The 72,089-nt window shown below is 35.8% G+C and overlaps 2 protein-coding genes across 6 annotated transcripts; one reads left to right on the top strand and one right to left on the bottom strand.

Moving 5' to 3' along the window:
- The first annotated feature begins 18,480 nt into the window (after positions 1-18,480).
- On the top strand, positions 18,481-32,045 carry LOC129894398 (translation factor GUF1 homolog, mitochondrial). Of its 5 annotated transcripts, none has more exons than XM_055970076.1 (12): positions 18,481-18,896; positions 26,908-27,637; positions 28,105-28,261; positions 28,346-28,400; positions 28,689-28,756; positions 28,852-28,956; positions 29,088-29,159; positions 29,491-29,604; positions 29,852-29,992; positions 30,073-30,132; positions 30,717-30,922; positions 31,722-32,045. In XM_055970076.1, the coding sequence occupies exons 1-11, from the start codon at positions 18,582-18,584 to the stop codon at positions 30,880-30,882; spliced, it is 1,983 nt and encodes a 660-aa protein (XP_055826051.1). In that variant the 5' UTR covers positions 18,481-18,581; the 3' UTR covers positions 30,883-30,922; positions 31,722-32,045. The 5 variants fall into 5 exon arrangements, with proteins under 5 accessions (XP_055826051.1, XP_055826049.1, XP_055826050.1 ...); XM_055970074.1 differs by lacking the exon at positions 31,722-32,045 and adding an exon at positions 31,209-31,691; XM_055970075.1 differs by lacking the exon at positions 31,722-32,045 and adding an exon at positions 31,193-31,691.
- A 12,416-nt stretch (positions 32,046-44,461) lies between these two features.
- LOC129895314 (probable pectate lyase P56) lies at positions 44,462-46,065 on the bottom strand. Its single transcript, XM_055971011.1, has 3 exons — positions 45,317-46,065; positions 44,916-45,216; positions 44,462-44,810 (listed from the first exon to the last, which is right to left on the bottom strand). Exons 1-3 carry the CDS (start codon positions 45,891-45,893, stop codon positions 44,495-44,497), a joined length of 1,194 nt encoding a protein of 397 aa, XP_055826986.1. The 5' UTR covers positions 45,894-46,065; the 3' UTR covers positions 44,462-44,494.
- Between the last annotated feature and the right edge of the window lie 26,024 nt (positions 46,066-72,089).

Here is a 72,089-nt window from a genome sequence, read left to right as displayed (position 1 = left end):
AAAATTAAGGCGAATAGCCTATAATTTTATTCATAAAAAATTAATTAGTACAATTTATATTACAATTGAGTACCTAATCTATGCAACCACCTTCTAGGAAGGGTTCTGTTTTATTTAGGCCTCGAATTATCTAATATTTGTACTCTCTAAAATAGTCTCGTCTTAATTTTTCTAACATTTCTCTAGTTACTTGTTCCGAAAGTGGTTGTATAGCTTATTCCTGTAATGCATCCATTCCATCTTCACTTAAATCTACCAAAATATTGTTAACATCATATTCAAATTGGCAGGTAAGCTTGGACGCCTAAAATTCTCACGCTCGGCATTGATCCAATTCCTAAATAATACTGATATCTCTAAGCTGTCAGATGCTAACGAATACCTATGATCTCCTATTTGAAATTTGATTGCACAAAAAGCTCCCTCCGAAGTTACTGAAGATGCTTGAATAGCAAATAAATCTCGAACAACCCGTTGAAGTTTTGGAAATGCATTGTCGTGATTCCTCCACCAATTCAAAAGGTCGGGTTTGCCTTCTCAATCCTTAATGCTTTTCGTTCCCTGATTAAGATATTCATCAAAATTATTTTTTTTGTTAGAAGTAAGTCCTAGATAACTTTCTAACATATCATCAATATTATCTTCATAATATTTATACTTAGATGTTTGGGTTCTTCTTGACGTACTACATCATTTAATATAGCAAAATTATACAAGTCATATAATTTTCTAGTTTTATTTTTAATACTATATTTAACCATTGCTAAATTAGGTTCTTGTCATTTTTAATACCTAAATTTAAATATATTTTTTTAACCATTAGTGATGCACCAAATTCTTTGTATGTTGGATTTAATAAACAAGCAGTTAAATAAATTTGAGGAATACGAAAAAAATATTCTTTAAATTTATCAATCATTACATCAATAGAATTTTTAAATCTTTGTTTATTTCTATAGTCATAAAATTTAGTGAAAATTGCACAAATATTTGGTAAAACAGAACAAATAGTAGGGTAATAAAGTCCAAAAAATTATTTTGTAGCTAAGTAAAAAACTTTTAAAAATTCTATAAGTTCTTTTACGTCATCCCAATCTTTATCTTGAAGTTTATAATCCATATCTACATTATGAGTATTCCAAATCATTTGCAAGTATTTTTTATATTCATCAGCTACCCTAGCATTTCGTATAAAGAATTCTACCTAGTAGCAGTTGTTTTTGGAATTTTTCTATATGGAAGATTAAATTCATGGCACCTATTTTCAAAATTTTTACGTCTAGATTTTACTAGACATTTAAATATAAAATAACATGCATCTTCACATTTAATGCAATCATTATTATACATTGCTATATCATCTCTAACAATTAAATTATATATATGTGCTGTACATCTAATATGAAAGTCATTATCATAAATAGGGCTAAGTACGTCTTTTAAAAGATCAAAAGCTAATGTATTATTAGAAGCATTGTCTAAAGTGACACTCATTATTTTATTATTTATTCCAAAAAATTCTGTAACTCCTAAAGTTTGAGAAATATGGACACCAGTTTTTGTAACTTCACAATTTTTATAACCCAAAATACGTTTTTGTAAACTAAAATTTTCATCAATCCAATGACCTGTAATTGTAAAATAATCATTATCATTTACACTACGGCCCATATTAGAAGTTATAACTATTTTACAAGTATTATAATTAAATAAACAAAGAAGATAATAATAATGTTGGCCTTGATAATCAAAAATGGTCTTTTTAATAGTGTTTCTTGAAAACCCATTAAACGATGGATTATACACTAATTTAATATAATGAACAAAATCAGAATTTTCACCAAAACTAAAAGGCAATTCAGTAACAACAATAATTTTAGTCAATTCTTCTAGATCTCTTTCTCTACTATAAGATCGATGTGTACTAGGGCCAAAAATATTAGAAGGATTTAATTGTGATTGTACCAAGTTAGAGCCCCCTACTCCTATAGATGCATCAGAAAAGGACGTACCATGTTTTATTGCCTCCGCTATTGCGTTAGTTTCTTCAAATTCTCTTTTACAACAACTCACTAAATGACCCATACCACCCCTCTTTTCCGCAGTTTTATGGTTTATAACATGTTTACATTTATTATAAATTAATTTAGTTTTATCTTCACTCTGAGTCAAAAATTGTCAAACAACAGATTTTTTTTACGTTCCGGCTTAGGCTTAGCCCTACTAGGATGTACAGGGGGAGCGGAAGTTGGAGCGGAAAAGGGGACTAGTAGCCGTAAGTGGCTTAGTTTTATCATCTTCAAAAGTATCATTAGCTACATCATCTAGTGATTCATCAAAATTACCAAATCATCTTTCTAAATATTCATAGTCTAATTAAGTATTACTATCAATATCAAAACAAGTTTCATTTACATGCGTATAATCATCCATATTAATATGTAATTATGCTTGTATAATTTTAGATTTAGAAGAACTACCACCAAATTTAGTTTTTCTGGTTAAAACATTAGCAACACTACCCAAAATTGATTTTTTACCTTTTCTTGAAATATTTTTGTCACCAAAATCCATTAAAATTTTAGAAATAGGCAAATTAAATATAATACGAAAATTAAACAAAAATAAATAAATAAATAAGTAAACTAGTAGAGACTAAATAGATAAAAAATATAAGTTGGAACAAATGTACCGAACATCTGCGTAAAAACAGACGAGAAAACCGAAAATTGATAGATGAAACTTGAAGCTTTAAGATGCTCCAAACTAATCCACCAAAAATTTCCAACTAATATAACTTTAGAACACTTAAGAGAGTATTTTAGAACACTTGAAAGAATTGAGAGTTGAGAGTTGAGAGTTGAGAGTTGCAATAGTAGAAATGAGTGTGAAAAAATTGTGAATGGGTGGGAGATTTTTATAGTTAAAAAATAGGATATAAATGCTATTTTTATAAACTTTAGGTATAAAAAAATAAAGAGGGGGTAGGGGGTGAATTGAAGGGCTGGAGGGTGATCTAGTCGTTGGGGTGGGCCCACCTAACGGCTAATTTAACGTCTCCAAATTAATTTTTTTTTAAAAAAAATTTGGCGGACCATACGAACACAAATCGGACCGAGACGGGCCGGTAACCCCTACCCCCCCTGTCCCATTCCCTATCCCGAACCCCGTACCCCTTACCCCTACCGACACTTATCGGACCGAGATGGAATCGGATCCGGATTGGAATGGACCTGTAGGTATCGGTCCCACTGCCTACCTTAGATTGTTGTTGTTGTTGTTTTTATTCTTGATGTGTTGCATTCAAATTGTTGTTTTTTTGTAATGATTTCTTGTAAACATCATTAGTTTTACAAGTTACTTACTTGTGTGTTATTAATCATCTGAATGAAAACAGCTTCATACTAATTGATGTTATTTTTAAGTTTTATTATTTTGATTCTGCAGGAGTGGAATTTTTCCGTAACGAAGGAAAAAAAAAATTCACAAATGCTCTCTTTAGCTGTCATGTGAATACATGTATTGTAGAGTTGTTAGAATCAACTCTTTCTGAAGTGCAACTAAATATGTTTAGAAAATCAATTTTTGGACACATTCTTGATATGCCTCCATTCGTTGTTCAGAATCAACTTATTTGTTACTTGATGAAAAGAGAGCTAGTTCAGAATTGTAGTGACAAATTTTATGTTAATATTCATGGCAATATATTGTGCTTTGGAATAGATGAGTTTGCCGTAGTAACTGAATTACAATGTGTAGGAAAAGATGGAGAGAGATTTTTATGAGGAGTCAAATAGATTGAAATTGACATATTTTTTCAAATATTCAGAAAGTAGATAAGAATCAACTTGAGGAATGTTTCTTGGGTAAAAAATGAAAATCTGGTGAAGATGCAGTCAAGATTGCTGTTCTTTACTCCATATATACATTTTTATTGTCTGTTGTTGCTAAGAGAGTCTTCATAAGTGATCATTATTTTTATTTAATTGAAAGTGGAGAATTCATGTCATTTCCATGGGGGAAAATTGTGTTTAAAGCTTTGATGGCCTCAATCAGAGATAAAATGTCTTTTGTTAAAAAATTTCATAGATTTAATGGGTGTCCCTTAGCTTTCCAGATCTGGTTGTATGAGTGTTGCTCGAAAGTTGATTCAGAAATAGCATTACGTGTTTCTAATAAAAATACACGCTTGTTGAATTAGAAAGTGGTTTGTAAGAGGCCTTCCATTGCATTTCTAAGTGAGACGTTGTTCAAAAAAAATTCTGTAATATTTTAGTAGATAATCACAAAAATATTACTCTATTTAGGTTTGTAAAGTTGAATTATTGATACTAAAAGAGACAAGTAATAGTTCACTCCTCTGTACAGAATAAAAATGTGATGAAACTCTGTTTCATTTCATAATAGAAATATAAATCATAATTATCTTTAAGATACTTTTCTAATCAATTTGGAATTAATATATTTGGACAAACAGCCAATAAATGTAACATCCCTAAAAAAAATGCCCACAAAATACCTTAAGAATGCCTTGGAAATAGGCCGCTCATGTAACACATTATCCTTAATCTTTTTGGAAAATTCGAGTTCGAAATATCGATCAGGGGGTCAAAATCTGCGGGAAAATGGTCTCGGTGGATTTTTAGGCCCCGTAGATCGAAAGAAAGATTTTCGAAGAATCCACAAAACAGTGTGGTCCGCGACAGGACCGCATCGCGGACCTGGGAAGCAGTTCTAGCCGAATTAAGTTTTCTTAGGGCGTTTTAGACTTTTCTCAAATTATTAGTTAATGAACCTAGATGTTTTTAAGACCTAATTCAACTCTAAAAATTAACCTAAACCTCTAATTCTATTCATTCTTCTACAATTCATCTATCAAATATTTCTCTCTCTACAAAAAAGGCTCTCAAGGGTTTTCATTGAAGACTTCAAGCAAATTCACTCAATTTCTCCATCCATACTCTCAAGTTCTTCCAAATTAATTGGTGTTCTCACTTAAGGTATGTGGGTATTGATTCATGGATACTTTCACCCATGAAGCCCAATATACTTCTCAAGGTTTTCTATCAAATTGAAGTATGGTATTTTATGGGTTTTGTGATCTCTATTTCAATTGCATGAATTTTAATTTAAAGTATGATCATAAGTCTATTTTGATATAAATTGATGGTTATTGAATTAAATTGAAGAGTTTTTCCATAAATTCTCCTATTTTGATTCCTAGGGTTCATGATGTAAATTATGAGTATTTTGATTTATCCTTCTAATTATGTATGGGCTGATATAAAGTTTATGATCATGCATATCTTCAAGTTAATTTCATGATTTTCAAGTCAATTAATTATGCATTCATGTCATACCCTAATTTCAAGTTCAAGCTATGGTCATGAATTTTCAAAGTATGAATTATGACTATGTATTTCCATTATGATCATGAATTATAAGTATGTCTCAAATTATGAAATTTCATGCAAGATATGAAGTAAGGTGACTTAGGGCCCTATGTGGTGATCTAAGGCCTAACGATATGAATTATGCAAATACGATTGTAATGATGAAAGGACAATTCTCACATTACAAGTATGTTATGAAAAAGAGCTACTCTATGATTTCAAGCCTATGATTACTACTATGATATATGATATTATGATTTTATGTTATGTATGTATTCCGTGGGATTTGACTTAGCACCGAATGTGGACTTGAGGTGGGGGCTCGAAGCAAGGGGTCCGTATATAAAGTCTTTTGTCTCATAACTACGTGCCACTGTAGGATTGTCTTTTGGCCTAGCTAGTGGATCCACAAATAACACATGTTCATGATTAGGAGTCTACCTTGGCAAAATAGCCTCCTCCTTCTCAATGTGGGATCATTGGATTCCATGTTATAGCTCGTATGGTCTTATTGTCGGTTATGGTTCCTATCCCACATATGTATGATCTCTTAAGTATGTTATAATTTTGAATTTTATGTTTTTAAATGCTTTGGTCAATATGATTTTCTCATGACTTTACATATTCCATCTTATCATGTGATTTACTTGACCTTTGCATTCCATGATTTACGTTGCATGTCACGCCCTCATACTAATGCATACTTTTTGCCTACATTGTCTCATAATGTAGGGGTTGAGGTTGAAGATCCTTATCATCCACGTAACTAGTAGGTGTTCCTATCCGAAGGTATTGTGGTGAGTCCTCATTGATCGGGGACTAGTTTCAAGTTGGTTACTGTTTTTTTTTTCAAAAGACTTTTATTTACGTTGTATATTGAGGGTGACAAAGGGACATGTCTTAGCCCCCGCCCATACTCATGTTTAAAGGCATCTAGTTGGACGTATGTTTGAGTCTATGTTGTCATAAGACATTTTCCGATTTCTATTCATGGTTTTAGACTCTCTTATGATGTTTCCACTTTTATATTTTACTTTATGTATGCTTATGATATGTACAAGAGGCTTGGTTGGAGCCCTTCGGGGTTTCGATCACCGCGTTACGACTAGGTCCTAGGTCGGGTCGTGACAATAAAATATCTATAAAATATGTAGTATTCATCTATAACATGACACTTATCATGTGTTAGGGTAAAACTTTTAGTTTGTGAGATAAATATATGTTATAGTATAGTCTAGAATTTGTTATATACATAATGAATGTGAAATATTTTGTGTTCAACTTTGTTTTATAAGATGAGTTTTTAGAGTTTTTATTTTGTTTTGCTTATAAAAAAATGTATGTTTAATAGTTGTTCTTCTTTTTTGTACTTATTTTCAGCATATTGTCGTCATATTCTATTACATGAGGAAGATGCATAAATATGAAGCCAATATAGATATGAAATTTACAATAACTAATTTTCATTTTAATGGTAAGATCAATTCGTTGTACAAGCTATTTCTTGAGAATAACATGGATTTTGGAGTATTACTGAGGCAGATGAAGTTGTTAGGTATATCCTTGGCTTTTCCATGCCTTGTGTTTGTCCTTGACATACTGTTAATCATGTATTGATTCTTACGGCATTGGGTATTAGGAATTTATACAATCAAAGATAGGGACATTCATGTTTATGATTCCATGCGAGGCGATGTACATGATCATAAGGTTCTAGATGCTATTGAACCATATGCAGTATTGATTCCTCATCTCTTGTCAGTTACGGAGTTTTATACAAATAAGAAAGGTGTAGATTTTCAGCAACCTCCATTTTCCAACGAAGCGATTATTAAACCACTGAATGTAAAATTTGTTGATGGTTTGCCAACTCAAAGTGATCTGTAAGTTCTATTAATAAAGTGTATTATTAGAATTTATTTATTATATAGAATGTTTCTCATTTGTTTGTGTACTATAATTTGTTAATTCTTTTAAATAGGAATTGTGGCATATATATATATCCGTATTTATAAATTATTTCATTCGTAAAAGATCGATTCCAGCCAAATTTGATAAAAATCAATATCGAAGCAGATTGGCATGTCTTTTGTGGAATTATGGTATGATCAAGCAAAATCAGCAGGCAGAAAGTGATTCAGAGTTTCCGAAGAAAATACTGGAGAAGAAGGTTATCAAAAAGAGACAGAAAATGTAGAAATTGTGTAATGACAGTATTTTTATTATGAATTATTATCTTGCTTGGATGATTTAAAGTTGATGTTTGGATATTTTTGCTATTTGAAGTAGTTATATTTATTTGTTGAATTCTATGCTCGTTGTTTTTGTACTTATGTAATTTGATATTTTTATGATAGTGTACGGTGGTGTGGAAATGATCTGACGTCTTTTCATTAGTCTCAAATGTATCCATTTAGCTGCGTCCCAATTTACTTCCATTGATTGTATTTGAAATGACTTTTTTTTGAAAATAATTCACGTCTTCACATAAATAAAGAGTAAAGTTATATCTTTGCAGTCAAAACTGAAATCCCAAGGCTTTGTCATTGTTGCATTTTTTAACGCTAAAAATTAAAGTTCATCAATTGAGTTAAACTAATTCAAATTTATTAGTTGAAGGGGCAAACAATGTTAAATCTATATGTTATTAACGCTCTTATTTTGAATTACTTTATTTTATAGGCACATAGGTATATGTGAATTTTATAACTAACTATATTTTCTAAGAAAGTAGAATGGCAAACTTATTACACTATGTAATATAACACATACATGAATTAGAAGTAATAATATCATTATATTAAAAATCTGTTCAAGACATTAATGAAATCCGAAAAATGTTTGTTAAAGCTAGTACACATTATAGAAGATAGTATATCTAAGCTATTTTCTTTTAGGCATGTTTCTACACGTATGTCGGTTGTGCCCTTCTTGTCCACATTGTCCACGTGATGTCTTACATGATTGTGTTTATGGTATTCATGCCTTTTTTTTCTGGGTCGACTAGGCACTTTATTTTCTGTTGGTGACAATAAAATTTCTGCAGTGACCTCATCTGGTACTTCCCAAGTACTTGGATTGGGCATTGGATTAACTGAAATTTCATATGTCTTCATCATGTATTCCTTAGTATAATACAAAGGACTGTAGTTCTCTCCATCCAATCCCTGGGAAGCTAATACTGCTAAGGCATGGGAACATGGTATTTCATCTAGTTGAAAATGTTTAATGTACATTTTTGCTCCCTTATACAAATAATAGATGTCTTTTCCAGATGTGTGACGGTGTGCAGATAATCACTTGAGGGCCTCACCCATTCAAGAAACACTATGCAATTCAAAAGAAGTAAAAGTAATGAATATATAATAAGTATACATATATAATATTTTACCATCATATGTAGTGTGTAATGACCTTGAAGGTCATTTTCAGAAATTTTTGAGAAATTATCATTTTACCCCTCTCGTTAGTGCTCCGAGTGTTATTTGATCAGTTTGTGCAGTTGAATGTGTCAACATCTTAATGGTTTGTGAATTGGGCAAGTTTTTGAGTTTTAAAAATTTAAATTGCTAAAAAGTGGTTATCGGTACCAACCAGAGCTACGGGTCTCGAAATGGGATTCCGTCAGTTCCATCAGCTCCAAAATATGGAAATTGGTCTAGGAATGTCTTCATTTTTGAATTTGGAGTTGTACCGTGAAATTGAGGTCTCAAGTTGGAAAGTTTGATTTTAAATGAACTAAATTTGACTTTGCTCAACAAATCGAGTTCGGAGACTCGAATTAGATTTCTAATGATTTCAATGGTTTTTGGGGTGATTCTAACACCAGAAATGGCTTCATTGTAATTTTTAGAGGTTCCGAGAGTAGTTTGGGTATTTCAAGTGCTGAAACTTGTTTAGTTACGACTTATCAGATTTCGAATCAAAGAGACCTCAAATTCAAATTCCGATGATTCTGGAACGTCGAATTTAGTAGGAGTGCATATAAGGTTTGTATATATGTGATTCCGAATGAATCCCGAGGGTCCGATTGGAGAATTTGAGTTTGGATTTTGCTAGTTTCTGGTGCAGGTCATTTAACTCATCGCGATCGCGACCCTAGGTCACGAGATCGCGATGTATTGGGTCACTGTTGTTCGCAATTGCGAGGGTGGGCTTCGCAATCGCGATGGGTCTTCTTGTCCAGTACTCTTCGTGACTGCAAGAGTTAGTGACTCACGATCGCGAAGAGTTATTTGATCCAGAACTGTGTTAATTTGGGGAAATCCCCATTTCCTCCATTGTTGTATCTTTATAGCTTGAAGAACCAATTTGAAAAGAGGTTTTTGAGGAAAATTGTTGGGTAAGTGAATATTGACCTAAAACCTTCCTTTTTCATTAATTATAGGGTGATTTCAACTCCTAATTTTTAGTTTCAAATCCCAAATTTCTTTTTTTTCTTCCTTAACCCAAATTTAAGAAAAAAGGTGATTTCTAACTTATTTTTACTCTATTTTTATGATTTTTTCAACCATTAGTTCCTTATTACTAGTAAAACGTGATTTTGCAATAAATTTCAGATTTTACTCTTTTTGAAATTAATTAATTTTTGGACCATTTTACCTCCATTTTCGAAACCTATCAATACATAGGTCATTGGACTCCTTTTTACGTGTATGCTTCATTCTTGATAGTGAATTGTCAATTCGAACGTTCAATTCGAGGGTTAATCATCCGGTAGAAGTGTTCGAGTGTGATTTCGATAATTTAGGTAGGTTTGGCTATTTTTCTTAGGGCTGAGTTGGGGTAATTAGTCAATTCTATGTTGTAGACTTTGAGATAGGGTCGTAGTGGAGTTTGAGAATGTTAATTTACTTTGGGATGCCCCTGTGGGGGCTTATTTATATTGTGATGCCCATATGAGGGCTTATTTGTGCTGTGTAGCCCGTGTGGGGGCCTTATTTGCTATCTTATTTACTTTGAAAATATGTGATTCATGATTTTCCTATGAGAGAGGCGTGAGGAGACTATTTGACTTGTAATACCCGTTCGAGGGGTTGAGTTGGGGGTTTTTGAGCATACCTGAGCAATAAAATATTTTTTAAAAGTGTGAACACTTAATTTGAGGTATTTCCTTCCCATTACTGTCTATTGAGTGTGAATATCATGTTTAGGTTAAGTTTTGAGAATTTTGAACCTTGTATTACATGTTGAGTTGTATATTACCTTCATTTCTTGTGTGTTGTGAATGCACATCCTCATTTATATTATCATTGATCATTAGGAAGTTGAGAACTTTGGAAAATCCTTTTGAGAAAGAAAATGCGACTCCTTTTCTATATTCTTGACCACGAGTTAGGTGGTAAGCAGAAGAAATATTAGTATCACGAGTCCTTGGACACAAGCTGAGTGGTGAGGTAGTTGATACATTGAGATTGTGATAAAGTATATGGTCTGCGAGACCCCCATGAGTCCTGTTTGGTAGCACAGATCGGCAGGTTGTGTGACAGTCTTGATTCCACCGTACCACCACATCATTGTAGCTCATTGCATTGCACCTTGGATTCTTTGCCTTATCTGATTAACCGTGATATTGAAATGTACCTATGTGTTTACTTTAATTGCGTTGTTCTATACAAATTGACGGCATCGTAGTCGGAGTGAGACTTTTCTGTGTGCAGGTAAAAGCATTCCTTAGTGTATTTCGTAGGTTTGATTAATTTCTTATACTTAGTCGGTTAAACCTACTGAGTACATGTGAATTTTACTCACCCCTACTTCTGTGTCCCTTTTGATACAGATTCTAGCTAATGTATCCAACGTGGTAGGTGAGTTCTACTGGATATACCAACATCCGACTAGTGGTGAGATCTTGGTATCCGGATCGCCGCTAGTCGATATTTCATTTACAATACTACATTCAGAAATATATATTGTGTATTCAGCCTCAAATTTGTATTAGATGCTCTTAAACTTATGACACCGGATTTTGGGATAATTCCTTTGTTGCCCTTTATATTTCATTTATTTGTGGTCTGTCTTCTCTTAGGAGTCTTGTATGGTTTTATCTTTTTGGCTTACACATCGGGATAGAGTTCGGAATGTGTGCCATCATAACCTTGACTTTGGGTCATAAAAAATTAGTATCAAAGCGCTAGATTCACCGGCCTCATAAGTTAAAGAGTAGAATGTCTAGTAGAGTCTTGTAGATTGGTACGTAGACGTTTGTACTTATCTTTGAGAGGCTACAAGATACCTAATAGGAGAAATTCCTTCCATTGATTCCTTTCATGCGAGTTATTCATATCAAGTGTTGTAAACCTCTATTCTATTCTTTCCGCATTAAAGGTATTGACAGGGCTTGAGAGGGAAACTCCTGCTCGAAGATAATCTAGTAAGGCCCCACCCGAGCCTGTTTATGAGTATGAGAACGTGGAGCATCGAGCTAAAGAAGTGGAGAAGTGATGGGTTAGACCTTGAGTATTTGGATTACAGATTTTGGGTATCCACTCAGCCCCGCTTTTCATTCCTCCAAGATCTTTGGCTTCACCTATTTTTCTGCTAGTGTTGCTATGTCTGCATCGGAGCAGAAGAGTTTTGAGAGATTCATTAGATCTTTGCCTTCCAAGTTTGATGGTATAACTGGTAAGGAGGCTTTTGACTTTTTGATCGAGTGCCAGGGCAAGTTGTTCAATTTGGGTATTTTGGAGGCACATGGAGTGTGTTGCACCTCTTACTGAAGTGTCCTCGAGAGGTTTGTGCCATATAGTCTTCATGATCAATGTAGAGATGATTTCACCAGATTAGAACAAGGCTCTCTATTAGTATTAGAGTACGAGGCTCGCTTACATGAGTTGCCTCATTATGATATATTGAGTATACCTACTGAGTTCGAGCGGATCCACAAGTCGGTGAAGGGATTCACCGATTATCTTCAGGAGGCTACAACCTCTCTTGTGTTATCAGGCGGTTCCTTTTAGAGTATTATTGATCATGCCAGGATGATCGAGAGTATCATACATGCTAAACAGGTGGTGCCAAGATGTTTCGTCGCCAAGGTCAGTTCAATGGTCATTCATACAGAGGTAGAGATTATTTGGGTCCGATTACCCAAGAATATCAGGGTAGGCCAGTGCATGCAGTAATTTGGGGTAACAATAGTGTTGGTGGATCTTCTGGTTATCCATAGTGAGGTTCCAATCCTCAAGGATGTTTTGTCGTGATGATGATGGGTTTGAGCATGAGGCAAAGAATTTCCCCAAGTGTGATTCCTCTTCTATTCAAGCAGAGTCACAATCTATCCATGATACACCAGTTTCAACTGTTAATATGATTCATAGGGTACCAAAGGTGGAGCTTATGGAACTCGAGATAGGGTCATGGTGGTTCTCAGAGTAGTAGTGGTGATTGGAGATTATGCTATGCTATGCCAGGTGGATCTGGGCAGAGGCCTCTAATGCGGTGATCACATGTATCGTCCTAGTTTTTCATCCCTCTGTTTCAATGTTATTGGATTCCCAGGTCTACCTATTCTTATGTGTCAATTTATTTTGCTGCGGATATCGATTATATATGTGATCCCCTTGCAGTACCTATTGTGTCTCTACCCCTGTAGGTGCATTTTTAGTGGTGGATCTAGTGTACCGGGGATGAGTAGTGACATTTACGGGAAGAGATACTCGAGCATACTTGATTTTATTAGATATGCTTGATTGTGATATGATATTGGGTATGAATTTGTTGTCTCCCTATCATGCAATTCTAGATTGCTATGCCAAGACTATGACCTTAACTCATCTTGGTTTGCCTAGGTTAGTATAGATGGGTAATCCGAGTTCTTATCCAACAGGAGTGATATATTATATTCGTTCTCGTTGTATGTTGGAGAAAGGTTGCCTTTCTTATTTGGCCCATGTTCGTGACATTACTAAGGACTCATCTCCTTTGGAGATGACGAGAGTGGTGAGAAAGTTCATGAGTGTAATTCCTATAGACTTGCTGGGTGTTCCTCCAGACCGTGATATTGACTTTGTTATTTTCTTGGAGACGGGCACTAAGCCCATTTCTATTCCTCCTTGTCGGATGGCTCCAACCTAGTTGAAGGAATTGAAGCAACAATTGAAAGATTTATTGAGGAAAAGGTTTAATTGGCCTAGTGTTTTATCGTGGAGTGCACCAGTATGGTTGTGAAAAAGAAGGGGGTACTATGAAAATGTGTATTGACTATCGACAATTGAACAAAGTTACAATCAAGAGCAAGTATCTTCTTTCTTGCATGGATAATCTATTTGACCAACTCCAAGATGCATCGGTGTTTTCTAAGATTGACTAAGGGCCGTATTTCAGAGATTGATAAAGTAGAAGTTATGTCACGACCCAACTCCGTGGGCCGTGACTAGTGTCTGAGTTGGGCACCCATACGTACTCTTAGCCTCACTTAGCATGTTAGCAGAATAAACAAAAGTAGAAATCAAAAAGGGGTCGCTAGAGAGCGCATGAGAATAGATATAACACAAGAGGGCCGTTAAGGCCATCACAGAACACAAAGCCCAAAACATGTATACATAACCCACATCACAAGTCTACAAACGATAGTCTAGTCATATGACGGTATAGGGCCCCGTCGTACCCTTAACCAATATGTACAAATGTACAACAGAAAAATTAGTACCAAAATAGGGCTCCGGACAAAGGAGCACTGCCAACCAACATGGTGGATGTCCTAAGCGAGCGGATTAGCAAACCGAGCGTCTGTACCTGCGGGCATGTAACGCAGCCTCTAAAGAAAGAGTGTCAGTACGGATAATGTATCGAGTATGTAAAGCATGGACTATAATAAGTAAAGCCATTACCAGAATAGAAGGTGCAAAAATGAGCAAAATATCCAGAATATCAAAATGCTTTTCATAACCACAGATAATGTATGCAGAAAAACATATGCCATATCCGGCCCCATTATGGGACTCGGTGAACAAATCGTGGTTGCCGCCCCGTCACTGGCGCCACAGCACATCATAACTCTAGAGTAGGGAATATCTCCATAACAGATCATATTATATCAGAAGGTCATATCATATCATATCATATCATATCATATGTGTACATGGCACATCATAACTCCACAAAACCCATGTACAGGTCGTACCTGCCTCCTCATGTCGGGGCATGACGAACAATGCAGAGAAGTGCGCACGATAACAAAACCTGACTCGGGCTCGGTGAAGGAAGTATTAAGGCATCCACGAGTGGAGTAGTGAGAAACTAAATGCACTATAAATCATGTTTGAGACTCGATAGAGTTAACAAAATGAGCTATTATTCAAAAATCAAGACAAGAGTCGTATCAAGTACCTTTTGAATATCACTATGAGTTATATCAAAATAGAACTTTTGGAATCATTTACACGTATCTAGGCACGATAAAATATCCTTTGGAACATTAAGAAGTTGGCCATCCTAGCGGCTCTACGAATAGGAACTTCCTTGGAATCATATAAAAGTCATATACTTGTTTCACAAAAACCATGCCAGAAAGGAAGATTAGCTTTATATACTTATGTCAAAACATGCCAAGAGAAAAAAATAAGCTTTACATACTTATGCCAAAGATATGCCAAAAAAAAAACGGTTAGCTTTATATACTTATGCCAAAGACATGCCAAAAGAAGGAACGATTAGCTTTACATACCTCTTACGAATTACTCCTAATACTTTCGCCTCATCGTCTCTTGAACCTATTTAACATGAAAGTAATACTATGGTTAATGGCCTTTCACTTTCCAATTCCAACTCTACAACTAAGTCTCCATAGAGGTCATTTCCTTAAAGCTTGAGTTGAACACAACTTTTTATCGTCAGATCGATGGTCAGCCAGAGCGGACTATTCAGGTGCTTGAGGACATGCTCCGATCTTGTGTCATAAACCTTGGTGGTCATTGAGATCAATCTCTTCCTCTTGTGGAGTTTACATTTAACAACAGTTACCATTTCAGCATTCAGATAGCGCCATTTGAGGCCTGGTGTGGGAGGAAGTGTGGATTTTATGTGGGCTGGGTTGATTCTTTTAGGACTTGGCCTTGTGGTACCGATTTGTTGAGAGATGCCATGGATAGGGAGAAGTTGATTCAGCAATGCCTTGTGACTGCCAGAGTAGGCAAGAGAGTCATGCAGAGAGGTGTGTTCGTGATGCGTCATTTGCTATTTGTGAGCGAGTGTTGCCCAAAGTGTCACCCACTAAGGGTATGATGAGGTTTAGGAAGAAAGAGAAGTTCAGTCCAAGGTTTATTGACACTTTTAAACTTTTGGAGAAGTATGGGGAGGTAGCATATAGATTGGCTTTGCCTCTGAATCCTTTAGCTGTTCATCCTGTGTTTTATATATCGATGCTTAAGCGGTATCGGCATGATGATTCTCATGTGATTCAATGAGACTCTGTTATTTTGGCTCATGACTTTTCATTTGAGGAGGAGCCTGTTGCTATCTTGGATAGACAGTTGAGATCAAAGCATATGGATTCAGTGAAGGTGCATTGGAGTCATCGGCTTGTCGAGGAGGCTACATGAGAGGTGGAGTCCGACATGTATCGTAGATACCCTCAGTTTTTTGCCCCTACAAGTACTTTACTTTACTTTATGTTTGAGGACGAATGTGTGTTTTGGTGGTGGATGATGTAATGACCTTGAGGGTCATTTTTGAAAATTTTTGAGAAATTATCATTTTACCCCTCTCGTTAGTACCCTCAAATGTTATTTGATCAGTTTGTGCAATTGAATGTGTCAAAATCTTAATGGTTTGTGAATTGGGCAAGTTTCTGGATTTTAAGGAGTTAAATTGCTAAAAAATGATTTTTGGTATCAACCGGAGCTCTAAGTCTCGAAATGGGATTTCGTCAGTTTCATCAGCTCCAAAATGTGAAAATTGGTCTAAGAGTGTCTTCGTTTTCAAATTTGGAGTTGTATTGTGAAATTGAGGTCTCAAATTGGAAAATTTAATTTTAAATGAGCTAAGTTTGACTTTGGTCAATAAATTGAGTTCGGAGACTCATATTAGATTTATGATTATTCCAATGGCTTCGGGGGTGATTTTAACGCTAGAAATGACTTCATTGTAATTTTTAGAGGTTCCGGGGATAGTTTGGGTATTTCAAGTGCCAAAACTTGTTTAGTTCCGATTTATTGGATTTCGGGTCAAGGAGACCTCGAATTGGAATTTTGATGAATCCATTGAGTCCGGAACGTCGAATTTAGTAGGATTGCAAATAAGATTTGTGTATACGGGATTCCGAACGAATCTCGAGGGTCCGATCAGAGAATATGAGTTTCAGAATTGGTTTTTGGTGCAGGTGATTTAACTCATCACGATCGCGAGAGTGGGCTCCACGATCATGATGGGTCTTCTTGTCTAGTACTCTTCGCAACCGCGAGAGTTAGTGACTCATGATCGCGAAGGATTATTTGATGCCAAAACTGTGTTAATTTGTGAAAAACCCCATTTCCTCCATTGTTGAGTCTTTGGAGCTTGGAGAGGCGATTTGAGAAGAGGTTTTCGAGAAAAATTGTTGTCTAAGGGAATTTTGACCTAAAACCTTCATTTTTCATTAATTATATGGTGATTTCAACTCCTAATTTTTAGTTTCAAACCCCAAATTTCTTATTTTCTTCCCTAACTCGAATTTAAGGAAAATGATGATTTCTAACTCATTTTGTACTATATTTTTATGAGTTTTTCAATCATGAGTTCCTTATTACTAGTAGAACGTGATTTTTTAATAAAATTTCAGATTTTACCCTTTTCGAAATTAATTAATTTTTGGACCATTTTACCCCTAGTTTCAAAACCTATCAATATCAGGGTCATTGGACTCCTTGTGATGTGTATGTTTCATTCTTGATAGTAGGTTGTCAATTCAGGCATTGAATTCGAGGGTTGATCATCCAGTAGAAGTGTTCGAGTGTAGGTTCGACAATTGAGGTAAGTTTGACTATCTTTTCTTAGGGCTGAGTTGGGTAATTAGTCAATTCTATCTTGTGGATTTTGGGATGGGGTCGTAGTGGAGTTTGAGACGGTTAATTTACTTTGAGATGCCCGTGTGAGGGCTTATTTGTGTTGTGTAGTCCGTGTGGGAGCCTTATTGCTATCTTATCTACTTTGAGAATATGTGATTCTTGATAGTGGGTTGTAAATTCTATATTTATAACTATCCCTTCCATGGAATAGTCAACAAAATTGTTGTTACTGTCCCATTCGCCGTTATAACGAATCATAACAAGTAATGTTTTAATCGTTCTCTTGACTTTTGAAAATCGATCTTGCGATGATATACTGAATTTTTGGTTAGAAACTTTTGGGAAACTGAAAAGCTATTTTGATTAATAAATATTGGAAGATTTTGAGGTTTTTCAACCCACGTCTCTTAATGACGGTTGAATACACGTTTGATAAAAATTAACCTATATATTTTCGGTTCTTTTACTGTTTGGCTATTAGTTGCCAATTACTTATCTGTTCATATGGGACTTCTATTAGTCTGTTTGGATTGACTTATTTTTAAGTAGCTTATAAGTTAAAAAAAGTAAGTGCATGCCAACTTTTTTTTTTGACTTATAAGCTGTTTTCAACTTATAAACTGCTTAAAATAAGTTCATCCAAATAAACCTAACTATTTATTGAGGCTTATTTTAAGCACAAAATGACTTTAAATTAGCCAGGCAAACACTGAAAAAAAGTTTAAAAGAGCTTATAAGCCAATCCAAACATCCTCTATTTCATTTTCTCAACGACCCCTTATTTATTAAGAACCCATTTGGATGGGCTTAAAAAAAGTAACTTTTATGTATAAAGTGCTTTTAGAACTTTAAAGTGCTGAAAGTTATTTTTATAAATAAGCAGTTGAGTGTTTGGATAAAAGTGCTTAAATGAGGAAACTTATGTGAATTTTAGGATTAAAAGAATAAAATGGGTAGTTTGGAAATTTAGTTAAAATATAAGGGATATAAAAGTAATTCATTAAGAACTTTCTGACTTAAAGTTAACATTAGACAAACACGTCCAAAAGCTGAAAAGGGCTCCAATCCAAACGGGCTCTAACTTGATCCACTTTCGGATCAACCCGCCCTCCACGCCCACACCGCATTTTGGCAATTTTGAAACGCAAAAGCCCTAATGTAAAAACATCGCCTTTCTGGTTCTCCAAACATTAATCCTGGGAAAATGAGTAGTTTCAAGAGAGCTTCAAGAGCTCTCACATCCAAATTATATGCAATTTATACTTGCAATTCTCATCGTCGACCCTCTTTATCTCATTTTCTTTATAGTCAAAATGCTTCATTTTGCTCTCGTCCTCGCCAAAACAATAAAGAAGGATCAAATATAGATTTGAATCAGTACCCTTCTGATAACATTCGAAACTTTTCAATTATTGCCCATGTTGATCATGGAAAATCAACATTAGCTGACAGACTTCTGGAACTTACTGGAACCATTAGAAAAGGACATGGTCAGCCTCAGTACTTAGATAAATTGCAGGTAAATTCCCACTTTAGTGCTTCATTCATGTTATAAAGTAATGTTTAAAATGGTCCATAAGTTTGAGTTTACTCTATTTTATTTTATTTTTGAAATGGAGCCACCCCTGTTTCTTCAAAATATTTACTCCAATATATGTAAAGTTTGAATAGCACTCAAGTGGTTGAGAGCCATGTAGTCTGAGGTTCAAATTCTAGCAGAGCCAAAAGAACACATTTCTCATCTGTTCTAAGCTTGGTGGACATAGTTACCTTGTATCTATAGTTGGTGGGAGGTGACACATATTCCATGAGTTTAATCAAGGTGCGCAAAGCTGGCCCAGATACCACAAGTCATAGAAAAAAAAATATGTAAAGTTTGAATAGGCATGGAGGTTAAGAAAGTAGTGAAGACACATCATAATATGCTATAACATTTGTATAACTATAATATAAGATTTTGCTAACATGCCGTCTGAAATATTTTCATAACATATGTGTGATTATAAAAGATAAAAAGAGATGTTTAAGCTAAATTGTAACTAAATTTAGAAAAAAGTCATTCTTTTTGGAATGAGACTAAAAAGGAAATATTGGCACATAAACTGGAATACTCTTCCTTGTGAAAAATTTATGTTTCTAGCTCGAAGTCAAGGCATTTGGAGGTTACTTATTCAAGTTAACTTAATTATGTCTTCAACACACCCTTACATGGGCTAGCGTAATACTTTTTCATGGTCACACATGAAGATTCTTTTTTTCATGGGTAGAAATGTGTGACCATCTCATATAAAACTTAAGTTACTACAAAGAGTACACTTATATTACTGAATTATGTCTTCAACATTATTTTTTTAATAGTGAGAAAAAAAGAACCTTGCTTTTATCAAAATATTTGGGTTGAATAGATTCTTTTAGACTTTTGGTTCGCTTTGTTATTTTTAGTGTATTTATAAATTTTTCATTTCCCAATGGGAAATTGTGAGTTAGCTGTTGTAATGCGTTTGCAATTGCTTTTTAGCTTTAGGTGAATGTGAACCTTTACATACATATTTGGCTTGGAATGAAGGAAGTACTATTTTGGTATGAGGTTTATGACAATTTCACACCCTTATAAAAAACAAACAAAGGAATTAGTAAAATCTATACTCTTAGGAGTTTGTTATTGTATTCTTTAGGAGCGGACACAGGGTTAGAGGAAGGAGATAAGTTCGGTTAAGAGGCTATGCACATCATGGATTTATGCCTATTTTTCCTACTCTCCGGTTATCAAATGAAATTCCAGATCACATCTTTATGAGAGAGAACTAGACGTGAAGTGTGACACAGCAGTGATAATCATCTTGTTTTTTTTATCCTTCTAAATAATGAATACAGTTGAGACAGATGTTCACACCCTAGGAGAGTGATGCTGATCTGAAGTGATAACTATCTTTCTGTTTGTTCGAATTGGTGGCTTTGAACAAGAATATAATTGTCTGTTCAACTATTCGAGGATGGAACTAGAAGAGAAATTGTGTTTGGTATGAGGTGGACTTTGACAGATCTATTTGCAGGAGGTTTTAAATGAAAGTTAGTGAAAGAAAATGAGTATCTTTTTAAAAGCTGAAAGGTGGGAAACCCTTGCTTTTGTTGGTTTGTAGTGAATCTTTTTATTTTTAGTGGCCCCACATTTTAGACCTAAAATCACATGGGAGGAAGTGTCTCAAAAGACGTCCAAATGCTTGGTAGCAATAAATATGACAAAATGGAAGAAAAAGATTCATATAGGAGATAGCCACTATTTGAGAATAGGTTTTAGACTCGTATGAAACTTTTATTATTGTTGTTATTATCAGTATCATTATTATGTGTGTGTGTGTATATATATATAAAATATATTAATGTATTTTCAGTTATATTTTATTTATTATGATGATGATATGATATGAGCTTAAATGAAGAAATGAGGATTCATATCCCAACTCTTTTGGGACTGAGGCATAGTTGTTGTAGTGGTTCACTAATTGTTTCGAGATTAGCTAGTTAAAACTTCACCGTCCTTATATTCATAAACTGATAGTCTTTTGCTTTTCTGCACTCGCAAATGTTTTACTAGCTGCTTATGGAAGTGCAGAGGTCAACTTTGCCTTCCAAGATTCTTTTTTTGCAAGGTAAATAAATATCACTAGAATATTGCCAAAGCCTGTATACAAAAGGTATACCAAAAAGTAAAAAACCCTACAAAAGAGTTGGTTTTCTATGAATGCCACCCTACTTCTATACAAAAAGGAACCTCAGGAGTGCACCAAAAAGAAATAAGGGAGGCGCTATTCCGTAAATGCATCAAATTCATCCCTACACCTTCAAAAGCTCTTCGTTTTTCTCTCTCTCCAAACAACCACACAAGTGCAAGTAGGGCAGCGCTCCAAGTAATGTGTCTTCTTCTCCTCCTGTAACGCCAACTGGACATTAACCCTTTCATAATGCCTTGCATCAAGAGATTCCAAATCAACTCAAAATTTCCCATTGTAATCTCAAAGCATCTCGGCAATGTAAAAGGAGATGATCTGCATCTTCACCTGATTCCTTATGCATAAGCACCAACTAACATTAGTAGCCTTCCTCTTTATCAAGTTCTTGGCCGTCGAAGTCACTCCCCTTGCTGCTACCAGGTGAAAAAATACACATTTCTTGACACCTTAGTGATCTATACAAAAAAAAAAAAGGTCTTGGAAACAACCTAATAAGCTTTTCATAAGAAGGCTTGACAAAGAAATACCCCTTCTTTCCCACAAACCGATCAAACTTTAGAACTTAGTCATCTCCCAATCTTGGAAATTCATTCTAAACCTCAAGTCCCAAAAAACTTCTCCATCTTTTTCTGGTTGAAACTAGTAAAGCTGTCCTCTTCAACATACATGAGCCACATCCAAAAAGAGAAACAAGACAAACAACTTATAGAATCTACAATTTGACCTATATCCTCTATACAAAGTTGTTTACATAAAAAAAGTAAAGATACAATACAATTCTATTTTACTTTGTGAATAGAATTGGACCTATCTTCAAAACATATTCCATTTCTTTCTCTCCACGTTGTCTTACCATATGCATGATGGTATTAATCTCTACCACCTCTTTTGTCTTTTGCTTCCTCTCCTCCTAATTCAACAACTTAGGAGATCAGATGTGTGCTCTGGCATGATCTAGCTGGTGTTAGTTATGTTGAGGAAAAGATCCAACAGTTGTGCTGTAAAAGCATTTTGCAAAGTAGATTCATTTTCATCTTAGACCTTCTTAAGTCTATTGGAAAGCATCTGAGGAATTATCTTATGGATGCTTCCCACCAGGCTAATAGGTCTATAATCCTTAATGCTCATTGCGTCCTCCCTTTTTGGAATAATGGCAGAAAGTGTATTAAGACTTTTTTCAAGGTCTCCCTTTTCCTAGAACTCCTTAATAGGCTCCATCACCTCAATTTTGACTGTATTCTAACACTATTGGGAGAAAGCCAAAGTGGAACTATTCGGTGACGGAGCCTAATTTCATTCACAACTCTCCACCGCTTCCCTCACCTCCTCTTCCCCAATTAGCCTTTCAAGCCATTGTTGCTTTTTATCACCTATTTGACTAAACCCTTCCCCCTCTAGTGTTGACCTACAATCTACTTTCTCAATGAATAAACACTCAAAGAACCTAACAGTTGCGCCTCTACTCCTGCTTCATTCATATGCACTTCCCCATAAACCTCTACTAAAATTCCTCCTGCTATCCTGAGAAAGAACTTTGTATTGAATTCCCTTTGTCTGACCACAACGCTTCGATATGTGTCTCGAACTAGTTTCTTGGGCTATCGCTAAATAAACTAACTCTCTCTTCAAAACTTCTAACCTCTGCCTCTCCGCCAACTTCCCCCCTTCGATATGTGTCTCAAACTAGTTTCTTAGGCTATTGCTAAATAAACTCTCTCTCTCTTCAAAACCTCGGATGAGTTGACACGGTCTATTCCGGAGGAGGTCCTATGGTGTATGTGTCACGACCCAATTTCTCAAATCATGATGGCACCTTCTATCAACCAGCTAGTAGGTAAGCCTAACCCACAGTCCGAAACCATCGGCAATGGACCATCACAAGCGGAAGGAAAAGAACCGAGTAATAATAATAACAATGATAAGGAAAGAATAATAATTAATAATACAAAAAGATGACCCCAAGACCTGGTATCAGTCGGTAGTTGAGCCACTAGACCAAATAAGGAAGTACAAGGTTTATACATATACAATAATAGTAATAATAATACAGACTGGCTCCGAATACCAAATAAAGACTAGTCCAAGCTAAAGTAGAAGGAGATAGGCAACTTTGAATGCCAAGAGCTCACCCAAGTCTCCAAAATCCAAGAGCTGCTCCGCACGATATCCGGGTCAGTAGTGAAAATCCGCACTATGATCTGTATGGTGCGTAAGTGTAGTATGAGTACCAACAAGTGGCACTCAGTAGACATCGACCGACTGAGCTTCAAAGATAAAGCAAGTATAAAGAACATGTAAGCAAGGAGTATATATCACAAGTAATTAACAAGAATAATATGGAAACCTACAATAAGAAACATCAAATATAAGAAAGAGAGAGAAAATAGGAAACAAGCAAGGACGTACTTGGTGGCGCCAGCCCAAGACCTAAACACGACGACACACTACAAAAGGGGAAACAACTAACAGAAGTAAACACAGATATCACAAAACGGTCCAAAGGACCATATCAACTAAATCCCTACACAAAAGTTAGATAAATAAGAACAAGGCAGTAATTACCTTCAAACAAGAGACCACCCTTTATACCGCCACAAGTTCGCAAATATTAAGACAATACCTCCCGAGCACCTATGTGCCCAGAAAGTTCACTCACAAATAGGTAAACCCGTACGACATCCCATACTACCGACAGGTACAAACAACTATGCTGGTGATAGGCAATGCATATATGAATGAGAGTCATACAATAAAACCAGTAGTACCATCAGAGCCAAGTGCCTCATACCAAGATATATACACTTACTTCCAGTCCCGGCCAGGAAGTAGGACCCATGTGCCTCTTTGGGATTGCCGGGGGAGGGGGGGTGGGAGCTCGAGAATGCCCCTATATACCTGTCTGGTCCCGATTTAGGTCTTATATCAATCTGTATCCGATCATAAAATCCGCTTCATCGTGATGACCGGAGATAAATAGTCAAATCATTATAAAAAAGGGTTGGAAATCTCTATGACCAGGCCCGTGTCATAAAATAAGCGCATCCTCGATGCCTCGAATCAACATTATAAAATGAGCGCATCCTCGATGCCTCAAATCAATATCATAAAAATGAGCGCATCCTTGATGCCTTCCGTCCACTGAAAATACTAGTAATACAGGTAGTATGACCCCCATTTTCGAAAATCAGTATAAAATAGTTTGGGTTACCACCGAACTTTCTCCAATAAATGCCAAGAACCAATGCATGCACTGGGGTCGACTACATTTGTGAGAAAACAATGATCCAATGCAATGCATGCCATCACCAGCATCCAAACAACACGCACAATCACATACAATAATGACTCCACAAGCACCTTACACTCTAGAGCATGAAAACAGGGCTAACAAAGACAACCGACCTCCAATCAAGGCCTAAAGCCCAACTCTATTCCTTTAATTCAATCACAAGGCCTAAAAGGGAACTCAACCCTAACTGGGTAACAAGGAAGAGGGAATGAGGAAACAGGTGCTTAGCTAGTCAATTAGTACCTCTAGATCCAATTGGGAATACAACCTTGAGATTTCGACCACAGCTAGCCCCACCAAATGGCAACAAAAAACATAGAGAATTCTAGCTCTAAATCCAAAAATGGGATCCAACAATAGTTTTCAAGCCTAACCGAGTGAAAATCTCTTCACCAAGGCTTCAAAATAGGTGCTACAATAGAGAAGGAAATAGCGAAGGAAACTAAGTCTAAGAGACTCCCGCCAACAATGGCTACATCAGTAAGAGTCCATTTGGATTGGCTTATAAGTTATTTATAAGTTGTTTTCAGCATTTTTGAGTGTTTGACCAGGCGACCGAACTGTCAATTCCAGCAAGTCATAAATGACTTGGGGTCGCTACAGGAAAACTCAAAATGTTGAAAATATCTGAGAAAGGCTAAAATGACTTTGAGGGTCATTACAATATGCTATTTGCGGACGACATAGTTTTGATTGATAAGACTCGGGACAGAGTTAATGATAGGTTGGAGGTTTTGAGACAAACGCTGGAGTTCAAAGGGTTAAGATTGAGCAAGACCAAAACAAAATACTTGGAGTGCAAATTTAGTGGTGCGATGGATGAAGAGGGCACGAAAGTGAGGCTTGCCATTCAACCTATCCCCAAGACATAAAGTTTTAAATACCTTGGATCCATCATCCAGAGTAGTGGGGACATCGATGATGATGTCACGCATCGCATTGGGGCAGCGTGGATGAAATGGAGGCTTGCCTCTAGAGTCTTGTGTGATAAGAAAATACCACCTAATATAGAGTGGAGTGCTGGCAAGTAAAGAACTCTCATGTTCAGAAGATGCATGTTGAAGAAATGAGGATGCTGAGATGGATGTGTGGACACTCTAAGTGTGATAAGATTAGGAATGAGGTTATTCTGGAGAAGGTGGGAGTGACATCTGTGGCAGACAAGATGAGAGAAGCGAGATTGAGATGGTTTGGACATGTGTAGACGAGGGATGTCGACGCCCCAGTTAAGAGGTGCGAGTGGTTGGAGTTGGGGGTTATGCGGAGGGGTAGGGGTAGACCGAAAAAGTATTGGATAGAGGTGATTAGAAAAGATTTGGCGCTACTTCATATCATCGAGGACATGACCTTAGATAAAAAAGAGTGGAGGTCGCGGATTAGGGTAGTAGGTTAGTTGGGATAGAATAGTGTCTTGCCGAGTGTCAATTTAGGGGGGTCGTAGGTCTAGGCGTGCCTTTATAGTTGTGTTGTTATTGCCTTTGATTATCACATTACTTTGCTGTTGTTATTGTTCTTGTCTTGTAAAATTTGCCTCACTTATTTTGCCATTATGCTATATATATTATTTTTCTCTCTTACTTGGGATTGTGACTTTTGAGCCGAGGGTCTTTCGGAAACAACCTCTTTATCTCTTACCTTCCCTAGACCCCACTTGTGGGATTTCACTGGGTATGTTGTTGTTGTCTCTTCAAAACCTCTAACCTCTGCCTCTCCACCAATATGCCCCCTTCCCCCACCCTCTCTAACTCCCAAACCTCATTTACAATATCCTTCATTTTCACCTTTACCCTTCCAAAATCTTATTCCACACCCTATATTTTTTTTCACTTTTAATTTTTTTGCAAGTCTGCAAGATGGAGTTCCAACTTCAAAACCACTTCATAGCTATTCCACCAATCGTTCACTCTGTCACCAACGTCCGTTGCGTGCAACCACATGTTCTCAAATCTGAAAGATTATCTGATGCTTGTGCGTCTTCTACCCTCCAACATGGTAGGTAAGTGATCTGGTGTCAATTTGGAGGACGCCTGTATGACATTTGGAGTCAACTCCTCACTAGTGGTAGACACCAAGAACCTGTCAACTCTTGATCTAAGATGTAGAACCCTCTGACCTGGCCCAAGTGAAACTAGCACCTATCAAAGGAAGATCAATAAGAAAATGATTATCAATATACTCTGAGAACTCCTCCATTGCCCTGAACACCACCTGACAACCCACTCTTTCTTCAAGGAATCTAATAGTATTATAGTCTCCACCTAACACTCACAGAATGTTCCAATCCCCCAAAGCCACCGTCATCTAATCGCAAAAAACCGCTTTAGACCCCTCCCTTGCAGGACAATACACACCCTCAAAACCCCACTAGAACTGAGCAGCTAACTTAATCTGTACTGTTTGTCATTTGCCATTATTAGAGAACTAAGTACCTGTGCCCTTTGTTCATATATGTGCAATAACTCATGATACTGTTTGGTATATTTATGTGAAAAATCTGTAATTTGTCTTAGGTAGAGAGGGAACGGGGAATAACCGTTAAAGCCCAAACAGTAACTATGTTCCATCGCCACAAGTTCCTTGGCAGTGACACAGATTTTTTGTTAAACCTTATTGACACACCTGGGCATGTGGATTTCAGCTATGAAGTATCCAGATCTTTGGCAGCTTGTCAAGGTGCTCTTTTGGTTGTAGATGCAGCCCAAGGTGTGCAGGCACAGACTGTTGCTAATTTTTACCTCGCGTTTGAATCAAACCTGGCCATAATTCCTGTCATAAACAAAATTGATCAGCCCACTGCTGATCCAGATCGGGTTAAAGCACAGCTCAAATCCATGTTTGACCTTGATCCTAGCGATGTGCTATTGACATCAGCAAAAACTGGTCTAGGTCTAGAGCAGGTTCTTCCTGCTGCGATAGAGAGAATTCCTGCACCCCCTGGTAAAAACACTTCACCTTTGCGAATGCTTTTGCTGGATTCATATTATGATGAGTACAAAGGAGTTATCTGCCATGTGGCTATTGTTGATGGTGCTCTGCACAAGGGTGACAAGATTTGCTCTGCTGCGACTGGCCAAAGTTATGAAGTTTCCGATGTTGGTATCATGCACCCAGAACTTGTGCCGACAGGAATCCTTTTAACAGGTCAAGTTGGATACATAGTCAGCGGAATGCGTTCAACAAAAGAGGCCCGTGTTGGAGATACTCTACATCATACCCGAACAGTTATACAGCCCCTTCCAGGTATCTTTGCTGTGTCTATGCCATAGATTTTAGAAGAAAATTGGAATATTTAGAAAAGCTCAGCAACTTGCTTATTTGTGGGCTGTGGATAATATATCTTTCATAGTCGAGATGTCCATGTTATTTATGATGTCTCGGAGTTCTTTTGCCCCACCGACCTCCCCTTGCATCCCCAAGAAAAATTGAAAGAATGAAGCTTATGGTGGATCTTCCAAATGAGCTAAGAAAATGCCTCACAATAGATTTTGGTTGATGTTCCACAAACAAAAGCAAAAGATGCATTATGTTAAAGCTTATGATTGGACAATACATCCTATCAACAATTTTAGCTTCATACCCTGAAAGGTTTAGCTATGCCCATTGTCATCTTTGCCTCTAAAAGATTTCATTATGCGAAGGGTTGTCTTTTTCTATTCTTGTTAGCAAATCTTGTCTCATCACAATATTTTCCTTGGTGATACATGAAGGTTTCAAGCCAGCAAAACATATGGTCTTTTCTGGCCTATATCCAGCTGATGGATCTGATTTTGAGGCACTTAACCATGCCATAGAGAGATTGACGTGTAATGATGCCAGTGTCTCTGTAACTAAAGAAAGCAGCACAGCTCTAGGTCTGGGTTTCAGGTATGGATAAATCGTAATTCTTAAGACATAATAGTTTAACTTCATTTCGTGTTCTTAATTTAGTCTCTTAACCCCTTCTAACAGATGTGGTTTCTTGGGCTTACTTCACATGGATGTTTTTCATCAGCGACTTGAGCAGGCATGTTCATTAAGTCATTTTAAATGTATCTGCCTCAATTAAAACCTAGATTGATGAATATCAGACAAGGAAGACAGCCTATCTCTTGCATAAGCAAGTACTGGTCCAGATGCTGGTCTTTCATGTTGGAACCTTTCTCTCTCTCTCTCTCTCTCTTGCACGCGTACTTACACAAGAAGAATGAAGTCTTGATTCATCCCTCTTCTGGTTTCTATACCTGTTTGGAACAAATGAAGATAGAACTGTATTTTACTTCAGAAGTTGCTTATTTAGTGTAATGGCTGACAGGAACATGGAGCACATGTCATTTCCACTGTTCCTACAGTGCCATATATCTTTGAGTACTCAGATGGAAGGTATGGTTGCCTGCTTTCTTTAACCTTTTTAAACGCTCTTCACCAACCTTACCGATCTGCTTCTGTTTCCTCCTTTTCTTGTTCTATCCTTGTAGCAAGTTACAGGTTCAGAATCCTGCTGCTTTGCCTTCAAACCCCAAAAATCGACTTATTGCCTGCTGGGAACCTACTGTGATAGCTACTATTATAATCCCTAGTGAGTAAGCTCCCATGAACTTAACATTTTTCATTATTTTTCTCAGCAATATGTGGCAGTTTCTTGATCTCTCTTCTTGGGATTGTTTGGTGTTAAAGATGTATATTTTTACTCACATCATACTTCTGCTTAAAGGTATGTGGGGTCTGTTATCACTTTATGTGCTGAGCGTCGCGGGGAGCAATTGGAGTACTCATTCATTGATAGGTAACTGTTCTTCTTACTCTGATTTGATGACTGCTCATGAAAGATGTGGCACACAGAGTTACATGAAAGCTATTACATTTTTTTTTATTTTTTTTGGTTTTTAACTTTATTCTTTTCTTTTCAATCATTTAATTGTTAGTGAAACTAGTGGGTGATTACAGCCTTCTAATATCTTGCCAAATATCTTCTAGAAAGACACTTCATATAGCAAAGCATGCTTGATTTGCAATTGATTTTTTTTTAACTTTCATGAGGAATTTCTTTTCGTCTTTTCTCAAATTCTTATTAACTTCAAGATTGATGGTATACAAGTCTTTTCCATCTTGCGCAGCCAACGGGCTTTCATGAAGTATCGCATGCCTCTGAGGGAAATTGTTGTGGACTTCTACAATGAATTGAAAAGTCTTACATCAGGATATGCTTCGTTTGATTATGAGGATTCGGAGTAAGTTCCCTCCTCTCCTCTTCTTCCTCTGTTTCTCTCAGGAACATACAAACACAACTCGGAAATTTATCGATTATATATACATATGAAGGACTCACCTGAGCATCTATCCGCACATAAAATTTTAATTCATTCAGCAAAAACATTTTCCAAAAACAATTTTTTCTAGTTGCAAGTGCTTCTGATCCAATTTTGGTTCTTCCTCTTTTCCTTTCATCCTCTTTTTTTTTTTTTGGTTTTTGGATAGATATCAGGCTTCGGATTTGGTGAAGCTGGATATTCTCCTTAATGGCCAACCAGTTGATGCCATGGCAACCATTGTCCACAAATCAAAAGCTCCACGTGTTGGCCGCGAGCTTGTGGAGAAGCTTAAAAAGTTTATAGACAGGTTTACTTATTCACCACCCTATTATCTGTTTCATTTTGTTTTATTGCTACGTCCAGTTCCTAATACAGATAGTTGAGCAGGCAGATGTTCGAAATTATCATACAAGCTGCTATTGGATCTAAGGTCATCGCCAGGGAGACGTAAGTTTAATTTCTCCATCGATATCATACATCTGGCAGACTAGTACATTATCCTGTGAATATAGTTATCCCTGTTTCAGCTTTTTTCTATAACACGTCTGTTATTATGCAAAACTGTGGTGATTATTTATGGTTTCCTCCCCATAATGAGTGGCCACCATTGATGTAAAAACATGCTGTTGAACAGCTGTTTTTGGCTGACTGTTTACTAGATTAGGGATTTAACTGGCTATCTTATTCCACCTTGTTCCCTGTCTCAACTTTTTCTTTTCCTTTAGGGTCTGCAAGCAACACTTTTTTTGGTAGTAGACAACTTCCTTTTAAAATATTTAGTTTTTTTTAAGTGTAGGAGGGAAAAGAAAGTTAGTAGGGAGAGGGAAATTTTGGAATAGATGTTTGTGTCTGGTTTTGTATTTTGCAAGAGGAGAAATGGGGTGGTTCACCTGATGTTGTTTCTTCTATATGCCATGTATACATTTTTAGAGTTTTAAAACTTCTCGGGCTTAAAGTTTCATAGATGAACTGTTGTAATTTGCTGTTTGATTTATATATATATATATATATATATATATATCTTGTTTCAGGCTTTCTGCTATGAGAAAAAATGTTCTGGCAAAGTGTTATGGTGGTGACGTTACAAGAAAGAGGAAGTTGTTGGAGAAACAGAAAGAAGGGAAGAAGCGAATGAAGCGAGTGGGATCCGTCGACATACCCCAAGAGGCATTCCACGAGTTACTCAAGGTCTCATGAAGACTATCTTAAATGCCTACAAGATTTCTAGGTACAAAAGGTAAATGAAGGAATTCCTCTGTTTCTTCCTAGTTAATAAGGGTATTGTTTTGCCCTTTTAGGGGCAGGTTCTTGATAATTGAATTTTGATAGAAGTTTTAGCAGACAGGAGAGACGATGGTGAATAGAAAATGGGAACACTAGATTGACGAGAAAATTGTATCACATGATTTAAACTCCCCGTCTAATGAAAAAATAGTTAGTAGTAGTAATTAGTGTTACTCAGTACCATTTTAGCTCGGTTAACACAACTATTTGTTCCTTGCATGAGATGTCGTCATATACAGTGATGGATACCCACCCACACAGCAGACGTTGTACATTCACTAAGTTCCATTGCACAAGCTACCTTTGTTAGATGAGTGGATGAAAAAGTTCAAAGGGCATGGCTATAAAACCCCAAGTTCATTCTCATTTTATCCCTGGAGATGTATAAATGTTTTGTTGTGGTCAAAGGTGACCCCTTTTTTCGTGTGCTGGAGATGGGATAATTTAGCCCATTGAATAACCTTTTTTGATGAACATTATTGTTGGAAGAAGGATCGAATTAGGTCTCTATTGGTCCATCGTAGAACATCCATCTCAGCTGCATACTGTGTAATATTTGAATTCAGAATATACCAAGTGCCGTGGCAGACAAATTTTTCTTGCTAGAATTGACAGGGACATGACATTTCCTTAGATTATTTGTTTTGTCCACTCGTTAGATGGTGGCATAATTGAGGCTTTAATAATGTAGTTGATTGAATTTGGAACTTGATTACAGAAAACTTGATTGTTAACGTTGTTTGTCGTCACAGGTTTAACAACTTTGGTGGAAATTGGTAATGGCGTTGATTCCTCATTTCCTCTCTATATTCTATTTCTACAATGTCATATGCACCTGCAAATAATTAGAGGAGAAGCTAGGATTTGAAGTTTATGGGTTCAAAACTTTAGTCCATTTGAATTATTGGTTTTAAATTAATAATTTATATATATTCAACAGATTTTTAGAGACAAATATAGAATTTTGACCAAAGTTTCTAAATTCGGTTGAATCCATAATCTGTATACTAGCTCTGCTCTGCAACTGACACTCTTCTTGTGTGTCTGTTCAAGCTAACCCAACTTCTTTTCCAGTATTTTAATCCCTATTATCTTGGAGTTTTATTGTATTTAGCGATGGCAAAGTAAGTCCATATTTTGATAATCCGTTCAATTCGTTCATATTTTAATGGGTCGGGTGAGTAATTTTTTAGATGGGTAAAATATGGGTAGTTTCGTGGGCATCGAAAAGGAAGAGTTACCCATAGAAATATGAGTATTCATGGGTAAAATATGGATAAACTAGAGGCTAGCTAAATGGGTTAAACTTTCAACTTTTATTCATTCAAAATTCATGATATAACAAAATATGTTGTAACTTCTCTTTCTTTTAATGTTCTTTGTTAAAACTAATTACTCTGCTTTATAAATTTTAAAAAATAAAAAAGTAATAAAAAAATAATTGAAAAGGTGACGTCTTTGGCCCTTGGAGTCGTCTCGAATCTATATTCGAAAGTCGGGTTTTGGATTTGGAGTTGGCATCGATTCCCAAATCCTACTTCTTTGAAACAAAAAATCCGGCTTAGGTATCGAGATCGGGTTTCAGATTTGTCGTCGAGGTCGGGTGTTGGAGTCAAATCTCAATTTGAAAGTCAGGTCCGAAATTGGGTGTTGGGTCCAAATTTAAAAGTTGGATCCTGGGTTTGGTTAGGAGTTGGGTCTCGATTTAGCAGTCGGATCCGCATTGGGTGTCAGATTTGATTTTATAATACAATAAAATTAAATGGAATATTTTCAACATTTTTGATACAAAAAAAGACTAAAATATTTTTTCCATATTGAATTTTAGAGTAGAATACTATTAACTCATGAAAATATGGGTAAATAGTATTTTACGCAACTCATTTTTAGCCATATAAAATATGAGCGGAAATAATTATTATTCATTTTTTGTTGATTTATTTTCAACTCGCCCAAATTTGACCTAACCTATCTATTTGCGAATCCTGAGTCGAAAGGGTATATTTTTTTTGCAAAAATTTCAAAATGACAATTAATTTTTTTGAAACTAAAAGGGCAAAAACGCAAGGCTTTGCGACTTGCCTTTTTGTCAGTGACGATGTTAATCCCCATTGTTAAAGGAAGTTGCGTGGCAGCTTGCGACTTGTACGTCGCGTGGCAGCCTGCGATTTGTACGTCACATGGCAGCCTGCGACTTACAAGTTACAAGGCAGCCTGCAACTTTCTTTAACAGTGTGGGCCCACGCTCCTCTTCCCACCCCACCCCCACCACCCACTCCCATTGCCCCACCCTCCTCCAGCTCACGTCCAATGCAATCTTTTATATTAATTTTTTTTGTAAATTTGTATATTTATGTTTTAGCTTAATATTTATTTGATTCTCCTAAACTTTCATTCTTTATTTCATTTCTTTTAAATTTATGATTTTTTTTTGAAGTTTATGTGTTTCTGATAAATTTATAGTACTTGTAATGTAGGATATAGATTCTTATTGCATTGTCCAATTATTCATGTATACACATTTTCATCATTAGTTTGTTGTTTTATCAGTTCAAATAAAGTAGCACATTTTGCATACCATACGATATTATTATTGTTTCTAGTAGAGATTTCATGTATTTTTTACTATATAATTATTCAATGTTGTTTTCTTAATTTTATAATATGTTGTTATTACTATAAATTACATTTATAGTACTTCATTACTAATTAATATTTTTTAAAAAAGAAATTCCACATTTGAAATAAATAGTTGCAACGTTGGTTCGATATTACCAACAAAAATAAAAATAGAAATGTTCCCAAGGACCCAAGAAAGGTATTTGGGTGCTACACTGATTTATGTGGAAAAAATGGTATGGCAGAATTCGTCCGCTAGAAAATAAATTCATTGATATTTATTATGATTTAAAAATTGCTGGACACATCATTGAGGGAGAAACAAACTCTTCTAAAATGGATGATTTTATTATTTGGGATGAAACACTTGAATGACCTAGTTTATATTCTTAGAGGTGCGACTACGAAGTTTTTTGTCGCTGGCATGATTTGGTCATTCCACAAGCAGTATTTGCAACTTATCAAACATGCAAATTCAGGGATGAAGCATTAGTTATTGAACACTTGGTGAAGGAGATTGATGAAATGAATAAAGCGCTACAACTCTTTCATGCATTAGACGATCTCAACTTTAAAAGAGCAAATGAAGAAGAGCACTAGAAGGTACTAGAAGATCAAAATTTACATAGAGATTCTATCTATCCTGTATATTCAATAGTTAAAGAATGGATAGATCTTCAAAAATATTTACCAGAAACACTAAATTTTGGTGTGCCTTATTGTTGTATAAATCAGTTATCTTTGATTAATCATACACAATATAGTAGTTTAAAATTATAGTATAAATGATGAAGTTGAAATCTTTCCTGAAACTCCAGAAGAATAAGATTACGATTATCAAATTATATAATTATTGATTTCGATTGTTTGTCTTTACTAGCGTAAAGTGTAAAGTATATTGTACTTATTAATGTTGTTAAAATAAATGAGATTCTTTTATAAAAATCAATTGCTTATATATAGGAATTTTCGATTACAAAAATAAACAAAAAAGTAGTTCTACTTTAAAATTCATAAACATAAACATAATAATTTAAATAAATACATTTTACAAATGATTTCTATGAGGACAACGAGCCTTGGTGTGTCCCATTTGCTTGTAAATACTACACTTTCTTGACATGCGAGATGGAAAAATGTCCATTTCATTCTTCCATCGTGTATTTGATTGCTGACCAGATGTTCGCAAATATTTCGTATTTGCAACCAAATAAAAACTCGCAGGCAGCCAATAAACTTAATCTCCTACGGGTGTAAAAGTACCACTGTACGTTTGCTTGTAGTACTTCGTGTTGTAGTATTTGCTCACATAAGTTTTTGGCTCGAAATCACGAACACCACAAAATTTAATTGCATGCGATCATGGCATGTGATAATTAAACCATTTTCCGCATGAACATTTTTTAGAATCTGCAAAAACTTGTGAACATTTCCTCCCTTACCATTCTTTGCAAATGTGAGGATCTCACATACAGCTGAAGTTGTACTATGTTCATCATTTCAGTATGTGTTTGGGCTCTTCTCCAATATCAACCACAATCACCGGTTCATAGAACCGGTCCACATAACACACGAGGTATTCATATGCAAGAAGTTAATACAGAATTTTCGGATGCTACTTTTGGCACTTCATATTATTCAATTTTGACTATGGTGGAACATCGTCAAGTGTGCCCGGTTATACATAAGAAGAAGTTAGTGATTTTCATACTCCTAATGTTCTTACGGGTTTTGAGCAATTCAGTGGTGCAAATTTTAATTTTGGCCAAAATACACAAAAACATGAATTTCAAAACTCATCTTTTCAGGCTGGAAGGTTGAATTTTTCAACGGTAATTAATATACTCTTTAAATAATTTTTTAAGTAAATAACTTTTAATAAAAGTATGTAATAATAAATTATCATCTTATTACAAGATATGTCTGAAACTCAAAATGATGAAGATGAAGATGAAGATGAAGATGAAGATGAAGATGAAGATGAAGATGAAGATGATGATGAAGATGAATTTTTACAACAATATGTATGTTGTAATATTTTTACTGTAGAAAACTTCAATATTAGAAGTGTTAAATTATTAAAAATAAAACTCATAATAATTAATTTTGCAGGACATAAACAATCCCCGAAGAACTATAAGGTCGCATGTACCAACAATGTGTGGTACGGATACACATAAATAACAACAATTGCGTCGATGTAGATTATAATATCTATTATTAATGATGTATAGAAGTTTAGTTCTTTTTTTCATGTCCTAAATTTTGGTTTGTACAATATGACTCAATGATTGAAGAAATGAATTGATTTCTCTTAATTATAAGTGTAAATTTTATTTAATCAATTAAGACCGAATTTTCAATATTGGCCTACTAGAGAAATCAATGCGAATGAAAATAACCCCCCTACTCGAGAAATATTCTGCTATAGCTAAACATAAAAATATTTTTTCCATGTCTTAGATAAGTGATTTGCTTTAAAAAAAGAACTAAATTTGTTGTTATCCAACTAATTTATAAGGTGGGTAGAAATGGGTAAAGGTAGTTGGACATACTACTGGTTATTAAAGAATATCTCTAATTAAATTATTTATAGTATATATATATACACACAATATATAAGAATGCACAAAGTATGTTTTAAACCTTATTCTATTGTTTGAGAAGTACAGGTTTGTTCCAAATGGAGACAAATCGTAAATCATAATTCAATTAAATATTCTTAAAACTATACACTTTAATCTACAGACATTTAATAACTAGTATATACCCTTATTTGTTTCTTATTATATAACCAATTCACCAATAGCATGGAGTTTACTTCAATTTCAATCTTGTTAAAAACATTTTTCACACACCAAAAGAGGCCTATATGTAAATTTGTTCATGCATAATTACATATAACCTACATTCACGAATTATATATGTGTAGTTGAATAAAATGCTGAAAATAATGACTAATCGTGGATAAAAAGTATGTATATATATACATACAAATGTCAAATAAACATAGTAAGTCATGTGATAATGGCATTATTATAATACTAAAGATAGTGAATGAAATAAAGAATGACAGTTAAAGAGAAAATATTTGTAATATCAAATAAATATTAAGTTAAAATATAAATATACAAAAAAAAACTTAATATAAAACATTGCATTGGGGTTGGCTGGGGGAGGGTGTGGCAACGGGAATGAGTGGTGGGGCGTGGGGGTGGGAAGAGTGGCGTGGGCCTACACTGTTAAAGAAAGTCGTAAGCTGCCTTGCGACTTCCTTTAACGGAGGGCGTTAACGTCGTCACTGACAAAAAGGCAAGTCGCAAGCAGCCTTACGTTTTTGCCCTTTTAATTTCAAAAAAAAAATTAATTGATGTTTTAAAATTTTTACAAAACAAATATACCCTTTCGGCTCCGGACTCTCTATTTGCCACCACTAATTGTATCAAATAACGAACAGCCCCCCCCGCCCATGAAACGGCTCTGCTGCAATGGATGACAGAGGGTGGCTGTGCTACCGGAAGCTCTGGGGAAGCCGGAATAGTAGAGCACTCATCTTGGAGTGGGCTTACTACTTAGATGCTTTAAGCAGTTATCCGCTGAGCATCTATTTCTCGTATATCGTTCCACACCGAGAAGAGGGATGTGTACCTCCAGCAACAACAAGAATGTGATCTGGGCATTTTCCTTTGGGCTGGGAGGGCTGTTATGTAGGCGTACAACTCTTCCTAGGTTGAGACCAAGATGATGGATATTCCAAGGAAGATCTTCTAAACCGCCCGCTTCCATAGAACAATATCGTGGCAACGTAGACCTAAGTGGTCATATTGGATCGATGAATCTGAAGCAGCAGATCTGCAAGACTTGGTCCTTCTTTCTTCTTTCTCAGTTTAAAGATAGGAGAGGATCTCTCATCATCTTCACGGAATTTCTTCATCTGAATGAGCGAAAAAAGAGAGCCGAACTCTCTTTATTTCGGGATCGAAAAAACTTTATAAGTTTCCAAAAATTGAAGATGCAGATCAAGAAATTGAATTTCAATCTTTCCTTCGCGCTTGGTAAGCGCTTCGCTGTAGCCAAGCTTACTGCTAGCCTATCGGCTAGAGGCAAGCTTCGACCGCTTTGGTTGTTCTTTCCTTCGAGCTAAGATAGACCCTATCAAAAACTAGAAAGTCAATTGCAGGTAACAATACATAGTAAGTCGCATCAATGATAATCTGATTGACAAGGCTTTTATCACACATTAATTTCATATAGTTTTTTCTTCTTCTTTCACTTTTAGCATATTCTACATGTAGTAAAAAACAATTCTTTCCGTATTACTAATCTCACTTATTATAAAATAACTATCTATAGTTGTTGTAACAACTCCAATTTCACAATAAAATCATTCAGATATTATAATCACTAAACTCAAAATTACAACGGCAAAATAGAACTAACAAAAAAATTGCAGAACAACAATGGACTAGTAATAAAATAGAACTATTGAAGAAGATAACTAGAAGGGAATGAGAAGCTTAGACTCTATGAAAAGAGATGAGAGGATTAAATATTTTTCTCAACAATTTTCATAAATCATTTTTATCATCTGCCGTCCTTTTAGCTAGTTATTAATTGAGCGTGGGTCCCAAATCAATCTTTATGAAGGACTTCTAATTTTATTGCTTCTTATCAGCCCAATAACTAGTCTTGTGGCATTGTGTTGGTATCGATATTAGGCCGATGCTGGTTCATAACACTACTCCCGTCCTCAATAAGAACCTTGTCCTCAAGGTTCGAGTCAAGAACAATGTTAGTAGTGCGCTCCCCACCAATTGTAGCCAAGAGAAATTGTGCAATGTTGGCAAAAAATAGTGTGTGATCTTGTATAATTCTTGCAACAATCACTATCCTGGAAACAACATAAAAGAGGCTTGCTCATTACCAAAACCCTCAAGTTCAAACAAGCTCTTTCCAAACACAGTTGTAGTGTAAACTTTAGCACCCATAAATTGTGTAGCATATGTAACAACAATTCCATACACAAAAGGAGAACACATGACCCAAGTGTTAGAAAATGAGATTTTTAGATAGTCTTTAGTCTAATAGTGTTCTCTTTTAAATATTATGTTTGGTTTATAAAGAAAAGGTAATTCTTGTTTTATGGAATATGTTTTGTAAGTGGTTGGATAGGTATGGTATCTACTACTTTTTGAAAAACTTATATAGATGTATGTGCAAGTCTTTTGTAATATGCTATATGAATGAAAGAAACATTCTGCTGAATCTTATCTTTTCTTAAAAGTTTAAAAGTCTAACAGTGGTATCAAGAGCCCTTCTTCTTGAGGGCTTGTGAAGGCAAGAAAGCTAAGGTTTACTCTAGTTCTTCTAAGGTGAGCTGAGCAGCAGTAACATGATATCCAACAATTTCTTAGGTACAGACCCTCCTATGTTTACAAGGGAAAATTATCACATATGGCTGATAAAGATGAAGGCTTATTTCAAAGCTCTTAGTCTATGAGAAACAATTGAAAGAGAAGATAATCCTCCTCCACTTGGACCAAATCCAACAGTTGCACAAATGAAGATTTATGAAGATGAGAAGTCAAGGAAACCAAAGGCTCTCACATGTCTTCATTCAACAATTTCAGATGTGATTTTCACAAGAATAATGACTTGTGAAACACCTAAAGAAGCATGGGAGAAGTTAAAAAAGGAGTTCGATAGAAGTGACAGAGTGAAGGCTGTCAAACTTTTAACTCTCAAAAGATAAGTTGAGATGTTAAGGATGAAAGAAGGAGATACTGTGAAAGAGTATTCTCCCAAAATTGTGGAAATTGTAATCAAAACAAGGTTGTTTGGTGAAACCTTTCCAGATTCAAAGGTGGTGGAAAAGATGATGATAAGCTTACCAGCAAGGTTCGAGTCCAAGATTTCAGTAATAGAGGAATCTTGTGATTTGAAGACTTTATCGCTTGTAGAACTGATCATCAAGTTACAAGCCCAAGAACAAAGATCAAGTATAAGAGATAGAGAAGTAGCATAAATGGCATTTCAGGCACAACATAAAGGCAAGCAGCCTGTGAAGGACAATAGAAGGATGGAAGGAGATAAAGTAGCAAAGGGAAAACCATGAAAGGAATCTTCAAAGAAAGGGAAGTTCCACCTTACAGCCACCGTAAAAGAACCAGTTATCAAGAAAAAGACTGCTGGTTCAAAGGAGAGCCATCTATTCAGTGTAGATTCTGTAGAAAGATAGGTCATATTGAGAAAAATTGTAGGGTCAAGTAGAATCAACTACAACAACATCATGCGCTACAGGTAATTTTTTTTGAAGAGTTGGAAAAGGAAGAAGAAAGCTTGTTTATGGCTTCTCACGAAGAAAACACAAGCAACAAATCCTCATAGTTCATAGACAGTGGATGTACGAGTCATATGTCACAAATGAGCTCTTGTTTCAAACACTTGACAAGTCGTTCAAAGCTAAAGAGGATGGGAAATGGTGAAACAATTGATGCATATGGAAAGAGTTCAGTTGCCTTTCAAACTACACAAGGTACAAATTTATACATGATGTGTTGTATGTTCCTTGTTTAGCATGTGACTTGTTAAGTGTGGCTCAAATGATGTCGAAAGGTTGTTTCTAATTTTTTAAGGGCAAACATTGTTTGGTTTTTGAATCTAAAGATAGTTTGATTGTTAAAGTATGGATAAATCTTTTTCTTTAGATGGGAAGTTTGATAGTGCAAATTTTGCAAGTATGGATGAATCATGGTTGTGGCACAAAAGATATGAGCATTTTAACTATGCTACTTTAAAGTCTATGTATGAGAAAGTCTTGACTAAAGAGTTACCTGAGATCTCACTATCTAAAGAAGTTTGTGAGGCATGTCAGATGGGTAAGGTACACAGGAAATCATTTCCTAAAAGTGCTACCTGGAGGGCAACTAAAAAACTTGAACTAGTTCACACTGATGCGTGTGGACCTATGCAGACATCATCTTTAGGACAAAATAAATATTTTTTTCTCTTTATTGATGACTTAACAAGGATGACTTGGGTGTATTTTTTGATTAACAAGTCTCAAGTATTTTCAGTTTTAAGAAATTTAAAACTTTTGTTGAAAGGCAAAGTGGTTGTAAGCTGAAGTCTTTGAGATCGGACAATGGTGGTGAATACACTTCAAATGAGTTCAATAAGTATTGTGAAGATATGGGGATTGATCACAAGTTGACAGTAAGTTATTCATCCGAACAAAATGGAGTCTTGGAGAGGAAGAACAAGATTATTGTTGAAATGGCTAGATGTTTGTTGCTTGAAAAGAAACTACCGCAAAGCTTTTGGGCATAAGCTGTTTATACTTCAGTATATTTGTTAAATAGGTTGCCAACTAAAGCTGTGGATGAAAAAACTCCTATTGAGGCTTAGAGTGGAATAAAACCATCTGCCAAGGACTTAAAAATCTTTGGTACGATTTTCTATTCTCATGTTCCTTCAGTCAAAAGAAGCAAACTTGAAACGAAAGGTGAATTGGGGATCTTTATTGATTATTCGTCGCAAGCCAAAGGTTATAGAGTTTTCAGGTTGCAAAAAAAAGTATTTCCATCAGAAGAAATGTCGTAGTAGATGAGTATGGTTATTGGAATTGGGATAAGGAGCAAATTGAGAAAGATAATGCAGATTTTTCAGAACTTGTGTCTGCTGCCTGAAATCCAATCATTTGGCTCTGAAAATTTGAAAAAAGATGAAGAATTAGATGGGGAATCCTTACTTGATTTGCCCATTTTGAAAACAAAGTCCCTTTCTGAGATATATGAAAGATGTAATATTGCAATATTGGAACCAAATATCTATCAAGAAGCATCAAGACATGAAGTTTGGATTGAAGCTATGAAGGAGGAGATTGGTATGATAGCAAAGAATGGCACTTGGAAGCTGATTGATAAACCCAAAGACAGAAATGTAATAGGAGTGAAATGGGTTTATCGAACCAAACTTAATCTAGATGGTTCAGTTTATAAATACAAGGCAAGTCTTGTTATGAAAGGTTATGCGCAAGTTGCAGGTCTGGATTATAGAGACACATTTGCACCAGTTGCACGACATGATACAATAAGGCTTCTATTTGCTTTGGCATCTCAATCAACATGGTCGTAGCAAGCATATAAATGTGAAGTTTCATGCTATCAGACAAGAAGAGAAGGATGACGAAGTTAAACTTGTTCATTGCAGCTCAGATCAGCAGATTGCAGACATCATGACCAAGGCTCTTCCTAAGGGGAAATTTGCAGTTCTAAGGGCTAAGTTGGGAGTATCCAAGAAAAATCTCATGGAGGAGTGTTAGAAAATGAGATTTTCTAGATAGTCTTTAGTCTAATAGTGTCTCTTTTAAATATTATGCTTGGTTTGTAAAGGAAAGGTAATCCTTGTTTTATGAAATATGTTTTGTAAGTGGTTGGATAGGTATGGTATCTACTACCTTTTGAAAAGCTTATATAGATGTATGTATAAGTATTTTGTAGTATGCTATATGAATGAAATAAACATTCTGCCGAATCTTTTCTTTTCTTAAAAGTTTAAAATTCTAACACCAAGAAGCAACCAAGCCACTGATATGTGTCATGTCCGTCAAGAGAAAAACTTCTTGATTGTTACAGATCCTGCGGAGCCGTGCATGAACTTTCAGAAAATAAGTAGAGACAAAACTACTACTTGGAAACATATTCTCGTTGGCACCACAGAATAGAGGAATATCATGTATACCAGGATCAAATGGACTATTTGCTAATGTGAGAGAAACAACGAAACGTGGTGAGGAATAACAATAAGGTTGAAGAGCCATGCTCCAGGCAGAATCGTTTTTCGGCGAAAGGCTGTATAGAGTCATTATGAAAATATTGCACACAAAATAAGGAGGAGAACTCAATACCATCCCTTTGTTCTGCCTTCGTGCAGCCCTCAACTGGTTCCCCATTAACCGCTCCCAATCTTGCACAAAAACATTGTTGACACAAGTAGATTTCCACCTTGACATCCTAAGAATGGAGTTTTTTTTACTGGAATGCCGCTCATACTCCATAAAAAAGTAATCAAGATGATCCTCAATATAGCTTTGTAGCTCAGTCCATGAATAAGTTAAAACTACAGAACACATAATTGAGCCCAAACTTGACTAGTAATTATGCTTGGCCTAAGCTTGTTCTTCGCCAACAGTAGAACCCAAACAAGCTGCAATATGGACATTGCTTGCAAGAAATTACTCCCGACAAAGATGCTATCAATGTAACAATGTTGAATCATTCGAGGAGTCTGGTGAGGTGATTGGTCAGTTTTCTGCGGCAAGTAATTTGTTACAAACAGTTAAATTAGTGCTTTGACCCAGTTTGATCCATCCAAATTCGATCCAACTTGTCCATTTTTCACCTCTAAAATGCAACTTATAGAATTTGTTTTTCCTATTCTTTCAAGTAGGTCAATTTGCTCATTTTTAAGAAAGGCAAAATCTCTTGAATACCTACAAAAAGTCTAGTCTAGATCCTATTAAAAATGTACTCTTGATTCCATTCTAGTATTATCAACTGGCTGCAGGTTATCGCACGTTTCGAGATTGATTAGTGAAAACTTTGTTATCATCGTGCTTTACTCCTTGCATAAAGCAAAGAGTCCAGGCTTGAAGATATTGCTTCCGGCAGCTGAAGTGGATGTCGGCCGGGTACGGAGAGTTTCTTCATTCGTTAGGAGGAGAACCCAGGCATCCAAAAGAGGTGAACCTGAGAAGACCAGTAAAAGTAAGCGTTCAAATACTAGTGCTATGATCTTAAGGTGGAAGATCCTCCCCTGGTTCGAATCACCCTGAATGAAGAGTGAGCGAACAAGATGCAAAAAATATCATAAATGTTGAATTCTAAGAAGGGGCACCTTTATCTATATTCTTTCTATTTTTGAATTATCGAGACCTATTGTGGTCCAAGTCCTGACTTCACTCGATCAATCTGTCATTTGTACCAAGCTTTCTGTCCCAATCATGATTCCACGCGTCGAAATTAAGAGAGGGCCAGATTTTTTTTATTCCACACCAATAACCTCACTATCTGATCATTTTAACTCATATGTCCTTAAACCACGTATACAAATTCAACTTTACGGTTTTATGGGTAGTTGCAGGTATCGATTTCTAAAGCAGGTGTATTGTTGAAGTTGCAGTATTTTTCAATAACAAGAAGATATTGATTTCTCACACTAGCTTAAAAAATACCTGAGCCCTAATATTTACCAAATTCTATGTTACATTACTATTTAATTCTCAAGATATTTACCAAAATTCAAGGTCAAGCGTCGTCCATTTAATTCTACGTTACCATTACTATTTCTAAAATTCTTACACGAAGAAGTGTCATCGTCTTAAATCTATGGTATTCAGATTGTCTTAAAATGTCTTCGCACTTAGTATTGGATCCTTCCAAATAATGCATGTTTGAAGGACACGAATACAATGACATTTTTGGAAAATTCGAGAAACATAATATATAACTCTTCGGATTTGTCATCAATGTCAGACTTCATTAATCCATCCTTATTCCATCCATGTTCTTCTCAGAAGCCTCTGTTTATTATATTTAGATCACCACACAACAATATATGTTTCAATTTCTTGAAAAGTAAGAGTTAGATTGTCGAAGGAACTAGAAGAAAACCAAAAAAAGCAAAAAATGGGAAAAAAGAAAGATCAGCATGTAAATATATATATATAGGATTGCTGCAAGAGAAGAAAAGAAGAGAATTATCATTGCTTTATCAGGAAAATAAAATGTAACATTATAATGGTCCTCGTTGTTACCCCAATTACCAAAAGAATGAAGAAATGTAAAATCCTTTTTGCTTTAGTTTTCGTCGGAATAGGGAGGGGGTTCTCTGATAAAAAATGATTTTAGCATGGGCGTCGAACTTTGCAAGACAATGCACCAGAAAACTTAGTTAGTAATCCAACTTTAGAAGATGGTTCTGGCTCTATCAAATTGAGATGGTCAATTTTGGCGAGTAAATCTTGATCCCCAGATGGTGTAAATGTAGCACCATTTTCCAAATCATCACCATCTGATATCCATGTCCATTTCATCCATTCTTCCACACTTGATGTACTTTTCTCTCTATATGTCACTTCTTTCACCAACAATTTATCCTCCGCAATAAATCTATTCCCTTGGCTGATGATGGTCGCTCCACTGCTTCCTCCAATAGCGTACCTGTACAGACATAATATAATCAACACATAATTCAACATAAACTTTTAAAATGATTAGATCGATGGTTACATAATTCAATAATTTTATTTGTCCGTACATACGTACCTTTCCCAATGAGTGTAGTCATTGTTCACCAGATGGAAAAATCCAAACCTGCATCGAGGCATCCTTTGATCCAACCTCTTTCCAAAGTGGTTGTACGCTAATGTTATTTTCATTGACCTGTCTTCTTCGGAATGATCGTTAGCACCGAACAACATTACTTTTTCATGGTCAGTGAAGTGACAGTTAGATATGGTAATATTAGTGGAACCAGCAACAGCATCGATAAGACCATCAGCGGCACGGGACATAGAGATGTGGTCAATCCATATATCATGAGAATTGAAAATACTGATGGCATCACCTGTTAAATTAAGACGACATAATATAATTAAATAATTAACAAGTCTACTGTTCTTGCTAACAATTTAATTTTGACGAGAGATGGTCAGTTTGACAATTACCTTCATCTCCGCCCCTTAGGCCAAGGTGGTCGTCGGATTCCCTAAGCAGGCCACCTGGGGTAGGTACAATATTATGAATTCGAAGGTTAGAGATAATAATATTAGATGCAGATTGTATCTTAATGCCAGCTCCATTTGCTATGTGAACGTATTTTCCACGTCCATCAATTGTTTTATTGCTACTAACAATAAGTTCCCTGGTTAATTCAATTCTCATGCTTTTGGCAAATGTGATCCACAAGGGCCCCTTTTGGATCACCCCGAATCGGAGAGTTCCAGGCTTAGGATCAATAACGTCATCGTCAGAATTGTCCGTGACAATGTAGTACGGACCATACTTTCCTCCCATCGCATTGATACCAAAACCCAATGCACAATCGGCCATTTTCTGGCGATCTTCGGCCCAGTTAGGGTCGCATCTCCAGCACTTGTCGATAGAATTCACGGCCATACACGGGCCTTTGTATTTCTTTGAGAGTTTCCTCCTCGGAGCGTTTGTTGCGGTCCCTACTGCAGCAAATACAAACAGACTGAGCACAATGAATACATTGAGTTTTGTTCTATACGAGTACTCCATTATAATTAATAAGCTAAGGTAAGTTGGGGTTATTGTTAAAATTTGTTGGGGGGTGTTGATGGTAGTTGGTGTAAGGTCAATCCTTTACACCACTACGACCCTTAGAAAAGTTTTGTGAGAAAAATTCTAAAATCAGGATTATTGATTATTCCTAAACAAGCAACATTATTTGTTCCTCTTTTTGCTTAGTTTCATTCATAGAACCCCGTTACTTATATACTGATAATGAAGATTATTTTGGTCCATTACTTGAAATATGGAGCGGTAAACATGGTGTGTCATTCCTTAAATATTGGTTTTGCACAACTGTGGCTTATATCGTATTCCTAGGGGGGGGGGGGGGGGGGGGGGGGGGGGAGACAACAATATTCTAAATAATTTTTACATTATTAATGTATTTAAGTGGATATATTAGGAGTACCTAATTTCGTTATTTTTCAATATGTTTATCTTATTTTTCTTTTTAATCCGTTTAAAAAAAAATATTTTTTTCTCTTTTCGTAACTCATTAATGCCAATTTTCTACGTAGCATATTTAAAAATAAAATATTAAAAAATTTAATACATTCTATGTATATTTAGTTTAGAACCATAATATTCAAAAATCTTAGTATTAATTTTTGCTAAACTCTCCGTCGCATCAAAACCAACAAATTCAAACAAAAAGAGGGAGTAAATGAATGTGCCGTGTTGATTTTGTAATAATCAAGAACCGACACTTTCTAGGTATACATGCTATGATAAAATTAACTTATTTAAGTGATTATATATAATATCTTATTTCATTATTTTCCTAATTATCATTGTAGATAATAAAATTTGCGTCGAGAAAATAATAATCAAGAACAAAAAATATCGCAACAATCATTGTATTTGTTTCAAATATGAGTACAATTTCTGTGAATCCTCTCTGTGTCTTTTCAAATATAAGTTCAAGGTTTTGTTGCTTAATCTTGAATCTCGTGGGACTTGATAGATTTGATCTTGACTTGTACTTGAATTCAAGAACTTTTGAGCTTAATCTTAATCTTGTGGTCTTGATCTTGATTTGTGGATTTGATGAACTTGATAAGGACTTGTCCTTGAACTTGATCTTGACTTGTACTTGAATTCAAGAGTTTTTGAGCTTGTTCTTGAATCTAGTGGTCTTGATCTTGAGTTGTTCTTGAATTTGAATGATTGAGTTCTTGAATTCTTGAACTTGTAGCTTGTAGAGAAATCTGCGGTGTTTGATCCACGAGCTCTCTCTGGCTTCTTGTTAGAATTCTGGTGTGATTTCTGAATTATGAGGTCTCCTATTTATAGTTGTAGAATAGATGAGTTATGACGAGAACATGCTTCCCTCCCTAAGAAAGGTAATTCAAAGTATTCTTATGGCGAAATGGAATGGATACGCATTCCCGCCCTAAGAAAGGTAATTCAAAGGTATTGTTATTGAGAAAAGGAATGGATATGCATTCCCGCTCTAAAAAAGGTAATTTGAAGGTATTCTTATGGAAAAAAGGTTTGGATACGTATTCTCGCCCTAAGAAAGGTAATTTGAAGATGTTCTTAAGATGAAAAAGAATGGATACGCATTCCCTCCCTAAGAAAGGTAATTCAAAGGTATTCTTATAGCACAAGGGGATGAATACTCATTCCCACCCTAAAAAAAGTAAATCAGAAGGTCAAGGCTTAAAGACTTCAACTTTCAGACTCAACATCTTTAAAATTTTTTACTTGCAGACATGGTAAATCTAAAACTTCAATTTGAACACTTCAACTTCCATACTTGGAGGATTTGAAGACTTCAACTTATAATTTTTGAAGATTTTCTTGAAGTTTGCACACTTAGTGGTTTTGAAGAATTCAACTTACAAACTTGGTTGATTCCAAACTTCAACTTGAAGACGTGGAGGATTTGAAGACTTCAACTTATGGACCTGATCAATTTGAGACTTCAACCCGCGGACTTGAAGAATTTTGAAACTTTCCTTCGCATTTTTGGAGAATTTAAAAACTTTAACTTGAGTACTTAAATGATTTGAAGACTTCAACATAGACTTGGTCAATTTTAGACTTCAACTCGTAGGCTTGGAGAATTTTGAAGACTTCAACCTGCATACTTGGTTGATTTAAGACCCCAACATGTGATCTTGAAGAATTTGAAGACTTCAACTTACATACTTTTTGATTTGAGACGTCACCTTGCAGACTTGAAGAATTTGAAGACTTCAGCGTGCAAACTTGATTGATTTGAGACTCAACTTACAGATTTGAAGACTTCAACTTGCAAACTTGGTTGATTTGAGACTCTAACTTGCAAACTTTTAAGAATTTGAAGACTTCAATGTAACACCTCAGGTGTTTACGTGTGTCCTTTGTCTCATATAGAAGGCTTACGAGCCCTAAATTTGAGAGTTTTATCGTAGCACCACGCGTGATTTGATAACATCATATTTTTAATTGAAATCTAAAAAATACATATATTTATTGTCTTCTTAAAATGTCTTAAATATTTATGAAAATATCTTAGTTACGATATATTAATATGTGTATTTATTTTTATAAGAGTTTTATCAATTAATAATATTTTAACGGAGATGGTAAGTCTTGTTATGTCAAGAAATTATTAGTATATGTGGTAGGCTTTGTTCAAAATAATTTTTTATTAATTATGATATATTCAAAAAGTTATATATATTTTACCATGAACATATGCAATACCCCGAATAAATACATAACGGCGTAGGAATTGTGTCACCTCCATTTTTTTCCCATTTGGAAGTGGAGTAAATAGTACTACAAATATGTGCATTAAATATTCAGAAATTTAAATTGTGGAGATCAATACTTTATTAAAAGTAACTAAAGGAATTCTTTTATATATATATAAAAGAAACCACCGCCTTTTACATCATATAATAAATGCATATCTTTGGAAATTCTACTATTGTTTTCATTTTCACCTTATGAAAAATATACAACCACTTCTTATCCATTTTTCTCTACGAAGATACATGTACTTAATCTACTACTATGCATATCTCTCTATATATACACCTGCGCATATACTTATCCACCTTATTTTCCTTGCTTAATCAGAAGGAATGCTTAAATGCTTTCCTTAAATTACTGTAGTCACCCTTGCATGATTGAAAAAGATTTTCTAGGAAAAAATATATTTCTACTCTATTTGTGATCGTCTAAAGAAAATCGATTATCTACATCAAGTTATACAAGTCAATATTCAAGGTATGTTAAGAAAAAACTTTTTTTTTCATACCGCACGAATTTTAAAAATTATAAATCTATCAAATAAGTTATTTTTACTATTCTATTATTAGGAAGACCCTCTGTGAAGAGCACTAGGGTGTCAGCTAATTCTATTATTTTTTTTGACTAAATCATATCATTATCGTGCTTGTACAATTGTGATGTGAAGTATGTTGGATGGTTAAGGATATTTTCTGTCAAATTTCTTATTCATTATATTTATTAGCGAGCTATTGTTCTAAGAATGAGGCACCGGGTGCTTGTTGTGCCTCCCCTAATTTGGGGTGTGACATTCAACTTGCAAATTTGGTTGATTTAGGACTCCATCTCACAGACTTGAAAGATTTGAAGACTTCAACTTGCAAATTTGGTTGATTTGAGATTCTAACTTCCAGACTTGAAGAACTTGAAGACTTAAGCTTGAAAACTTTGTGTCTTTGAGACTCTAACTTGCAGACTTGTAGAATTTGAAGACTTCAACTTCTGTTACAGAAGATAATATTTCATAAGGTTTGCCCCCATCGAGTCACCATCATTTGGTGCAAGTCTAAGTTTGATAAAAGAGTATTCATAGCCTTAGCTTACATATGACAGATCGAGCGGGAACATGTAGTTTTTTTGACACTTATACAACTAAACTTAGAATTTAATTCTAAGCACCTACATACCTCAGTGAAGAGGATCAAGTCACAACGTAGTTTTGGAGGAGTAATTATTTTTGGTGTCCTAACTTTTGTCCAGGCCGGCTTTTTCAATATTTTCAACCTAGTAGACATTTTTTGGGGTGCCGTGCATAGTTTATACTCTTGCGGGCTAGGATTAACATGCAGTTTATGCTTGTACCTTAAGGAGCATTATCTCACTTCAAGGGTAGTACCTTTTAAGGAATTTTGCACTAATAGGACCGATCCTCATGCCATCAACATTGACAAACTTAAGCGTCATTTGAATATGCTTCTTGTATGATATATGATCCATCCCACTTCGAGGTGAATTTACCCCCAAACTTATGTGAAGTGATAATAGGCCTTCTTACTGCAATGACTTGATCTCTAACTATAAGGCCCCATAAGTTGAAGAGTCGAAACGAAGGAAAAAGCTTGGGAAAATGGATTGATTCAGAGTCTACAATTCAACCTACAAGTCGTCGGGACTCCTACGAGTCATCGAAGGGACTCGTAGGATTGATGCTGAGGGTTGGAAAATTTGCTAAGTCTGGATGATAAGTTACGAGTTGGCTTGCGACCCATCTAAAATGTTACGACTCGCAGAAGAGAGTCATAGGGTCAGTGCCTGAGTCTGCACATGACAAGTTACAAAACATTTTTAACGACTAGACAGGACAAGTTGTAGAAGAGATGATGACTCGTAGAAATGAGTCATAGGAAAACTTCAGAGGCTCAGGGTTTTTAGGGATTTTCAGACTCTGCAGGATGAGTCATTTCTATGACTCGTCGAACTATTTATGACTCGTAAAGAGTGACTCGTAGGGTCTTTCAGCCAAATTTTAATGAGGAGTATTTTAGTCTTTCCTTATATTTGTATTAACGAATGTGGATGTTTTGGGGACTATGTTCTTACTTATTGACTATCCTAAGTAACCCTAAACCTTTCATTCTCACATTGACTCTCAAATTCACAAAACCTTCCCTCCCAAGGCTCCTATCAAAGGTCTTCTTCATCACAAAGTAAATTTTAGGGTTTTTTCAAGATCAAGTCTCCTTTTTCAATCGCAAGATCAAAATTTATCAAGGTATGTTGGTATTTGTCCATGGGTTCTTCCACCCATGGGGTTCAAAACCCTTCTAATGTAGGAGGTTACATTGGATTCCATTTTATAACTCACATGGTCTTAATGTCGGTTATGGTCATTTTCCCACATATGTATGATTTAAATGCTATCTACTTGGTTACTCATACATGCACTCATTTAGTACTTTACTTTGTAAATGTCCTAATATTTCCATTGTATTGCATGCCTACATACTTAGTGCATTCAAAGTACTAATGTATACTCTTTTGAATACATGATATCACCATGTAGGGATCATGACTCTTCGTCGTTCTCCTCTACATGGCTAGTTGGAATTGCTTGAAGGCTACTTTTGTGAGTTTCCATGTTTCGGGAATAATACTCCTTTTTCTTTCTAGATTATGCTATGTTGAGACCTTTAGACATATATTGTGGTACTCCATTTCTATTTGTTTGAGGGTGAGCTAGGAACATGTCTTAGCCCCCGCCAAGTCCAAGATATAAAGGTATTATTGAACATATGTATGGTGAATCTTGACTACTATGGTGGTTGTTTATGATATTTTCCCATAGTCCCTCTTTTCTCTTGTTTTCTCTTGTTATTGATTATCATTACCAATGAAAGGCTAAATGAATGCTAATAGGCTTGTTTGAGGTATCTTTGAGTTTCTCATTCGTCGTGTCATGCCTAGGACCTAGGCTTGGGTCTTGACAAACTTAGTATCAGAGTCTGAGGTTTTGAAAAATAGTCCTCGGAGTCCAACATACCTCATCGAATAAGGTCTTGTTCATGGTTGTGAAGTGTGCCACAATTATGAATAGGAGACTATGACTGCGTTTATGAAACTTTCCCTTCTTTTATGATTCATATCATGACTTAGAGTTGTTCTAATACTTCTTTTATCCAAGGAATCATTTTGTGTTTTTTAGATAATGCCTCGAGGAAGAATAACTCCACCTAGAGCAATGGATGCTAATAAGGCCCAAGTTCTTCTGGTTCCCGAGGCTCCACTTGAGGAGGGAGTTACACATATGGAGTTTTGAAATATCATCACTTTGTTGTCCAACTTACCTAAGTGCTTCTCTAGAAGCTGATGAAGAAATTGCTTACATGGATATACTTAGAGAATATAAAGATGTCTTCACTTGGAGTTATAACAAAAATTTTGGCTTGAATCCTAAGTAGCAGTCTATAAATTGACAGTCAAGAATGGTGCTCGCCTTGTTAAGCAAGATCAAAGATGATTTAGGCCAGACTTGATTCCATTGAGTGAGAATAAAGTTAACTCATTGAAATAGGCTTTATTCGTGAAATCAAATACCTTACATGGATTTCAATTATTATTCCCTTCAGGAAGAAGAATGACCAAATTTGAGTTTGTATTGACTTTAGAGACCTCAATAATGTATATGCCCTAATGATAAGTTTCCACTTCCTATTTCAGAGCTGGTGATTGATGCTATAACTGGTTATGAGGCAATGTCTTTTATGGATGGTCCATCCTGCTACAACCAAATTCATATGGCACTAAAAGATGAAGAACTCACTGCATTTTGCACACCTAAAGGTATTTATTGCTACAAAGTAATGCCTTTTGGTTTAAAAAATATCGGCGCCACATATCAAAGGGATATTCAAAATATATTTGATGACTTTCTCCACAAAAATGTCTAATGTTATGTTGATGACTTGTTGATGAAGTAAAGAAATAGGAGCGACCATTTGAAAGACTTAAGAACGGTGTTTGAGTTGCTTAGATACCAACAAAGGATAAATCCGTTGAAATATGCCTTTGGAGTTACTTCTGGAAAGTTTCTTCGCATTATTGTGAGACATCGAGGAATTGATATGGATCAAGATAAAGTTGGTTTTGAAGATGCCCGAGCCTCGAAACATTTATGAGCTAAAAATTCTTCAAGGAAAGTTAGCCTACTTGAGGATGTTTATCTCAGATCTAGTTGGAAAATGCCAACCATTCATCCATCTCATGAAGAAGGGTTCTCCTTTCAAGTAGGACCAAGTGTATAACAATGCCTTTGAAAGTATCAAAACATATTTGGTAAAGCCTCCAGTTCTAGCCCCTGGAAAGCCATTGATACTCTATATTGCAGCAAAAGAAAGGTCTATAGGAGCCCTATTAACTCAAGAAAATAGTGAAGGCACGGAAAAATCTCTTTATTACTTCAGAAAAATGATGACACCAAATGATCTGAATTATTTTCCAATAAAAAAGTTATGCTTGGCGCTAGTCTTGTCAATCCAAAAGATGAAGCATTACTTTCAAGCTCACATTGTTTTCCTTGTGTCCACAACAAATCTCATCAAGTTTTTAATGTCAAAACTAGTCCTTAGTGACTGATTAGCAAGGTGGTACCTTAAGTTCCAACAGTTTGAGAATGTATACATCCCTTAGAAAATTGTGAAGGGGCAACCATTGGCAAATTTTTTGGCAGACCATTCAATACCAGATGATTGAGAGTTAATCGATAAGCTTCTTGATGAAGATGCGATGGTTATTGAAATTTTACTTCCATGGAAGATGTACTTTGATAGAGCTTCACATTATGGCGAAGCTTGTGCTGGCATGGTATTTGTCACTTCACAAGAAGAGGTTCTACAATTCTCTTTTACTTTGAAACAATGTTGTTCCAATAATATCGTTGAATATCAAGAATTAATATTTGGAGTTGAAATGGTTGTTGACATAAAGTAATTGCAATTACAAATCTTTAGTGACTCTCAGTTGGTGATCAATCAACTTTTGGGAGGCTATGAGGTCAAGAATCCTAAACTACGCCCCTATCATTGTTATGCTTAGAAGTTGATAGGATGGCTTGGATATGTGACTCTCCAACATATGCCAAGGAAGGAGAACAAGAAATCTAATGCCCTAGATTCCCCCGCTTCAACTATGATTCTTCCAAATCAGACGCATGTTACCATCTATAAACAATGGGTAGTACCACCGCTAAATAAGGATGAATATATAGAAAATAACCTTGAGTATATCGTTGATGTTTATAAGGTAGCAAAGGAAGATTGGAGGCAACCTATTATTGATTATTTGTGTTATGAGATACTTCTAGAAAATTCAAAGAGAAGGACTAACATTTTTCGTCATGCGCCTTGCTTCTTATACTTCAAGGAAACATTATATAGAAGGTCACTTGAGGGAATACTTTGTGATGTTTGGGAGAGGAAGAAACAGTCCAATCTTTATAAGAAGCACATACAGAAGTGTGTGGATCACATCAATCTGGACAAAAGCTCCACTTCCACATAAAGAGAATGAGGTATTACTGGCTAACCATGGTGAAAGATTGTTTAGACTATGCTTGAAGGTGCAAGGCTTGCCAATTTCATAAAAATTTCATACATCAACCGCCCGAAGTATTACATCCTACCATCGCATCTTGGCCATTCGACACTTGGGGATTGGACGTTGTTGGACCACTGCCAAAGTGTTTTGGTGGACACTTGAATATCTTGGATGCAATAGATTACTTCTCAAAATGGGCCAAAGTTGTCACTCTTAAATATGTGAAGAAGGAGAATGTTGCAAATTTCATTCGGGTCAATATCATCTAACGATTTGGCCTTCCTTGCTGCATAATAACGGATAATGGCAAACCGTTTGATAACAAGTTGATGAACAAAATTTATGATCTCTTTGGTTTCAAGCAGTATAAATCCTCTATGTATCATACTGCCGCCAATGGTCTAGCCGAAGCATTCAATAAGACTCTATGCAATTTGCTGAAGAAAGTTGTCTCCAAGTCCAAGCAATACTGTCATGAAAAAATGGAAGAAGCTTTGTGGACATATAGGACGTCATATCAAATACCAACTTAAGCCACCCCAGATTCACTTACTTTTAGAGTTGAAGCATTCCTACCACTTGAGTGTCAAATATCTTCCTTAAGACTTGCTATCTAAGAAGGGCTCATTTAAGAAGAAAATGCTCGACTACATCTTGTTGAGTTAAAAGAACTTGATGAAAAGAGGCTGGAATCTTAACAAAATCTTGAATGTTATCAGGCCTATCTATCTCGTGCTTTCAACAAGAAGGTTCATTTGAAGTGCTTCTAAGTTGTTGTCACGACCTAAGCCTAGGGCCTAGGCGTGACACGATGAATGAGGAATCCAAAGATACCTTAAAGAAGCCTCTTAGCATTTATTTATCATTTCATTCATAATGACAATTAATAACAAGAGAAACCAAGGAGAAAGTGGGACTAAGGGAAAACATCATAAATAAGCACCATAGTAGTCAAGATTCACCAAACACATGTCCTATAATACCTCTAAATCTTGGACTTGGAAGGGCTAAGACATTTTCCCAGCTCACCCTCAAACAAATAGAAATGGAGTACCATAATGTATGTCTAAAGGTCTCAACATAGCATAAGCTAGAAAGGAAAAGGAGTATTATTTTTGGAATATAGGAACTCACCAAAAGTAGCCTTCAAGCAATTCCAACTAACCACATGGAGGATAAAGAGGAGGAACATCGATTCCTACACAGTGATATCATATAGACACCCTACTAAGCACATCGGCAACAACATTGGCCTTACCCGGATGATAATGCGCACTCATGTCATAGTCTTTGAGGATTTCAAGCCACCTCCTTTGCCTTAGGTTGAGATGCTTTTGAGTGAACACATATTGGAGACTTTTGTGATTGGTTAATACATTCACATGTACTCCATAGAGGTAATACCGCCAAATCTTTAGGGCAAACACAATGTCCGCTAACTCAAGATCATGGGTAGGGTAGTTACACTTGTGCTCCTTCAATTGCCTAGATGCATAGGCTATAAACTTGCTATTTTGCATCAAAACACAACCCAAACCAACCTTTGAATCATCACAATATACAACGAACCCTTCCAAACCTTTCGGTGAAATAAAAATAGGAGCGGAGGTAAGTTGATCTTTCAAGGTTTGGAAGCTCCTTTCAGACTCATCTGTCTATAGTAACTTTGTCTTATTTTGGGTCAATTTCATCAAAGGAGATGAAATGGAAGAGAACCCTTCAATGAACCTTCTATAATACCCGGTTAGACCCAAAAGGCTCCTAATGTATGAAGGAGACAATGGTCTAGGCCAATTTCTCACTGCCTCCATCTTCTTAGGATTAACTTTGATTCCATCACCGGACATTATGTGACCAAGGAATGCCACCTCTTTCAACCAAAATTCACACTTACTAAACTTGGCAAACAATTGCTTATCCCTCAAAGTTTGAAGCATAATTCTCAAATGACCCTTATGTTCTTCCTCACCCCGAGAGTAAATTAAGATATCGTCAATAAAGACCACTACAAACATATCATAGTTGGGCTTAAACACCCTATTCATTAGATCCATAAATACCATCGGTGCATTCCTCAATCCAAAGACATCACCAAAATCTCAAAATGACCATTCCTTATTTGAAATGCAGTCTTGGGAATATCACGCTCCCTTACTCTTAATTAATGATAGCCAGATCGGAGATCAATCTTTGAGAAAGGACTCCCCCCTTTTAATTGGTCAAATAAATCATCTATCCTAGGGATTGGATATTTGTTCTTAATGGCTACCTTGTTCAATTGATGTAGTCTATGCACATCCGAAGTGATCCATATTTCTTACAAACAACACGGTAGCACCCCATGGTAAAATACTTGGCTTAATTATTCTTTTAACTCCTTTAATTCTTCTGGGGCCATTCGATAGGGAGGAATAGAGATAGTTTGGATATCAGGGAGAAGATTAATATCAAAATCAACTTTCCTTTAGGGAGGGACAACGGGGAGGTCATCGGGAAAGACATAGGAAAAATTATTAACCACGGGGATCGACTCAAGAGAAGGACTTTCAAAGTTGAAATCCTGAACTCTCACAATATGGTAGATGCATCCCTTAGAAATTAGTTTTCTAGACTTAAGACAAGAAATGAACATATCCTTAACTACTGAATCATGACCCTTCTATTCTAGAATAAGCTCACTTGGGAATTGAAACTTGATTTTCCGAGTTCTACAGTCTGTAGAAGCATATGACGCATGCAACCAATCCATCTCAAGAATAACATCAAAATCTACCATATCAAGCTCAATGAGATCACAAGGAATAACTTTGTGCAAGATAGACATGGGACAACCATTATAGACTTTTCTAGCAACAACCGACTAACTAATGGGGGTAGACACCAAACAGGGTTCCAATAATATTTTGTGTAACACATCAATCCTATTTGCAAGAATTGGAGTAACAAACGACAATTTGACACTCAGATTTAATAATGCATACACATCAAAATCAAATATTGGGCGTTTTCTCAACTTCTTATCTTTCATGCAAAGCATAAAATTGATTTATGCGTTGACCACTCCCTTGAGATTTTCCACCATAAGAAAATTGGACTTGAGGCCTACCACCACCACTCCTACAAGCTCTAGATTTTTAACCCAGCTTACCATACTTGAAGCATACTGTGGAGCCGGCTAAGCATTCTCCTTTGTGAGTCCTCCCACACTTTTTGTAAGCAGGGAAAGCTTGAAAATCCACGTTCTCCCTTAGAACCATAAGATTGACACCTTTGTCTTTGTTGAACCTCGGAGGATGAGTATTGATGGGACCTTGCCCCATGAACCTTTGCCCACTTTGGCCATTTCCACCACTACTATAACTGAACTTTTGGTGAGTGAACCCTCCACCATCAACTCTAGACTTTTTGAACCCTCTTAACCTCTTCATCAATTTCTCATCCTCAATTTATTCTGCATATGTCATGAGTTGGGAGATGTCCATCTCCTTAACCAACTGTCACGATCCAAAATGGGCCATGAGTGGCACCCAGACTTAACCTTCTAGGTGCGCAAACCAACGATATAAAGCCCAACTTATATTAGCGATTTAACTTATAAAATACAACAATAATACAAAGCTAAACTTATGAAAGTAAGAAATAATAAAACCCACTAAAGTGTATTACATACGTTCCCCAAAATCTGAAAGTCATCATATCAAGGACACCTAATCTCAAATATCAAGTCTAAGAGTATCAAATACCAAAATAGATAAATAAGATAGTTTGTGTCCAAAACTAAGGTGTCAAATACCAAAATAGATAAATAACATAGTTTGTGTCCGAAACTAAGGACATCTTTCCATGACTAATGGAATCCAATATGAGCTAGGAAGTTAGCTCACTCGGGAATATGATATACTTGAGACTGGCTAGAGTTGAGGGTGAGTCGAAGTAGATGGTGCAGTCGCTGTATTCCACAAAATAAAATAAAAAAATATAAGTAGGGGTCAGTACAGAGCAACATGTACTAGTAGGTATCATCGGTCGATTTGAAATAAAAATTAATATGCATAAAGTAATAGCAGGAAATCAACTATAATACTTAAACTGTGGCAAACAACAAGATTAACATCAAGTGACAACACAATGAATACGTTATCAATCAACAATATCAAGAGTATACATAAAGACTCATGCCTCCACACCATGCTCTTTTGAGAAATGAGTTATTTGAGATTGGGTAGCATTAAGTCATTTAATTTATTTTTCTTTAATATTATTATGTCAGAACGTGACACCCGATTTAATTATATTATGTCGTCTCATGACACCTGATTCAAATATATTGCGAGGCTTGAGACACTTGATCGAAATATATCATGCCGGCTCGTGGCACCCGATCCAAAAATATAATTAATTTATTATTCTTTGTTATCACATTTCACTTTATTAACAATATTTTATCAAGCCTTCTTTATTCAAGGCATCACTTTTGATTGGGCAAGTTTAAGATTATGGATTTCATGGTCTTGACATTGCAGACCAATTACCACAACATATCAACCATCCAAACCACAATAATTAAATGCATAGAAAACTTCATAACATTACTCAACGACTATTAATCACTATTAAAATTCTCTCTATGATATAAAATAAATTATAACCTTCCTTAACCAAAGAACCAGATCAAGTAATCTAATTCATCAATGTTTTTTCTTTCTTCAATGCGATAGAACATTTCAATCTATCAAATATATAATATTCGTAAGTAAATGAGTCTATAGACACCCACATTACTATAATCAATTTCCTAAATCTTAAGCCTAGGGTTAATTCTTAATTTCTCCAAGTAACATAATTCTAAAGATTTTCACATAATACAATACATCCAATATTTAATTACCTATCTCAATTTAATAAAATTATTGTGATAAGAATTTATGAAATCTACACACCAGAAGCTAGACACAAAACTAGTTATAGTCCAAAATATCCATTAAAAGTTTACGACATGAGTCTTTTATGAAAAAAAGCTCTAGTACTCAAAATGACCTAATGAGTCATTACAACAGTTACCAATTTACCCATCGTTTATCCCCGAACAGTTAAAAGAAGAGCGAGGGTAGAAAAAAGGTACCTGACGTGATGAACAAATGTGGATATCTTCTACCCATATCCACCTCAGTCTCCCAAGTGGACTCCTCAACCAGATGATTATTTTATTGGACCTTCATAGATGCAATCTACTTAGACCTCAACTTGCGAACCTTCTTGTCTAGAATAGCTACAGGCTCCTCCTCATAGGATAAATTCTCATCAAGTAAAACCAAATCCCAGCGAATAATATAGTTTTCATCACCATGATATTTCTTCAACATAGACACATGAAATACCGAGTGCACTCCCGACAACTTTGGAGGTGAAGCCAATTCATAGGCCACCTCTCCCACACTCTTAAGAACTTCAAATGGCTCAATATACCTCATACTAATCTTACCTCGCTTACCAAATCTCAGCACAATCTTCATGGGTGAAACCTTTGGCAACACTTTCTCTCCCTCCCTAAACTTCATGTTCCTGACCTTTCAGTCTACATAATCATTCTGCCTGCTCTGAGCTGCTAGAAGCTTCTCCTGAATAAATTTCACCTTCTTTAACGACTCCTTCAAAATACCAATACCCAAAGGTCTTACCTCAAATGCATTAAACCAACCAACGAGAGACCTACATCTCCTACCATACAATGCCTTATACAGAGCAATTTCAATACTTGAGTGATAGCTATTATTATAAGAAAAATCTGCCAAGGGTAAGAACTGATCTCAATCACCACTAAAATCTATCACGCATGCACTACGTGTATCTCCAACACTTGAATTATCCACTTGGATACCCATAGGTCTAACGATGAAATCTGGTACTAAGATCCTATTTAGTACGTAACTTAGCTTATAAGGTCTTCCAAAAGTTAGAAATAAATTGTGTACCTCTGTTTGATATGTAGAAAATCGAAGCTCCATGCAATCGAACAATCTCGCGAATATAGAGTTTGGTTAACTTTTCTGCATTATAAGTCACCTTAGCTGGAATGAAGTGTGCAGACTTAGTTAATCTGTTAACAATCACCCATATCGAATCAAACTTACCCAATGTCTTTGGAAGACCCACCATAAAATCCATTGCAATCCTTTCCTACTTCCATTTAGGAATGAGAATTCTCTAAAGTGTCCCTCTAGGACTTTGGTGCTCATATTTTACCTGTTGACAATTAGGACAATAGGCTACAAAATCAACAATGTCACACTTCATTCTACTCCACCAATAATGCTGTTTCATATCACGATACATCTTGGTTGTACTAGGATATATAGAGTACCTCGATCTGTGAGCCTCTATAGGAATTATCTGAATTAAATCATCATATACCTCATGCCAAAACTTAGAGAGATTCTTGGTCACCCCAACAATTCTTTATACTATAAGCAAAGAACCTCTATTTACCCTTAAGTATCTATGTAATGAATCACAACAGTCTCTGTAGTCCCATCAACAAAGTAGTTTCAATCACCTCAAAATTCTCAATAACCATGTAGAATTATAGGTCCATACTATAGCGCTCCCATAAGTTATCCACCATAATTCAAACAATCCATACCAACATAAAGACACAACATCTTCCATACATCATTGCTTGTCACTCAAATCAAAACTCAAACTTCGTAAAAGTCCCTAATAAACCCCTAGTACGCTTGTGCCGAACTAGTTCGCATAGCATGGTCATATTTGAACTCCAAAACAGAAATTCATACAACCTTCAACTTTGAACCAAAGGTCTATACGAGATGTCTTAAACCTTCCCTTTCTTAGATTCTTCCCATGATGCAAATTCCAGTTACCTTGAACTCTTTAGTATACCAGACTCTTTTCCCTTTCGCTAACTCGTTTACCAATCTTATCCTTTGACCAACAAACCCATGATATTTTACCTCATCATCTAAACCAATCTTTAAATGAAACCCTTCTTAGGTCCTTTAACAATCCAAGGTAACCAAATTTATGATCCAAGCCATGCACCAGTCTTTCTAAATGCTTAATACCCAATGCGATCGATCATTTCTTACCTTCTCAATCAATACCCTAACAAAATATACTACTGCGAACGTAGACTCACAATGAAAAGCTTGAATTCTAATTCTAACTGTGTCACCTAATTGCCTTATATATCAACATTAGCTCATACCTTGAAGATCTTTATGAATTCACGTATCTTAGCTTATCATTGATTGCCTCTCCATCGACCTTACTATATCATTTGTTAAAAATCCAACTTTACCAGTTACAAACTCAAAACCATAAAATAACTTATCACCACACTCGAGCTGATCGACTGTAGACTTCTTTCTCAAATCTTATCCAATAATTTTTAACCATATAAATGACATGTAACACTATCATCATAACCATAGAAAAATAAATGGAACCATATGTCTTTGAATCTAATTCTCCACTCTCTCTGAAGATACATCTTTGGACTTACAATCAGAGTAACTATCCTTGTTCTCATCTCCTTTCGAAGGTTAAACTACATCCTACTAATTCCTTCCATTTATAACTTTAGCTCTTTTTAATTCTATTCGAGCGGTGTTTCAACACATCTTATAAATTTTCATACGACCACTCTACTCACCAAATAGTAGCAAACCACAACCTTAGATACTCGCAAGTCGTTATTACTATATCGAATCTATTTAATCAAAAATTCTTATCTTATAGTTGTATCACAATCATAATCTATCACAAACTCTTGTTACCATCATGCTCAGTAGACCTTGACATCACCTCAAGTCAACCTTGTCAATGACAAGACACCTCAAACACAACTAGACCAACCAAATCCAAAGGACAAACCTAATTTGATTCCCACATTTTTACTAAAATCTTCCATTGCCTTTACCCAAGTTTACTCGTTGGGACTTCCTTTACCTATAATCTTATTATTCCTATATCGATCCACTCTCTTTGAGCTTATGATAAAATCACCGATCCTCATTTTGAATCTTTGAAATAGACAACCTGAACACATTAATCACATCAAAGATCCACCACTAAAATCTTTCTTATAAACAATGCTTAACTCAAGTGTCCATATAATAAACTAGTTGGTTTCTCAACTGTGAATTCAACATTGAATCTCATTATACGAGCATGTGATACAACTGATAACTCCTTAAGTAGTTAGTATTCACACTTGACAATCGACGTATCCATTTTCATATACCATTAGTACACATCGTAAAAGTCCATTAGATCCACCACTAGAATACATTATACCTATCGAGAAGATCGTACCTAAATAGCCTACACATTTCTACCCATTAAATAGCTACAAAACATTACCAAATCTGTTCCGTCTATAACCCAAGCTATATGCATTCTTTTATAGATCTGGTCGCTAGTATAAGTAACAAAATCCATAACTCTAACTAAGTAAGCATCGATATAGTTGTAGTAGTCGTATCATAACCTTCTTTCATATACACTCAATCAATCCTTATTGTGATGAGATCACCAAACCTAAGGCTCTGATATCAAGTTTGTCATGACCCAAAATGGGCTATGAGTGGCACCCATATTTAACCTCCTAGGTGGGAGAACGAATGATGCAAACTCCAACTTATATTAGCGATTCAACTTATAAAATATGACAATAATGCAGAAGCTCAACTTATGAAAGTAAGAAATAAAAATCCCACTAAAGTCTATTACATATGTTCCTAAAAATTTGAAAATCATCACATAAAGGAAACCTAATTTTAAATATCAAGTATAAGAGTATCAAATACCATAATATATAAATAACATAGTTTGTGTCCGAAACTAAGGACATCATGCGATGACTAAAGGAATCCAACATGAGATAAGAGGTTAACTCACCCGAGAATCTGATATACTGGAGACTGGCTAGAGCTGAGGGCGAGTCGAAGTAGATCGTACACTCACTGCACTCTACAAAATAAAACACAAAAAAATAAAAGTAGGGGTCAATATAAGACAACATGTACTGAGTAGGTATTATCGGTCGACTCGAAGTAAAAATTAATATGTATAAAGTAATAGCAAGAAATCAACTATAATACTTAATTAGTAGCAAACAACAAGATCAAGATCATATGAGGTGGCATAGAAAACTTCACAATATTACTTAACGACTATCAATCACTATTAAGAGTCTCTCTATGATATAGAATAAATCATAACCCACCTCAACTAAAGAATCGAATCAAGCAAGCTATTTCACCAATGCTTTTCCTTTCTTCAATGCCTCAGAACATTTCCAATCTATGAATTATATAATATTTGTAAGTAAACGAGTCTATAGACACCCACATTACTATAATCAATTTTCTAAATCTTAAACCTAGGGTTAAGTCTTAATTTCTCCAAGTAATATAATTCTAATAATTTTCACATAATACCATACATCTAATATTTAATTATCTATCCCAATATACCAAAATTGTTGTGATATAAATTACAAAATCTGCACACTATAAGCTAGACACAAAACTATTTAAAATCTAAAATATTCGTTAAAATTTTACGGGATGAGTTTTTTACGAAAAAAAAGTTCTAGTATTCAAAATGACCTAATGAATCATTACACCAACATGGTCGTCTTACATTCTTTGGACACCAAATCAGAAACACCAGAGATGAATTTGCTCAGTCTTGCCCTTGGGTCAGAAACCATAAAAAGAGCATACCTAGATAATTTGGTGAATTTGAGGGCATACTCCCTTACACTCGTGCTCCCTTGACGAAGATTGATAAACTCTTGAATATCTGCCTCCCTTAGCTCCAAAGGAAAGAAACGATCTAAAAAGGCACCATTGAACTCTTCCCACTCTATGGGTTCCATATCTTTACCCCTCTCAACCACCTATTGTTCATACCAAACTCTTGCTACACCCTTGAGTGGGTAGGCTACTAGCTGGGCCTTTTCATTTGTCGGTACTTTTATAATTTCCACAATCCGATAAACTTCCTCAATAAACTCCATTAGGTCCTCATCTACCTTGGAACCAACAAAATTGGGTGGATTCATACTCTTAAAGTCCTAAATTTTAGTATACGGGGTAGGTACTTGAGGCAGAGGAGGAGCAATGCCTTGATTAGCTTGATTGTCTACGGCTTGAGCTAACAAAGTGCTGATATTTCAAAACTCTACATGTGTAACTCCCTCCTCAAGTGGAGCCTCAGGAACCAGAGGAACTTGGGCCTTGTTAGCATCCATTTCTCTAGGTGGAAATGATTCATTAGATAAAGGAAGTCTTAGAATAACTCTAAGGCATGATATGAATCATAAAAAAAAGGAAAGTTTCCTATTCATTATTATGGCATGTGTCACAACCATAAATAAGACCCTATTCGATGCAATATGTTGGACTCCAAGGACCATTCAAAACCTCGGGCTCTGATACCAAGTTTTTTATGACCCAAACCTAGGGCCTAGGCATGGCACAGTGAATAAAAAACTCAAAGACACCTCAAATAAACCTCTTATCATTCATTTATCCTTTCATTGGTAATGACAATCAATAATAAGAGAAAACAAGGGGAAATAGAGACTATGGGAAAAAATTATAAACAAGCACCATAGTAGTCAAGATTCACCAAATATATGTCCAACAATACCTCTAAATCTTGGACTTGGCAGAGGATAAGACATGTCCCTTTCTCACCCTCAACCAAATAGAAATGGAGTACCATAATATATGTCTAAAGGTATCAACATAGCATAAGGTAGAAAGGAAAAGAATTATTGTTCGCGAAACATGGAAACTCACCAAAAGTAGCCTTCAAGCAATCCCAACTAACCATATGGAGGAGAACAAGGAGGAGCAGTGGTCCCTCCAAGGTGATATCATGTAGGCAAAAGAGTATGCATTAGTACTTTTAATATACTAAGTATGTAGGCATGAAATACAATGGAAAACATTAGGATATTTATAAATTAAAGTACGTAAATGAGTGAATGCATGAGTAACTAAGTAGATGGCATTTAAATCATACATATGTGGAAATATGACCATAACTGACATTAAGACTATCTGAACTACAACATGGAATCCAATGTAACCCCATACATTGGAAGGGAGACTACTTGCCAAGGTAGAACTCCATCAACATTCATTTCTTTAACATTAAATGGCCATATGAGGATCCACTAGCCTAGCCTACAAGGGCTCTTATGGTGGCACATAATTAATGAAACAAGATGTTGCTTCTAGGATTCCCTTACCGAATCCCACCTAAAGCCCCATTCATTGCTAAGTTAAATTCCATGAAATCATATATCATAGTAATATAAACATACATATAGTTTGAGACATCAAATCATCATTCGGTAGAATAGCTCCTTAAAACCTTTGGTGATTCAAGTATGTGAGAATTGTCCTTATCACATAGAGAATCCATATCTTTTGTGAGAAAGAATCCCAAAACATTCATCTTTCATTCATAAGACTCCCATAATCATAGTCATTAGCTTTTATAACAATTTAATTGGAGTTCATGATCTTCAAGTCATGCTTTATTGAAAATAGAGTAAAACTAGGTGGGTTTAAGTCAATTCAACTTTTATTATGTATGTAAATAAAATTATGCATAAAAACTATGAAATTCAATGATTAAAATCATGCTTAAATAAACTCACCATAAACTTCAAGAATCTTTAAGGAGCTAAGTAGAGGAAATACTTGCAAAACCATCAATCCATGCATTTGAAATAATTTTGCATCAAAATAGACCAATAGTTATTAGCTTAATCATGATTCATGCTATTAAGTAAAATTAGAATGACCCATAAGAAAATTTTACTTGAAATCAAAATATTTTGTTAATAAGTTGTCCACAATCGTAGAGAACAAATATTGCCTGAATAGTGGCTATTACGGGAAATTATCTCTTTTTCTCATTTCTTCCATTTTCAATCACTTGAAGCTTTGTGAAGACGATTTTTAAAGAGATTTTTAAGGGAAAATAATTTTGGTAAGTTTATTTAACCAATATTTATCATTTTCTATCAATTTTATCCTCTTAAATCATTTCTAAGTCAAGATTTCAAATGAGTTTTAGTTGTTTTTTCTTCAAAATTTTAAATTCGATTTTATTTGATTCCAAGACTGTTTCTTGATAAGTTTTAATGGGGTTTTCAACCATATATTTCCCTCTATGTGTAGAAAATGAGTTTTAAATAAAATTCCTATTTTGCCCTTTTCTTTTTTGAGGTGATTTTTGGACAATTTTGACCCCGATTCTAAAACCTTATAATATGGGTATTGTTAGACTCCTTTTAATGAACTCTTTTCATTATTGATAGTTGGGGATGGTTTCGGAGTTGGTAATTTAGAGTAGAGCTCTAGTTTGGGTGTTCGTGTGAAGTTTCGGCCTTCGAGGTAGATTTGTCTATCTTTCTTTTAGACTAAAATTGGATAATTTGTCTTTCATATGTTATAGAATTTGGGATGGGTTCATAATATGAATTGGGTCTGTTGATTATATTGTGATTCTCATGTGGGGGTTTGATGATACTGTGTTGCTCGCGTGGGGGCTTATTTGTGCGGTTTAGCCCATGTGGGGACTTTATTTGCTATCCTATTTATTTTGAGAGCATGTGACCCATGATTTTCCTATAAGAGAGGTTTGTAATACTCTTTGAATTGTAATTCCCGCCCAAGGGATTGAGTTGGGGTTTTGATCACACATGAGTAATGAAATGTTTTCAAAAAGGGTAAACTTATGTTTCAATGTATCTCCTTCCCATTGCTATCTATTTGAGAGTGTATATCATATTTAGGTTGAGTTTTGAGAACTTTGAACCCTATTTTACATGTTGAGATGAACATTTACTCCATGTCATATGTGTTTTGATGCATTCATCCTCATTCAGCATATCATTGATCTTGGAAAGTTGAGAAATGTGGAAATTCTTTTATTTGAGAAAAAAAATATGATACCTTTTTATATACTTGACCACGATCTACGTGGAAAGTTAAAAAGATATTGAGATTGTAATTTGATATGTGGACAGCGAGTCCCCCATGGGTCCTTGTGTGGAAGCCTTAGCTCGACAAGAGTATATGAAAGGTTCTTCGACAGCCTTGATTCCATCGTACTACCACACCATTGCATTATCTCACTACATTGCATTGCATTTCTCTTTGGATTATTTGACTTATCTGATTATATGCGATATTTAACTATCCCTATATGTTTATTTTACTCACGCCATTCTATATAAATTGATGACACTAATATCAGAGTGGGACTTTTCTATATGTTGGTGGAAGCATTCATTAGTTTATTTCATAGTCTAATTAATTTCTTATATTCGGTCAGACATACCTACTGAGTACATGTGAATTATATTCACTCCTACTTTTGTGTCCCTTTTGATGTAGATCCTAGTTAGGGTGTTTCACGTGATAACTGCTTTCGGTCTTTACTATTATTCAAAGACTTATGATGTATATCATATTTGATTATTGTACTAGATGCTCTTTATACTTATGATACCAAAATTTGGAATATTTTCTTTGTTATTCTTATTTTCATTTTTTTGTGTCCTGACTTCCCCTTTGGGAGTCTCATATGAGTTTTATCATTAGGATTACACATCAGGTTGAGTTTTGGGATGTGTTCCATCCTGAACTTGATTTTTGGGTCATGATAAATTGGTATCAGAATGCTAGGCTGTTAATCTCATAAGTTGAAGAACAGGGTGTCTAGTAGAGTCTTGCAGATCGGTACGTAGACATCTATACTTATCTTCAAAGGGCTACAAGATTCTTAATAAGAGAAATTCCTTTCTTTTATTCTTTTTGTGTGATTTACCTTTAATGTATTCCTTTTGTGCAGATGGTGAGGGATAGAGCTAGAGTCACCGAGGGTGAGGCTCCACCTGATACCCAAGCCCATGTTCGTGGGAGAGGCAGATAATGTAGTGGATTTAGGGGTAGAGGTTGAGCTAAAATGGCAACACCTACTCGAGGAAAAGCCAGGGAGGCATCACTTGAGCATATATATATATATATATAAGCATGGGGATAATTTTGAGCACCAGAATGAGGAGAAGACGCCAGCCTAGCCTTCTGTGGTTCCCAATAGTGTTCCAATACTGTAGTAGCTACTTGTTTGATTATTGGCTAGATTAGATGTGCTCCTACACCTCGTGTTCTTTCGGGTACTTCAGGCTCTCCTATTACAATTGGTGCTACACCACTATTTTAGGGGCCTAATGTGGGATTTTAGACTCCTGATTCTTTTTTGATGCCCTCTATTACACTTTCGAGATTTGAAGCTTCGTCAGTTTCTGCTAGTGCATCCATATTAGTGTTTGACCAAAAGATTTTTGAGAGATTTGTTTGATTGAAACCTCCTAGATTTTATGGCATGACCGAAGAGAAGGCCTTTGATTTCTTGATTGAATGCCAGGACAGATTGTTCAACCTGGGTAGTTTAGAGGCACATGGAGTAGCTTACACTTTATACCAGTTTGCTAGAGTGACCAAGGATTGGTGGAGGTCGGTTCATTCTCATAGACCTACTGGTTCTCTTATAATGAGTTAGGACCACTTTAATGAGGTATTCCTCAAGTGGTTTATGCCTTATAGTCTTCGAGATTAGTGTAGGAATGAGTTTGACAGATTGGAGTAGTCCTCCCTATCAGTTTCTGAGTACAAGGCTCATTTTCATAAGTTTTCTTATTATGCTATGTCTATTATTTGAGCGAATACGTAAGTTGGTGAAGGAATTCACTAGTTAGCTTCAGGATTTTACAACCTCTCTTGCATTATCAGGCGGTACATTTCAAAGTGTTACTGATCATGCCAGGGCTAGTTCAGCAGCCATTCATTCAAGGAGTATTCAGATATAGTCATCTAGGTTTATTAGGGCAGGCCAGTAACCCTAGATTGAGAAGACTTGATTTTATTAGATATGCTTGATTTTGATGTGATATTGGGTATGGACTGGCTATATCCCTATTATATGATTCTAGATTATTATGCCAAGACTGTGACCTTAGCTTATACCGGTTTGCCTTGGTTAGTGTGGAAGGGTAATCCGAGTTCTTATCCGAAAGATGTCATTTCTTATATTCATGCTCGCCACATGATGGATAAAGGTTGCTTGTCATAGTTGGCTTGTGTGCATGATCTTACTAAGGAGTCATCTCATTTAGAGACCACAAGGGTGGTGAGAGAGTTTATGGATGTTTTTTCCTACATACTTGCCGAGTGTTCCTTTAGATTGTGATATCGATTTTTTGATTGATTTGGAGCCGGCACCAAACTAATCTATATTTTTGCCTATCCGATAGCTCTAACAAAATTGAAGGAGTTGAAGGAACAATTGGAAGATTTATTGAGGAAGGGGTTAATTCGGCCTAGTGTATCAGCATGGGATGCACCGATCTTATTTGTGAAGAAGAAGGATAGTACTATAAGGATGTGTGTTGACTACCGATATTTGAACAAAGTTATAATCTGTCACAACCCGATTTCTCATGTCATGATGACACCTACTATGACCCTCTTGTAGGCAAGCCGACCCATATGCCAAAACTGTGAGTAATGGAATGTTAGGGTAGAAGACCAATAATTGAAGCTAAAAACAGTAATGAAATAACAGGAACACAAATGGACGGTAGAAGCAAATCAAAATATATACAAACCAAAATATCCCTTCCAGAACCTGAAAGTCACATGTATAGAGCTACTACAAAATGAGTACAAGTCCCAAAAGTGGACCACAAAAACAAAACCATATTGAAGAGTAAAATATAGAATATATATATATATATATGCAGAAGCATACGGGTAAATCTAGAATGTTGTGTGCCCATCCTTGTCTCCGATCACGACTACAGCTGGCTCAAAATCAACGCTGATAGCTAGTTCTCAAACCTGCATCACGAAGCTAGATGTAGAGTGTAGTATAAGAACCAGATATAAAGTACTCAATAGGTATCATAGGCTGACTGAGCAAGGAAGGTGAAAGAAATATAAAAATGAGGAATAAACTCAATAGAAGTGACAATATAATGTCAAGGGTAAGGAAAAGTATTAGTAATACAGATAGGCAAAAATAAGCTAAGAGATCTACACTAAGTACACCCAAACGGGCTCCTATAAGCCCCGTTGGTACACACATTCAAAGTTAAAAGTAAAACCCGAGCGAACACCCATAAGCCTGGTAAGCACATAAAATGACTACGCTAAAGAGGGTAGGAGCTAGGGCTCTCTAGGAGTGAATTCTCTAGGGAACGAGGCCGGACCTGTAACTCTCGATACTCATCCAATTTGGTAGTGTGGTAGCGGTAGGGCCTGTAACCATAATACTCACCATAAGTGGACAACTCAATAGAGGTAGGGTCTGCACCCCGAATCTCTTTTATTAATAATGAATTAGTAGAGGTAGGTCCTGTAACCCCGATACTAACCATAAATGGCCAACTGAATAGAGGCAGTGCCTGCACCCCGAAGCTCTTTTATAAATAACGAACCAGTACAGGAAGGGCTTGTGCCCTGATGCTTTATATAAGTAGTGAGCCATATAGGTAGAGCCTGTAGCTCGATGCTCCACACAAGTATCTAATCTAGATGCCGATCAAACTTGTTTTTCTAGAAGATACTTAGTTATCCACCCAAATCTCTCTTTCCTTAGCAAGTCCAAATCACAAATATAGAAAGTATAACATCCATAAATCTCCTTTCATAAATAACCAACTCATCATATATACTTGGTCTTCAATCGGAATCAAAATAAGCCGAATAGAAGGTTTTGGAACACTAATGAATCTCAAAAGTCGCAAACTTAGGAAATTATGGATAAGGTTATTCATGGAAGCACAATTACTACCTAGCTAAGGCTAACTACCAGAATCTAGTTTTTTACTCCATTATACAAGGATCTAATCCCATCAGAGAGATGCCAGGGCATCTAAAGCAAGTTTCCACTAATCTACACTAAGGCCAACATACATTGCAGTACCAATAATATGAGACAAAAATTGGTAACAGAACTACGTCACCTGCCTTTTATACCCAAAATACCTGAAATAGGACCTAAGACGTGATTTCTACCCTAAGGCATGTAAATAAGCTATCCAACCTCAACATTCCATCAATTCCAATATGTTTTCACATAATTCAGCTCAATCTACAAAAAGAAAAGTCATAGCCTATATGTATGCCGATCACGCGTGCTCCAAATCACCTTGCCAGAGCTTTTTCTTTCCAAATGGCCTCTAAATGCTGCCACACTGTCAAAAAAATCACAACATCATTACGGTTATTTAGACACTAAAATTACAAGAAATAAAAATGGACTAATTTTAGGTTCAAGTAGGGAAAAGTGGGACTCACATTGAAAATTCTAGAGTTGACCCCCAAAATAGGTCCTAATCATCTCCCTGAGCTTATATCCCAAAATGGGACACAATTCGGGCCCCAAAAGCACCTCAAAAGAAATGCATAAGAAAAACCCAAATTTAGCCAAAAAACTAACTATGACAACAATGATTTAAGAGAAAATACCAAAAATGAAGTTTCCACAGTTAAACCCAAGCACACCCGAAAGTTCCTTGCGGAAAATCACACAATTTAGCCTTAAAAATTGCTGAAAAATGGATCCATATACTCAAGATATCAAATCTCAAAATTCACCAAAAACTCTAATAAAAAAATGGCATAGGAAAACAACTTAAGATGGAAAATTTTCCAAAATGGAGACCCAACAGCCAAAACCAATCACACACAGCGATCCTTATGAAACCCCCCACAATTTAGACTTTTGGATCACTTGAATCGGACCTAATTG

Source organism: Solanum dulcamara, chromosome 7 (genome assembly GCF_947179165.1).
Source record: "Solanum dulcamara chromosome 7, daSolDulc1.2, whole genome shotgun sequence".
Lineage (NCBI taxonomy): Eukaryota > Viridiplantae > Streptophyta > Magnoliopsida > Solanales > Solanaceae > Solanum > Solanum dulcamara.
Note: the sequence above shows the minus strand (reverse complement) of the source record. Positions and strands in the feature narration are given on the sequence as shown.

Coding starts and splice junctions, on each gene's coding strand:
- LOC129894398 (XM_055970076.1), top strand. CDS start 18,582: ATGAGTAGTTTCAAGAGAGCTTCAAGAGCTCTCACATCCAAATTATAT. Junction 28,757..28,851: donor TTTGAGTACTCAGATGGAAG/GTATGGTTGCCT, acceptor CTATCCTTGTAG/CAAGTTACAGGTTCAGAATC. Junction 29,605..29,851: donor TTTGATTATGAGGATTCGGA/GTAAGTTCCCTC, acceptor GTTTTTGGATAG/ATATCAGGCTTCGGATTTGG.
- LOC129895314 (XM_055971011.1), bottom strand. CDS start 45,893: ATGGAGTACTCGTATAGAACAAAACTCAATGTATTCATTGTGCTCAGT. Junction 45,217..45,316: donor CCTAAGGGGCGGAGATGAAG/GTAATTGTCAAA, acceptor TTAATTTAACAG/GTGATGCCATCAGTATTTTC. Junction 44,811..44,915: donor GACTACACTCATTGGGAAAG/GTACGTATGTAC, acceptor ATGTCTGTACAG/GTACGCTATTGGAGGAAGCA.